The 68,581-nt window shown below is 37.3% G+C and overlaps 2 protein-coding genes across 3 annotated transcripts; one reads left to right on the forward strand and one right to left on the reverse strand.

Moving 5' to 3' along the window:
* Nucleotides 1-1,173: 1,173 nt before the first annotated feature.
* Nucleotides 1,174-48,311, forward strand: LOC127630830 (growth hormone receptor-like). Its single transcript, XM_052108640.1, has 9 exons — nucleotides 1,174-1,453; nucleotides 14,752-14,861; nucleotides 40,600-40,732; nucleotides 41,046-41,215; nucleotides 41,704-41,882; nucleotides 44,359-44,512; nucleotides 44,638-44,728; nucleotides 45,793-45,862; nucleotides 46,836-48,311. Exons 2-9 carry the CDS (start codon nucleotides 14,768-14,770, stop codon nucleotides 47,736-47,738), a joined length of 1,794 nt encoding a protein of 597 aa, XP_051964600.1. The 5' UTR covers nucleotides 1,174-1,453; nucleotides 14,752-14,767; the 3' UTR covers nucleotides 47,739-48,311.
* An 11,281-nt stretch (nucleotides 48,312-59,592) lies between these two features.
* selenop (selenoprotein P) lies at nucleotides 59,593-64,050 on the reverse strand. Of its 2 annotated transcripts, none has more exons than XM_052108518.1 (5): nucleotides 63,885-64,050; nucleotides 62,910-63,138; nucleotides 62,128-62,340; nucleotides 61,924-62,041; nucleotides 59,593-61,404 (listed from the first exon to the last, which is right to left on the reverse strand). In XM_052108518.1, exons 2-5 carry the CDS (start codon nucleotides 63,110-63,112, stop codon nucleotides 60,805-60,807), a joined length of 1,134 nt encoding a protein of 377 aa, XP_051964478.1. In that variant the 5' UTR covers nucleotides 63,113-63,138; nucleotides 63,885-64,050; the 3' UTR covers nucleotides 59,593-60,804. The 2 variants fall into 2 exon arrangements, with proteins under 2 accessions (XP_051964478.1, XP_051964479.1); XM_052108519.1 differs by having other exon boundaries at nucleotides 60,832-61,404.
* Nucleotides 64,051-68,581: the final 4,531 nt, after the last annotated feature.

The following is a 68,581-nucleotide window of genomic DNA, read 5'->3' on the forward strand; positions in this document are numbered from 1 at the left end:
CCTCATCCCATCCCAGATGTGTATGACTTTCTGTCTTCTGCTGAGCAAAGATTTTTCGAAGAATATTCCAGCTCTGTAGGTCCACACAATCCAAGTGAATGGGTACCAAAATTTTGAAAACTCCAAAATGCACAAATAAGGCATCATAAAAGTAACCCATAAGACTACAGTGTTAAATCTATATTTTTCAATGCAATATGATAGGTTTGGGTAAGAAACAGATAAATATTTAAGTCTTTTTTTGTTTTTACAATAAATTCTCCTCCCTGCCCACTAGGTGGCGATATGCACAAATACTGCAAATCACCAAAAACAAAAGATGAACAATGTGAAAATGAAAGTGGAGATTTATAGTAAAAAGGCCTGAAAATGGAACTGTTTCTCATCCACACCTATCATAACGCTTCTGAAGACATGGATTAAACCATTGGAGTCGTCTGGATAACTTTTATGCTGCCTTTATGTGCTTTTTGGAGCTTAAAAATGTTGGTACCCATCCACTTGCATTGTATGGAACTCCAGATCTGAAATATTCTTCTAAAAATCTTTGTTTGTGTTCTGCAGAAGAATTAAAGTCATACACATATGGGATTTCATGAGGGTGATTAAATGAGAGGAATATTTGGGCAAACTATCCCTTTAAGAGTGACTATATCAAGACCAAAACAAACAAATACCAAAAAAGTTACCGATCATGGGGACTACTATGCAGGGCTGTAGCTAGTGGGGTGAAAGTTGATAACGATTCAATGGGCCCACAGGTCCAGGGGGGCCCCACAACAAATTCTAAACTGATTTTTTTTTTAATAGGAAAGGGGCCCTGAGCAATATACTGTCAGGGGGCCCAGAATAACTTGCTAAGGCCCTGATACTGTGTACTCTCTCCTAAATAAGTGATCAAGAAAGAGCGACCAATGCTGCCTCCCTCAAATAACACTAAACGTGGCTGAGTGGCCACCGGTGCTCTCTATTCCAAATAAGTGACCAAAAATACTGACTAAGGCTAGCTCTCTAAACAACCTGGCCACAAGTAACCGTAAAGAATGGCCAGACTCGACTCTGAAGTTTGGAAGCTGTTTGGTGATAGCGCTGTCGGCAGGGGGCGCGAGCCAATGACTGCGCGAGCGCAGTGAATGTGCAATCTGCAGACTTGTAGTACGCAGTCAACGTGAGACCCCTCAGTATCCGCGCTGTGCCCCACTCCCTCCGACAAATCCTGTCAACACTTTCCAGTTATATATGAAAACCCTACAACGCGTTACACATAACAGTATTTCCGAAATAATGTTCGGGTGATATTATTGGGGGTCATCCTTCCACGAAATTGCATCGTATTTAAAGGGGAGAATATAGAGAGAGACGCACGCAAATCTGGTGATCCGGATGAACGAACAGCTGAAAAAGTAAACTACTCGCAGCAGCTTTTTGTCGCGGACAACTTCTCTGGGGCTGAGTGAGTTTTCTCTTCTTGTCACGGCTTGTGCAATGCATGCTTTTAAAATCACGATTGTAGGAGTTGTGGAGAGGCTCCCAACACGTTGCTCGTGCAGCACGAGACGATAAACAATTTTTGAAAGCAAGCACTTTTTAAGTGTTTCATAGTTTCAAAGTCTTGTTTAACATGATGTCATGATGTTCCCCCTGCTTTTCTGACATGTATCTACTTTAGTCTCAACTTGAAATAAGTGTAGTTGAGAAAAAGTAGTGCACATTGATTTTTCTGTGTTCAAAAGTGGCCTCAGATCGTCTCATTCACCAGCTTACTTATTATAAGCTAGAAATAGTTTATGGCATTTGTTAAACTAAGGCTATAGCATTTAGTTAAACAGAATGCATACAAATCTGGATATTACTGTTGTGGAGGTGTATGCTGCATGCTGCTTTAAACGTTTTAATGACACTTCAGATAAATTGCATTACAGTTTAGGTCACTTAAGGTGTATTTAAGTTTGTAGAAGCTGGCATCTCTTCACTGTTTCAAAAGAATCTCAGGTTATCACAATTAAACACACATCTGGTGTTTTTATGTCGTTTTCGTGTTCCTTGGTGTCACTGTCTGCAATGCATAAAGAGTAAGATGTAGTAACTTTTATAACACTTTAATTTTCTTCAATAACATAGTCAAACGTTATTTTATACATATACTCATGTTTTAATGTGCATGAACTTATAAACTATTAACAATTATATAATGTTTGTAAATAAAAGTTATTCTAATATGATAATAGTATATAATAGTTTAATATAAGTGTCAACAGCACTTTTTCTAGATATAAATGTCTAAAAAGATGTGGCAGTTTACATTTTCAAGCATCCTTGACATTACTGTGCAATGCTGCTGAAACATTGAGTAAAGAGATGCAGACCCACTTGAATCAATTTCCCATGTAGACACATTTTCTTCCAACACCTTCATTATCTTGACAGATGCTTAAACAGAAATTGAAGGTCATTAGTTCTGGATTAAAATGAGACTTTGAATATAAAAATGCACTCAACAGCTACATAAGAATGGCTCTTAAGCGAACAGAGAAAATAGTTTGTCAGATTTGAGCAAAATCTGAAATCACTTCAAACAAAAAGGTTACAGGTTTTACAGGTTTCGCTCTTAAGGTAGGACATGCACAGATTAACTTATGTAAGCTCTATAATTGACACTGGTTGGTTTTTCACTGCCAAGGAGCTGTTCAAACAGACATTTAGAAAAACTGTTCTCTTTGGGGTCCAGTAGATGATTCTTACGTGCTAATTGCAGAACCTGTTCTGCTGTAATTGAACCTGAAAATCATTATTTATTTAAAATAATTGTTTATTATCAATTCAACAAAATTGTGGCCATTAGTATTTCATTTATTTGTCTCCCCTTAATCGTCTGTAGCTACAGTAAATGCTGTCTTTTCTATGGTAACAGCCTTTTTTGCAGCAAGCTTCCAAGTACATTTAGCTTGTGTTGATTGATAACATGAAGGGACAGAGATCAGGGTGCTGGAATATGGTTACCATGTGGGTTAGCTACAGTTGAAGTCAGAAGTTTACGTACACCTTAGCCAAATACATTTAAACTCAGTTTTTCACAATTCCTGACATTTAATCGTAGAAAACATTCCCTGTCAGTTAGGATCACTAATTAATTTTAATAATGTGTAATGTCAGAATAATAGTAGAGAGAATTATATATTTCAGCTTTTATTTCTTTCATCACATTCCCAGTGGGTCAGAAGTTCACATACACTTTGTTAGTAATCGGTAGCATTGCCTTTAAATTGTTTAACTTGGGTCAAATGTTTTGGGTAATCTTCCACAAGCTTCTCACAATAAGTTGCTGGAATTTTGGCCCATTCCTCCAGACAGAACAGGTGTAACTGAGTCAGGTTTGCAGGCCTCATTGCTCACACACGCTTTTTCAGTTCTGCCCACACATTTTCTATCGGATTGATGTCAGGGCTTTGTCACTAAGTCACTCCAATACTTTGACTTTGTTGCCCTTAAGCCATTTTGCCACAACTTTGGAGGTATGCTTGGGGTCATTGTCCATTTGGAAGACTCATTTGTGACCAAGCTTTAACTTCCTGGCTGATGTCTTGAGATGTTGCTTCAATATATCCACATAATTTTCCTTCCTCATGATGCCATCTATTTTGTGAAGTGCACCTGTTCCTCCTGCAGCAAAGCACCCCCACACCATGATGCTGTCACCCCAATGCTTCACAGTTGGGATGTTGTTCTTCGGCTTGTAATCCTCACCCTTTTTCCTCCAAACATAACAATGGTCATTATGGCCAAACAGTTCAATGTTTGTTTCATTAGACCAGAGGAAATTTCACTAAAAAGTAAGATCTTTATCCCATGTGCATTTGCAAACTGTAATCTGGCTTTTTTTTATAGCTGTTTTGGAGCAGTGGCTTCTACCTTGCTGAGCAGCCTTTCAGGTTATGTCATTATAGGTCTCATTTTACTATGGATATAGATACTTATCTACCTGTTTCCTCCAGCATTTTCACAAGGTCCTTTGCTGTTATTCTGGTATTGATTTGCACTTTTTGCCCCAAACTACATTCACCTCTTGGAGAATGCGTCTCCTTCCTGAGCAGTATGATGGCTGTGTGGTCCCATGGTGTTTAATCTTGTGTACTATTGTTTGTACAGATGAACATGTTTCCTTCATGCGTTTGGAAATTGCTTCCAAGAATGAACCAGACTTGTGGAAGTCCACAATTTATTTTCTTGAGGTCTTGGCTGATTTCTTTTGATTTTCCCGTGATGTCAAGCAAAGAGGCACTGAGTAAGTTAGGCCTTAAAATACATCCACAGGTACACCTCCAATTCAGTACACCTCCTATCAGAAGCTTATTGTCTAAAGGCTTGACATAATTTTCTGGAATTTTCCAAGCTGCATAAAGGCACAGTTAACATAGTGTATGTAAACGTCTGACCCACTGGAATTGTGATATAGTTAATTAAAAGTGAAACAATCTGTCTGTAAACAATTATTGGAAAAATTACTTGTGTCCTGCACAAATTTGATGTCCTAAATGACTTACCAAAACTATAGTTTGCTAATATTAAATCTGTGGAGTGGTTAAAAAATGACTTCAGCCTAAGTGTAGGTAAATTTCTGACTTCAACTGTATATACCAGAGACGTGTTTTATTGTTACAATGCACAAGCATGTGGCTCAGAATTAAAAACGTCTAGACATTTGGAGACCTGTGCCATGCATACAGGTTTTCAGCACTCTATCAATGAACTTGCACGACCTCAGTTTACCCCGAGTGTTGGTATCTTGATATCTCTCTACTTCTTGTTTAGTTTCAGTATCGTCCTAAAGTCATTTCTACCAACACAGACATGCACACACAAAACACACATGCTGAATTTCACTTTTGGGTTTGGCAGAATGTGGCTGCATCCCCCTCCAGCAGCCTCCTCTGCTGACCCAGACTTTCCACTGCCCTTGTGAAATAGGAGCAGCAGAGATGATCGGGTCTCACCAGCCAGAACTGAATGCCATCACAAAGTGAAAAGACTCCCATACCATTTTGCAGGCAGAAGTCCAACTTTAAAGAGATAGTTTCCTCAATAAATGAAAATTCTTTAGTCATAATTATTTAGTCTTTAGTAATGACACTTATTTTGTTCCAAACCTATATAACATTCTTTCTTCCATGTTACACAGAAGGCACAATGTTATGGACTGACAGCCTCTGTTAACATTCACTTTCATTGTATTGTTTTCTCCATAAAATTATATTATATGGTGACTGAGGCTGTGAGTCCCTAATATTCTGCCTTTCCTTCTTCCATGTCCTTTTGCATTCAACAGAAAAAAGAAAGTCCCACAGGTTTGGAACAATATGAGTAAATGATGATTTTTGGGTGAAATGTCCCTTTAATCGATATTAAGGTATTCCAGTAAATTAAGCATTAAAACCACAAGCATAATCACAGCATTGTTCCACATGTGTATTGGACATGCATTTACATGCAGATACTGATGGATAGGCTAATAGTTTACACAAGGATTTGTGCTTGTTTCACCATAATAGATTATTTGCTTTCTTGTGCAACTGCAGTGGCTGAATATCAACTTTGAACCTTGTATATCATCTTCCTCGACTGACTAAATCGATTAGAATAGGAAAGGACGGATCCTGTCTAATATCCTCTTTTATTTATTTTTTTGTGCAATAGCCACAATCTCTGTAAATGAGAGCTTTACTGTAGTACTCTTCTCACATATAAATTATGCTAGAATGAGTCATAGATGTTTGCATGAATATCTTTCATATATTTAAGAATAAAAAAGGACTGTTTTTTTCCACTTAATTGACCTGTTTCATATGATGTCACTGTATGATCGCACCACCATTTTTATGACCAAAATTCTCTAAACATTTAGTGTGCTGTACTGTGGATATGGCGAAAGCCAGATACATTTTTGTTTACATTTAGACATTTTTAAAAAGTTATACTGCTGTTTACTTACCAGAGCCAAAATATTATTTTTCTTTAAATAAAGTTATATCGCTCAAATATCATGGCTTCATTTTACCAAAGTCAAGCAGTGATGAAGCTCAAAATCAGATCCACAGGGGAAGGTAAACATGCTGGGATAATGTCTGATACAAGATGCCGCTTGTCAGTGAGTCAGCATAATTATTTACCAGCAGCCATGTCAACCTGCAGCTCTCACCTGGTTATCCACTGAAGGTAAGCAGGTTTGAGCCTGGTCAGTAATAGGGATGCACCGATCAGATACCTGGATTGGTATCGGCTCCGACACTGATGTTTTCAGATCGATCGGGTATTGGTCCGATGAGCTGTTCCAAATCCGATACTGTGTTAGTCATGTTCATGAAATAAAAGAACAACAATAACAAAAAAAAAAACATTAAAGTAGTTCATATGACTCTTGCATTTTATTCAAAGCCACTTGAAGACATGCGATAGCTCTGTGAATCGCAAAAAGCTGTGTTTAATAAGTAAATATATAGTTTGCACGTGCAGCACCAGTGCATTCGTGGATGGTGCTGCTCTGATGACACACACATAATCACAACGCACAGGCTGGTGAGGCACTCGCAGCTGTTTTCAGCCTTCACGCAGTGTGCAATATTTTAGCGCTACTTACGGACAACATCTCAGATTTAGATGCTCAATAGTTCGGTTCACTTATAATATGAATTTAGTACGCACCGGAGGAGCATTTTACAATAATTTAAATGAGAAGCGAATTATACTACTGTGAACTTGCCTACAAACAGAGACAGGACTTACTGGATAGTTTAGAATGTCAAAATAAAAGCCTGAGGGTTTTAAAGTTAAAGGTACATGATTTAAATATATTACTGTTGTATTTAAAATTCCAAAAGGCAATAATAATATAATAATAATAATAATAATATTAATAATTTATTGTATTATCATTATTATTTGTTTACAAATGATAATGATATTTAAAGTGAATGGTTTCTAATAAATAACTGTGTTAATGAAGAGTGAACTGATGTTTTACAACTAAATTGAACAAAAAAGAAATCGTAATTTTTTATAGTCCAGATACAAGATTAACTTTTTTTGCAATGAAAAAAACTGCTTCTTTTCTACTGAAGAATTATACTGGAATTACTGTTAATTTGCTGCTACATTATCCAATATACTAGTTTTTCTTAATAAGCTATACATTTATATTGAAATAATGTGTAGTTAGGGGTTTGTGTTTATTAACATATTAAAGAGTACCCATAATTAGTTCCACACAATAATGTAAAGATATTCTAAACTGATTATGCAAAAAACAACACTGGTATCGGATCAGGATCGGTATCGGCCGATACTGAGATTTCAGATATCGTAATCGGATCGTAAGAGAAAATGTGGTATCGGTGCATCCCTAGTCAGTACCTGGATGGGAGACCTCCTGGGGAAAACTCAGGTTGCTGCTGGAAGATGTGTTAGTGAGGTTAGCAAGGGGTACTTACCCTGTTGTCTGTATGGGTCCTAACGACCCAGTGTAGTGATGGGGATACTATACTGTAAAAAGGCACCGTCTTTCGGATGAGATGTTAAACCGAGGTCCTGACTCTCTGTGGTCGTTAAAAATCCCAGGGCACATCTTGTAAAGTGTAGGGGTGTAACCCCAGTGTACAGGTCAAATCATCCCCCCATTGGCACTTATCAGTCATGGCCTCCTAAAAATCCCCATCTTTGAATCGGCTCTATCTCTCTCCACTACTTTCCACCAATAGCTGGTGTGTGTGTGGTCAGTGTACTGGTGCACTATGGCTGCTGTCGCATCATCCAGGTGGATGCAGTACACTGGAGTTGGTTGAGGAGAGTGCCCTGTTCACAATGTAAAGCATTTTGAGTGTAGTGTCAGGAAAGTGCTACATAAATGTATGGTTCATTCATTCATTTATAATGTGACCAATCCTAAGGTCCTGGAACTCTTGGAACTAACACGCTGACTTCCCTTGTGATCATGTTGGTTTATGACAGTACCCCGATAAAGGAAAATTGCTTCAGAAGTTTACATGACATTCGATGTTGTCAGCTTAAGCATAATCAGTGTAAGATCATGCATGTAAATGAGCTCAATGTTTATGTTTACATTTATTAATTCTATACAGTTTATGAGAAGATAGGGGGACCAGAGTAAAAAGTTGTCAACACCGTTCAATCTGCACACAGATTTAGTGTTACTACTTCTTGTGTATGCACCATCAGAGCTGAGTATGACTCAGTGACTCTGGAGTTTTTATTATCTAGTTTGGAGACCAACAGATTTGAATTGTAAACTCTGTATGTATTAGTCTCTGATAAATCTGAATGTTGTTAATTTGGTTTTGGACATTTTCCCAATGGGAATGGTGCTGTGCACATGTTGTGCTTGTTAGCTTGAGCTCTAGACTTATTAGTCTAGTACAGTGGTGTCAAACTCAATTCCTGGAGGACCACTGTCCTGCAGAGTTTAGCTCCAGCTCTAATTAAACACAACTGAACCAGCTAATCAATGTGTCCAGGATTACTTTAAATGTGTTTGTGCAGAGTTGGAACTAAATTCTGCAGGACTGTGGCCCTCGAGAAACTGAGTTTGACACCCCCGGATTAGGTGACTTATACAAGCCTTTTGTCAAATGCAGATGTGTCCAGAATTTATGTGACTGGCAAGATTTGAAAAATTGTGATTTCTGACCAGACCTTTCCTCAAAAGGTCATCCAAAGAGTGGATATGCAACCCAGCACTAGAATCTATAGTTGCAGCAAGCAAACATTCAAATGCTGACTGATAACAGAATATATTACAGAGTAACCAGCATGCAAGACTGGACCTCAGGCAAGAACTTGCTAAATTGTCAAGAGTAACAGGTTTTTCTAGATAGTTTTTAAAACTGTCGTTGTGTCTTCTTCTATACCTCCAAGTCTTGAAAATTCCAGTACATTGAATATGGATGCCAGATTTCATGGTAGAATTCAGTCATTGTTTATCTGTTATGTGTGTGGTCTATATTTCAGTAAAAAGGTATGCATGCTGATATAATACAAGTAGTATAAGAATAAATAAACAAGTAGACATTGGCTGGGACATTCAGTTGAAAAATATGTGAATGCCCCCAAAAGTAGGATCTAGTGTTCAAAAGAGAAACATTACAGTAAGTTTTGTTTCAAGGACAAGAACCTGCATGGTGTGATTGTGAATGTTGTCCATAATGGACCGTGTTATCACTCGCAGTGTGATAATTTGTAGGTTAAAGGGTGAGAATCTGTTATAAATCAACTCTGCATTGCCAAAAACACATGCATGTAATCAAAAAAGCAGGAAAACTCCTTCAGCCAATCCAAAGAGAGTTTCCATTCCCTCCACCCTCTCATGTCTATCTGGACAATCAGGCCCTCTGTGTAGACGGCTATGCCCCTTTAACTCCTTCGTGGGGCTGGACCCTATCGAGGCCCTCCCAGTGTATCTACAAACACCCCTTCCACATGGCACAAAAGTGAAAAAATGCAAACTCAAAGAGGCCCCCTTACCACGAATGGTTTTTACAGACATGAGTTGATTTTGAGTGACAGAAGGGATCCTTCCTTATTGTTTAATTAAAGAATTGCCTGTTTTCTACCATTATGCCTTAATGTATCTTGAAATTCTTACAAAATTCTGGTAGGGCCCACAAGCCTACTAATTGATTAGCATGTTTCAAATGCAGCTTATAGTTGTTTTTTCTGACTTAATTGCATAAAAGACTATATTCTCACATCTCTGGCTGCAATAGAACAGATAAAAAAAAAAGATTCTGGGTGTGTAACTATTTTTACACTCTCCTGCTGTATGAAATGATAGCAGCATTCCAGGGAGTAATGGGGCCTCCCTAATACCTGCCAGAGGAGGGGCCCCTGCACCGTGAGAAGAACAGAGAGAGGATCAAGTGGTCTTGAGATATGTTTTTGGACTCACATCAGACATGAGACCAAGTGAATCTGAGACAGAAAGAGAATTAAAAGCATAATTCTATGTAATAGTTGGCTTTGCTAAGCCTTTTAAATTAGTCAAACTTTTATTTATTTAAGCATTGTATAGGATTTTGTTGCAGTTTTCAAATGCAAGTATCACCCAGAATATGTTGGGTTATGACGACCAAACCTGAATGTTGTTATTCTGACATTTTTTAGATGTTGAGATGGGGTGAAGCTACAGGTCATATGCAACAAATCCTTGTATTTGCTGACTATGCACTTCTACACAATTGGAAATTACAGTTTGGTTTTTTTTCAAGAGTTTGTTAGCAAGTGAATAGGAAAAATAGCTTTGAGGTCAAGCCTTAGGGCCAGTGCTGATAGCATAAAGCACCTTAAGTGTAATTTTCCCTTATGATCATCCTAATGTTTCCCATAAACTTAAGGTTTTTTTTGCAGGAAATAACCCTTACGTGTGACTTAAGGGTTTTTATGGGTAAAACTTCAGAAACTCTGAAATATATTTGTTTTAATTAAGTGTGCCCTTAAAAATCGTTAAGTGTTGCATAAGCCCCTTAACTGCCATTTTCCTAAGTTAGGGCTGGGCCATATGGCAAAAAATATTATCACAATATTCTTTTTCATATCATTCGATATCAATATTTATCACGATATTCAGGAAACCCATTTAAAGTGCTTATGTGACTTTATATGTTGATGGATAATTAAGCATAATCTGTGTAAGATTGTGCATGTGAACATGCTCAATGCGCAAACCACCATGAGTACTAGTGACAGCTATTTCCATTGTAGCTAGGTAACAATATTGTTAATAAAGTATTTGTCCCTTTGGATTTACCACCAATACTTTACATGCACAGATAGGCACTTGTTTAAAATAATTTAAAATCAACTCACAGACTAACAACAATCGACTGACAAATGACATAGCAAACTCCAGCAGAAACATACACCCTCCTGTTAACTCTTGTTGTCGACATTGTCCTGCCACAACTGAACATTTTTCCTATATCGTAGATCTCCTCTTTCAGTGCTTGTTCACCATCTCTATTTCTTGAGCTTTGTGGCCTTGCACACTTGATTTAAATTGGCTGGTCATGTATGACTTAAAATTGTAGTCATGGATGTACCCATACCGTTTATAGGGGCAGTGGTGGCTCAGTGGTTCAGGGTTACTGTCCAGAAGTTTGGGGTTTCAAGTCCCAGCACCACCAAGATGCCACTGTTGGGCCCTTGAGAAAGGCCCTTAACCCTATCTGCTCCAGGTGTGCTGTATCATGGCTGACCCTGCACTCTGACCCCAGCTTAGCTGGGATATGTGAAAACTAATACATTTCACTGTATATATGCAAAAAAAAACTGTGTGTATAACGTGTGACCAAAATAAATGATTCCATACACTACAAGATTTCCTTTGTAGTCAGCTGTAAAATATGAAACACATTTGATATACTATGACTAGATGGAACCAGAGTCTGAGGGTAAGAAATCAAAGTCTGTGCACATCATAAATGCTATACGATAATCTGTGAAATCTGTCGTCTCAGTCTGGAGCCTACTAGACCAATTTGGGTTAAAATTGGTGTTAAGTCACATAGTGTAATCCAGCCTTTGGTTTACTGTCAAGACAGGAACCATCAGCCTTAAAGCACTGTTCATATAGCTGTATGAGTTATGGTGGTGACCAAACATTAATAGAGTACTTATTTTTAGCCTAGCTCTTGGTGTAGCCAAATACAATCCGTTCACCCCACGTTTATGTCAGTAATTTGTCACCATTTCACACTGTCAACATGATTTCAGACAAACCAGTATATTTGGGGTGTTATTGAGTAAGGCCTAAAGTGGCAAGGGAATACAGTCACGGGTCATCCACAGAACCACGTCTCAACCCAGCACAAAGTGTAAATCATGAGGTGTCCCCATGTAAGTAAATAACGAATACAGTGATGGTGTGGGCATGGCAGCTTGCCAAAGGTATTTCTTTCACTTAGCACTAATTTAAGTAGAAGTCAATTGAACCTGTGCTTCATTCTGTGTGGGACAAGTTTCACTGGGACCTTTAGCCACAATAGCAAGAGTGTTTGACATTTAAAATACTAAAGTGTTTTCAGTGAGTCGAATATAATTTTATAATGGAGATTGATGTTTAACACAGGAAACCTGTTGTAAAAGCTTGAGCAAATATCCCCCACACAATCTGTTTAGAAGTGTATGTATTTAGAAGTACTACATGTTCCCACACTTTTCTCCGGGGTTGTACTCTATTCAGTACTGAATTTATAACTAATAGTATTTTAAATTCCAGTTCTGAATTTGAATTGGACTGGAATGCAGACTTCTTTTTTTTTCTCTCTATTTGGAATGACCAATTTCCAATTTGCTCTGAGTCCTCGTGGTGGCATAGTGACTCATCTCAATCCCGGTGGCGGAGGACGAATCTCAGCTGCCTCCACATCTGAGATGTCAATCCCCGTATCTTACCACATGGCTTTGTTGAGCATGATACCACAGAGACATAGCGCATGTGGAGGCTTCACGCCATCTACCGTGGCATCCACGTACAACTCACCATGTGCCCCTCTGAGAGCGAACCACATTATAGCGATCACGAGGAGGTTACCCCATTTGACTCTACCCTCCCTAGCAACCGGGCCAATTTGGTTGCTTAGGAGACCTGGCTGGAGTCAATCAGCACGCCCTGGGATTCGAAGTAGTAAACTCCAGGGGTGGTAGCTAGCGTCTTTACCACTGAGCTAATTTAATGTTAAATTTTAATAGAATGGAAAAATTGAAAAAAATATGATGGCGGGACTCCACAGTCTGCTGTGTACATACAACAGTTAGCATACGAGAGACGCTCCATGAGCAGTGATGGTCTGACAGCATCAGCACTCCGATGCTTCACTGTGTGTATCACTCCGCTTGTGTTCGCACCGTTCTAAAATAAAATGTAAGAGCAGTGCAGATATGTTAAGAGCAACTGTTTTTTGTTGTTTTTTTTTTTTTTACATTACATATGCTAGCCAGCAGGTGGTGGCAAAAGATAATTTTTTTGTGTGTAATATGAGCCAGTTAGGTGACGAAAAGTGAATCCGCATAAGCCATTTACATGCAACAGCTCTTTGTGATCGCTTGTATTACTAATACACTACTAAAGCTAGGAAATAGCTTTAAACGGCTTTAAACTAACAACTTCAGCATTACAGCTCATCACAGCTGAGAGACACAACAGACTGATTAATTACACAATGGGTGCTGTTTAAAATGGCGGAGGACATTGCTGTCATATAGTGATCGACTCTTGCGCAACGGCTACCTCGAAATAGGGAGAAATACCCCCACTTGGATGCTATTTTTCCTCTGAGAAAGCTGATCTTAAGAAAGTTGACAGCATCTCTGCTTGTTAGTGGCAACAGATGATACCACATGCTCCACCCCTCTCTCTCGCTCTCTCTCTCTCTCTCTCTCTCTCGCTCTCTCTCTCTCTCACTCACACTTACACACAAACACACACACATCCATCCTTGTTTATCCAATAACTTGTTAGAAACAGTACAAGCTGTGATACTATTTCTGAAGTGATATTTTTTTAATTACTAACGGAGGCTTGGACACATCATTTGTTTTGAACCAGCAATGGCAGATTCTGATCCATCGTGTAAGAAAGTAGTGCCATGCATTTTTATGAACGTACTCAGTTTTTCCTAATTTAAAAAAATCTACTTGTTAAAATACAAGAAAAACTCAAAAATAAACTACAAAATAAAAATACCTTATGCAGTGTTGTTTCTAAAACCCACTAAATCAAATTGATCTTGTTTTAAGGATGTTTAGATATTTTTACAGGAAATATTTTTTTGCCCTGGTCTTTCTAGATTTTTTTTTATTATGATCCAATGTGAATTTTCTTGATAAAAAAATTTATATGATCCTGCCTGATAACATGTGCATGTAAAACGGCTAGAAATAGTATTTAAGCTTAGTGTGTAAAGCTGACAATTTACACAAGGTTTATTTCTATTTCTTCTGCTCCAAACTTACTTCAAACTTACTCTCTGTATCATAAGAATGTCACATCATAAGAAAGGATCGCATCATTTATATGTATAAATGTTTTCCATCTGAATGGACTAAATATTAAATGAAACAAATGACAATAAAATGCAAAGTAATCTCTTCAGTAATCAAAATACTTTTTGAATGTATTCTAACTACAAATTATATAAATTATAACTGTAGTGGAATACAGTTACTTATATTTTGTATTTTAAATACGTATTCCCGTTACATGTATTTCGTTACTTCCCAACCCTGTATATATATATAGTCTATTACTTTCTGAACTCTTTTAGATGGCTATTTTAGTTGTTTTTACAGTATTGAGCATGGTTTAGAGAAATATTGAAGTAGAACATTTGTGCCCAATGTTGGTTTCCTCTCAAACAAGTGCAATAATCCTCATGCAGGCTTAAAAGAAGTGTGGTCCCCCATGGATAATGAAAACCATCTTCAGCCTAGAAGAGCTGAGCATTTCAGAGGTTGTGTCTGGATGTTAATTGTGTGGTGTGTGTGTCCACGTATAGCATTTCACACTGACCAGCTAAAAATTAATGGTGGTCACAGCCAGTATGTTTCTTGTGGAGGAGTTGGAAAATAAATTGGAGGGAGTGAGGAGATGGCCCAGGGGGGCTGGGTTTTGCAGCTCAGTATTTCTCAAAGGGGTGTCATCCATGACTACCACTAATAATGATTTTTCTTTCCCTTTTTGCCACACAGGGAGACAGCTGAAGCTATGGCTTTCTCTATCTCTCTCAGTCTGCTCTACCTGGGCTTGCTGTGTGGGAGCGAACCGGTGTCTGCACGTGGATCCGAGCTGTTCGCACCAGGTACTGCTGTTAATACAATGACAACAACATTTGTCATATCACATTGCAGAGAGAAAAAAATTCATTAGCTAAATAAACTAGCTGTAAATGGCCTGGAGTTACAGATTGTAGCCATCTAAGAACAATAGTAAATTGGTATAGTTCACCCCAAAAAAATTACATTTTGTCAGAATTTACTCTAAAAAATATATATTATTATTTAGCACCATGAGAATAAAAGAACAATACAAGTATACAAAACAGAAGAGTAAAATATGCAGGAGAGATTTTTGAATCCCAATTTGGCTCTTTTGAATAACTCTTGATGTTAATGCTATACAAATATAGCACATTGGATCAGACATACAATTTTCAGAAAACAACATAAACAGCATTACACAAAGGCAGTTACTGTAACTAGCAGAATGCCCAAGCTCCTCTTTTCTATCTAATCAAAGTGTACATGACTATCCCTGGTCAGCATCCACTTTCATTATATGGAGAAGAGTAGCTTGGACAATCTGCTAAATATCTTCCTTTTTTGTTGCACAAAATAGTCATATGGGTTTTGATTTTGAACAATACAATGGTGTTTAAATGATAAAATAATGTTATTTTTTGGGTGAACTACTCCTTGAATATCTTAATTAGCCATGTTGTAAATGAGTGAATGTACAAAGATGGCTTTTATCAATGACAGCAGAAAACTGTAGATGTCTGTACCAGGCCATTATCAGAAAATCATTGGGCCTGTGTCAAGATTATTCACCTTTGAGCACACAGAAAGTTTTACTTTGGTCTAGTCAAACAATCCTTCAATAAATAGTTTTGTTTGAAAGTAAACACATTGACTGTGGTCATCCAAAGTCCAGGGACTGGATACAGTGGCACATATGGGTGATGGTGTGCCAATTCAGATGTCACCACTGCATGTAGCAAATCATTGATAAAAGACAGAATTGGGGAGAGGAAAGAATGATAATTATATCTTTGTAATTAGTCTTTCACAGGTTCAATTAATGACTTGGGTTAATGACCCAGTAGCTGCAACACAAGTTAGAGCAAAGACTTATTATTCTTAAATGTATTAAGATGATATATAACTACTGCTAAATAAATGTATTGCCTTATCACATCAGCTTTTTTTAACATTTTGTTTTATTTTAGTTGTGGGGCCATTTAGTATTAAAGGATAGTTTTCAGTGTTTTGGATTGTTTTGTCAATTGTGATGTGGAAAGTCAAGTCCACTGTATAATTTCATTAATATTTATGTTACTTTAAAGACCCCATGAAATCAAAATGGGAGTTTTTGTAGCTTTTAGTACATGCCAGATAGCGTTTAGGCATCTAGTTGGACATGCTAGTGGACTCTTAAAAGTTGATAAAATAATTTTTGGAAATATTCTGGGTTTTGATACACGTTAAGCTCAATCAACAGCATTTGTGGCATAATGTTGATTACCACAAAACATAATTTTGACTCGTCCCTCCTTTTCATTAAAACAAGCAAAAATCAAGCTTGCAGTGAGCCACTTAAGCTGTCGATTGAGCTTAAATTATATTGAACCTGGAATGTTCCAGTAACAGATACATATCCTATCCCTTAGGGTGAGCCCTGGCACCTTATGAAGAAAGCTAGTATTTCATATTATTCTTTCGGTCACTACTCAAAGCTCATGACCATAGATGAGGGTTGGAATGTACACAACTGGTAAATTGAGAGCTTTGTCTTCACACTCAGCAGCTACTTCACCTCTACAGTCTGGTACAGCAACTGCATTACTGCAGACGCTGCACCAATCCGCCTGTCGATCACACACTCCGAAGTTCCCTCACTCTTGAACAAGATCCCAAAATAATTGAACTCCTTCTATTGGGGCAGCTGCTCTCTCCCTACCCATCCACCATTTTCCGGTAGAGAACCATGGCCTCAGACTTGGAGGTTCTGACCCTCATCCCAACTGGTCCAGGAGAGGGCCCTAGTTTCTCTGTTACGGGCGAGGTCAATTCTCTTCCTGCTGGCCAGATCATAGGGGAGTTTTGGATCGCTCTTCATCTGGCCTCTTGCCGGGGACCAATTTGCCATGAGAGACCCTACCAGGAGCCAATGATCCAGACAACACAGTAGTGGTATCCCATACGCACTACTGTGTTGTCTGGATCCCCGCAGCATTCCCCACTGAACATCCCTTCTGGCCTGCCGGTTCCTGTCAGCTGAGTCTGGAGATCTGCGAGCTTACCAATCCTGAAAAGCCTCCTTTTTCAGCCTGACAGCTTCCTTCTCCACAGGTGTCCACCAGCGGGTTCTATGATTGTCACCCTGACAGGCACCAATGACCTTCCAGCCACAGCTCACAGCGGACTAAAACAGGTTCCACTCTAACTCCATGTCTCTAGCCTCCTCCAGGATGTGAGAAAATCTCAGGAGGTGGTGATTAAAAATGTTCTGGCCAGGTCTATCTGTCAGTTTCCACCGCCATCAGATCCAACTCACCACCAGGTTGTGATCGGTTGACAGCTCAGCTCCTCTTTTCACCCGTGTATCCAGAACAAGCGGCTGCAGGTTTGATGATATGACAGTAAAGTTGATCATCGACTTTTGGCCTAAGGTGCTCTGGTACCAAGTACACTTATGAAAAACATTATGTGTGAACATGGTGTTTGTTATGGCCAATCCATGACTGTGATGGATGTCCAATAACAGAGCACTACTCAGGTTCAGATCAGGCAGGCCGTTCCTCCCAATCACACTCCTGGTCTCCTTTAACTAGGACCAGTAAGCCACCATCCAGCAAGCATCTAGTAATACCTTAGCAACCACCTACAGTACCAACACCCTGGTAATACTCAAACTTGGACCACATATAAGATTAAGATTAGTTTTTCAGTTTTTCTTAAATGTGTCAGAAATAACCTGAACATCAGAGAAGGGTTAAAATATTGAGAGTGCGTTCACATTTTGTTGAAGTAATTTAGTCGCTTCCAGAGTTTTAGCATGCCAAGATGTTCAAATAAATTGTGGAAAGCGAGTTAAAAATTTACATTTCACATAAGACATAATCACATCTGTAACTTTAAGATGTATTAAGGCCTGTTCCAACCTTTCAATAGGTTAGGTTTCAACAGGCCTTATGAAATCTGGCCTGTGAGTGCTGGAGTTGATTACTGGAGTTTTCAACACCACATGAGTTCATCTTAATGTGCATGAGCTTACTCAACAAACTCAGGCATCGCACGCTAAAGAAAATGTTTCAGCCATGCCCCATAAAACACATCTATTCAAAGTTATTCTGAGGACAGGCTGCAGTTTGACTGAGAACAGCATTATGGATCTTGAGTTATTCCTTCTGACAGGAGCCATATTTGTGTAGTATTTTGCTAGGCAGGTCTGGCAAACATGACTCTTCAATTTTTGGCTGGAATTTCAAAGTCATGAGTATGCCTTTTGGAGGCGAGTGTGAGTTGGCACGGACGGAGCCAGCTGTTTTAAGACTGCACTGTCAAACCGATGTGTGCATGTTGATATGTCTCTAATAAATCATGTACACATGGAAGTGCTACCGCCTGGCTACAAGTGTTCTTCTACTTGGCACAACACAGCATTAATGATAGTACTGGAATGAGAAGGCTGCTAATTTGAAGTATTAACAACATGCAGATTAGTTTTGCTTTAATAATGGCTCTTGTGTAATTGAGAAATGTAATGTCCTCTAGTCAAAGGATTGTGACATTAGGACTACATGTGCATGCACTATTACTCAAGTACTCAAGGTGTTATTGAGGTTATTAGCTCTTTTCTGAATTCTCTCATTAGCTCTTAAGAGATCTATGTAGTTCTAAGTGTCTTAACTACTTGTGCCCAAATACATATGGGGCTACTGTATATGTAATAATCAGGCAGAGCAACACTGTGGTTGATGTGCAGGCCTCAGAAAGCATAAAATATCTGTGTGCAAATGGCTGGTAATAAAATCAGCAGTTACTGCTGCTCTGCCCTATCCAATTTCAGAATAAGAGGGTATTGTGGCTCTGATGGTGAATGATCTGAGCTGCTGTCTCAAGAAGTGTGTGAGCCATAAACTGCTACAGATAGCGTAATCCTGATGTATTAACGTGTCCATGAGCAAGGCTAGGTTGCTTCAAGGGGATCCTCTAAATTAATGAATAAATAAACAAACATCAGTGCCAAAGATTTCACAGCAATTTGTGTATGCATGAAAATATTCTGAAACGTGTGCAGATTCATGGAAGTCTGTAGTTCCACGCACTAAAAATATTTCCAGTGGGGAGAAAGCCACCATACCACTAAGGCTATGTTTTCTGCAAAGCATGTTGTTTTGTGTTTAAAAGCCTAGTGATTATGTCGGCTTGTTGATTCCTTTTTTTGTTTGGTTTCTGTACTGCACCCATCATGTGAAGTGTTATTATTGTTAATTAAATGTAAAACAAAAAGTGAAATAGTTTTGTTAACTGAAATAAAAATGTACATAATTGGAAAAACTGAAAGAACTGAAACCAAGAGTAAATGTATAATATATATATATATATATATATATATATATATATATATATATATATATATATATATATATATATATATATATATATATATAAAATATATTGGTTCAATCCAAATGATGCATCCAAGCCTTTGTTAGTAATTAAAAAATATCACTTTAGAAATAGTATCATGGCTTGTGCTGTTTCTACCAAGTTATTGGATAAACAAGTGTGTGTGTGTGTGTGTGTGTGTGTGTGTGTGTGTGTGTGTGTGTGTGTGTGTGTGTGTGTGTGTGTGTGTGTGTGTGTGTGTGTGTGTGTGTGTGTGAGAGAGAGTGAGTGAGTGAGAGAGAGAGTGAGAGAGATGGAGCATGTGGTATCACCTGTTGCCACTCCCAAGCAGAGATGCTGTCAGCTTTCTGAAGATAAGCTTTTTCAGTAAAAAAAAATAGCCATCCAAACTGGGGTATTTCTCCCTATTCCATGGTAGCCGGTGCGCAATAGTCATTCACTATGGAAACCGCAGTCTCTTCCACCATTTTGAACAGTATGTACTCTCCAATGTGGAAAGTTCGGTAAGAGGTAAGCACCTTGAGTTTAATTAATCAGTCTGTTGTGTCTCTCAGCCTTGATGAGTCGTAATGCTGAAGTTGTTAGTTTAAAGCCGTTTAAAGCTATTTTCTATCTTTAGTAGTGTAGTAGTAATACGAGCGATCACGTAGTGCTGTTGTTTGTAAACACTGACTGATGCTGACTTATTCATATCACTTAACTGGCTCATATTACACACAAAAATGATCTTTTGCCACCACCTGATGGCTAACATATGCAATGTCAACAAATTATATGTAAAGAAACATATACAGTAGTCCTTAACACATCTGCATTGCCTTTACACTTTAGCTTAGAACAGCACGAAAACAAGCGGAGTGATAAACACAGTGAAGCGTTCGAGTGATGATGGTGTCAGACCATCAGTACTCATGGAACGTTTCACGTCCAATCAGATTCGAGGACCAGAACTAACTGTTTTATATATATACACAGTATTATTTACAAAAATATTATTATATCTAAACTGAAAATACAAACAGACATACAATTTTCAGAAAACAACATAAACAGCATTACACAAAGGCAGTTACTGTAACTAGCAGAATGCCCAAGCTCCTCTTTTCTATCTAATCAAAGTGTACATGACGATCCCTGGTCAGCATCCACTTTCATTATATGGAGAAGAGTAGCTTGGGAAATCTGCTAAATAACATACAGTAATTTGGGAAACTGAACAAACTAGCATACGGTAATTTGGGAAACTGAAACTAAACTAAAATGCTAAATGACTCCAAAACTAAAACAAAATATTAATATGACATTTTTATTTAATTTTTATAACTAAACTAATATCAAAATAAAAATATAGTTGGTAAAACTGAAACTAACTAAAATACTAAATTATGGAGGATTAAACCTGCAAATATGATAAATCAACAAATAAAAAAATTATAAATCCACATATTTGTGCATAAAGACATATAAATAATGTGCGAAGAGATATACAAATAATTTACTAAATACATTAAGAAATAAATGCTCTCATAATTGCAAAAATAATACAATATAAAACATAAATAAATGGTTGAGGAAATGCAACATTGAAAGTTGATTTTTAATTGTATATTTCTTTAATAGTTTACATTTATTTCTTTATGTAGTTCAACATTAAATTTTTCCAATGATGCATCTTTCTATGGTGGTAGCAGTGAGTTACATTGTGGTATGGGAAATGCACCACAGGGCAGTTAGCAGGTTTGACGTGGATCACTCAATAGTTTGGCTGTGATGCTTGAACTGCTGTTGATATCCTTTCATTTAACATGTTGTACGAAGGAAAAATAAATACAGAACATAAATGAATGATTAAAGAAATGTAGAACTAAAAATCAAATTTGCAATTTCACAATCATTTATTTAAGTTTGGTATTGTATTATTTTTGTATTGATGGGTGCCTTTTTATTTATTTTATTTATCTCCTCACACATTCAAATTTATATATCTATTTATGCACAAATATGTGTACTTTTTATATATTTATTGCTTTATAATTTTTGCACATTTCATCCTAAATATTAAATGTAAATGTATCCTAAATGTATCCTAAACTATAATAAAACATTTAAAAAATGTAAATAAAATAAAGTAAATAAAGTTCATTTTAAGTAAAATTAAAATGACTATGAATTAATTTTAGTTTTAGTACATAGTATATTAAAATTTGTATAGTATAAAACTAAAAATTTAATGACAGCAGCCCTAAACCACTAAAGATAAAACCAAAATATAAAATACAAATACTGAAAAACTAAACCAAAACTAAACGGCATAGAGTGATAACTAATGAAAGCTAAAGTAATTGAAAGGACAAAATATATATATATATATATATATATATTATACAAATTTAACTAAATATTCAAAAACATAAAATAATTCTGCTCTCAAGATACCCTCAGGGAGTCGTTTCAGACACAGGCGGAGCCCGTTTGGATTGTCGTTTATTTACACTAGGCAGCAGGGTGAAATCAGAGAGAAGCTGAATTGAGAGGGCTTGCTCTCTTTAAGACATATATAGAAAGTAGAACAGTGTAGGACAGCAAAGAGCTTGACGTTTCATAAGGCAGTGGTTGGCTCCCTCTTTGTTCTGCAAAACAGTGTCCAATTGCCAAATGGAAAGCAGAGATGACCACCGGGCTGTTCACATGAAACTTTTTCCAATGCACCACAAGAGTGTGGCCATAAAACCATTCCTCTCTATCTGAAGCCATATTTAAATCCTCTGTGGTAAACTTGTGTGCAGAATCTGCATTTTGGTTGGTGAAAATATGAGGTGAAAATGTTAAATGTTTTGTAGATAGATTTTGAGGTATAGTGCTGTGAAATTGTTGTCTGTGTTTATGAACAAAACTATAACAGTAAGTAATTTAGCAAGAGAGCATCTCCAGTCAGTTGAATATGTGATAGCTGTACTTAAACATCTCAACACTTTCTTTGTTATTAAGAGGCAAATCCCAATGATGAAATGATTTAGTAGATTATCTACCGTAATGGTCTTGTTATTATGGCATTAGGAAGGATTATGGTCATTATCGCAGATAATTTGAATTCCATTCAACATAAATCTGCTGTAATTCTGCTTGTGGGTCTAGATTTGTGTTCATTGGACATCAAGGATGGGTTACATTAATGATGGACTTACACTGGGATGTTCAGAGCCTCATTTGTGGAATTCTGTCATCATTTTCTCGCCCTGATGTTATTCCAAAGCCACAGGACTTTCTTTCTATCGTGGAACACAAAAGGAGAGATTTTGTGACTATTCACTCTTTTCCATGCAATTATTACTGTACAATCAATGGGTATCGAAGCATTGTAGTTTAAAAAAGGATGCAAAAGCACCGTAAAAGTTTCATAAACATGGTCCATACCACTTGTGTGCTATAGTCCAAAGTCTTCTTAGCAGTGTGACATTTTGAATGTAATTTAAGTTGTTATTGATCCACTCTACCTTGAAATGTTCATGGGATAAGTAATTTATAGTACATATCTCTGCAATTAATTCGTTTATCTGGTTCACAAAACCGAATGATTCTCAAGTTGGATTAATTATTCCTTCAAGTCTCACTGCACATGTTTGACATTACATTTGAAACAGCATTCACGTGGTAGAAAATGCAGAAAGTCATTTATCCAGCATTATCTGACATTGATGCTTCTGCCTGTGGTGGATTTTAACCTCATATTCTGCATAATGTGTATTCAAGTACTTCCCCCTCTACATTGTCTGGACACTGGAGTTTGGGTTAAGTGAACACTTGCACAGTATTGAGTTTCACTCCTCCTCCTCCCGCCTTTTTGTAGACTGTGTGTGTGTGTGTGTTTGTGTTCTTGACAGTTATTTTTAACACCAGTTTACATTCTGCTCTGAGTGTCCTGTGACTTTGGTTGACCTTTTCGTTTTATCTTCAAGACTCTTTCCTCTCACACCACTCTCTTTCTCACTTACTCTACTAATTTCTTGCCTCAGCAGTCTGATATTTCCCCTTTTAGGCCTTTGAGGATTCATGATTTCCATCTGGTATTGACACTTAAATTGGTTTTGTTCCGTTCGATACCACAATGCAGTGAATGGAGACAAATGCAGGCATACAAATGCAAAAGAGTGTAATAAATTAGAGTTTACAAAAGAAAGAGTTGGCATTGGCTAGTAAATTATTTTACTCATCACACTTTTACGAAATATAAGCGTTATGCAACGGGAAACTGAAAAAGATATTATGCAAATCGAAAAGGGGGCATCTTACATATACGTATAGGTTCACACAATATAGTATTCGAGATTGTATATATTATTTTATATTTAACTTTTTTTTTAATCACACATGCTTTTTGAAGTACAAATTTCACATTCTATCAATTTATATGATGTCATGAAATTGCATTTTTTTTATAATGAGGCAAGCTGTTGTCACGGTTTAAATATTTATGAAAATTTGTAACAAAATATTCACATGATTGGTACCTAATAATGAAAATAGAATTACACATATAACATTTTTTTTATAATTATATTATAAAAATAATAATTTAAGTGCTACTACATCAAAAATACTTTGCAAAATCTTTTTTTATCAATCCTTTGCATAGATGCGGCACAAGCCTGTTTGTTATATTCTTTAATATTTAGTGTTTTCTGAAGTTTAAATATTTCATAATGTATGATTGTGTCTTTAACTTTTTCCCCGCCAAACACGGAATTTTCCGGGTTTCCGTGTTATACGGTAAGGAAGACCCCTGCGCATGTTTTGAAAGAGTACGCAACTCTTTGATCAAAGAAACAGACTGCGATCGTCTCAAACATGAAGAAATGGAGTATTGAGAAGCTCAAAATATCAGCCATAAACATGCCTTTTTATCAGCTTTTTGTCTGAAATGTTGTTTTTTGACAAAACCGACCTCTGTTCAAGTCGCAATAAAAAAAGAACAAATGAAGATAAAATAAACTCTTTTTTTTTTGCCTAAAAGCAGAGGCTCAGATCTTTATTGTGATATATAGCATCTTCATATATTCATGGAAGAAAATATTCTGCGGGCCATTAAATTTTAGCGAAAATCGTCAAAAACCCTGGCGGTGGCTGGCAACTTTTTTTTAAAAACGCTGGCGGGGAAAGAGTTAAATATTTATGTGTTTACACATTTATTACACTTAGAGCATTATTACAGTTTGTATATATTTATATTAAGTTTGCATTGTTATGTATAACAAGTGCTAAATTGGTACTGTCTCTTTAAGAGAACCGGCAGCTCTGCGAGCACATGATTCCGGTTAAATGAGTGCAGCGCACAGTAATGAGAGAGAAGTTGCATGGTAGTTTTTCTCTTATCCATGCAATGGATGATTATAATTAATGTTTCGTTATTACTTTTTGATCAACAACTGACTGTAAATAACAGAAAGGATTTGTGACATGAAATTAAAATGAAGTGTATTTGGACACACAATACACAGAAAGAAGCAAATGGAAAATGTTACTTATATAATGTGCATTGACTTATGGTTACAAATATACTGTATGTTCTCAAGTACAAATCTATATGCTGTTGTGTTTTGCAACACTTTATCTATCTTTACCCTCCAACAGATATCTAACAGGCATGCTACTGGTCTGTATACATGCTGTAAAACAGAATGTTGTGAAAATAGTCTGTGGAAACGTTTAACCAAAAGAGTTGACATCATTAAATGCAATGTAATCATGGCATATCATGGCTCAACTAAAGCTATGTAATGGTGATCCATGATAACCCAGGACCCACTGCAGCCAAATAAGGAAAATTTCCTTCTGAGAGTGTGCTCACAAGACACAGCACACATTAAAAGACGAGGCTAAATCCAGCTATTTGCAAGCTTCTTATTTAGTAAAAGGATCACAGTGCTTAAGTACTCTTCTTTGCTATATACAACTCAATCTCTGGCAAATAAAATGTGAATATTTACTCAGCAGTTGCTTATAACAGATATATTTTTGTTGCTTAGTGCACAATTTTGTTGCGTGTTTGAGGGATTTACTCGCAGTGTAGAGGGCTGCAATAACCCCAAAAAGTATTTGGACACTTAAGTCACACTAAAAATGAACATAATTCATTAGATGCAGTGATTCTAATCCTTTTCTAACATAACTTGTTGTGCCGTTTTTACAATTACTTTAACCAACAGGTCTAAAGGTGATTTTAGACCAGTTGGTTAAAGCATGAAGTCAGTTCCCCTCAAGTTTGCACAGGTGCACTAAAGTCACAAGTGTAGTTCATTACATTAACTAGGGCATGTTCCACTAACTTTAACATCCAGAGAGTGTCCAAATACATTTGGTGTTTAATTGTGAACTTAAATTATTGTTTTATCATTTAAAACCTCACAAACATTGTCAGATGTTTTGTTTTGTTTTTTTTTGTGCTATCTTTTTTATTTTTATTAATGCCACTTGGTTTGATGTTGTGTTATGTAATGCAACAACATTCATACATTTGTAAGTGTGGCTTAAGTGTCCAGATTCGTTTTGGGCCCACTGTTCACAAAATATCTGTGATGCAGTAACCTTCTCCCTGTATTCTAGAAATGTTGGTGTCCAGGATTGTTGACCTCTGAGTTAAAAATGTGAGCTGTGCTGGCTCTTGCTCTATTTCTCTGTTTCTTTGCTCCTCCCTCCATTACCTTTCCCTTCCTTGCCCCCCTTTAAGCATAATGTATTTTTTTTTAAAGTCTAAGGACAGAAGTTGGTGAATGTGCAGAACACACAAATGTCTGTATATATAGTATATTAGAGCTGTCAAAAGTTCTACTTGTTTTAATTTTATCACATCCAATTAATTATTTGTATTAATTGTAATGAAGCAAATTTCAGTATTTGCTAGAGGAAAAAAAACTAATAAAGATTTTTCAATATAAAGTAATAATAATAATTAGAAATATATTATATATAATTAATATAATAATTCAGATAATTGAAATACATTACGTTATTGTAGTAGATAAGTAAAGCATTCATTTAGACGATACAAAAAATGGCTGTAGAAGTCAATATAGGATATTGTTTGGTTTATTTCTGTGTAATTGAACATAAGCCTATTACTCCACACGTGGCATGGGAGGGACATTGGGGAGAGGGAGAGCGGTAAGGCTCATCACCTGGCTCATAATTGTCTCTAACACCTGTCTCTCATTATAGTAATGGTGGAAGGAGACTTAAAAGGCACGCCACAGTATCAGAGGAGAGAAAGTGACCAGTGAGTTAAAACTCGCAGAGAGAAAGAGTTTTGTTATTGTTTCTGTTTTGACAGTAACCATCAACTGTGGACTGTTTATTTATTAAAAGGACTTTACTTTGAACCTGCTTCGTTGTCTCTCCTGACTCCTCCATTGCCCACAGACCAAGATCCTTTTACATCACAGTAATCCATTTTGCAAATGATTTTGTCAGTCTTTCTGAAAGAGATACCAAACATGCAATCCCAGATGTGTATGAATTTCTTTCTTCTGCAGAACACAAAGATGAACACAAACTCAATATTTAAGTAATTCTTTACCAACAATCTACCCCTTTGACCAGCCCCAACCATTTGGTGGCTGAGTGTCAAATTGAGTGTCACTTCCACATCAGAATGTGGAAGCGAAAGTGTAGATTTTCAGTAAAAAAGGACTTAATATTGATCTGATCTCACCTATCATATTGCTTTAGAAGATATGGATTTAACCACTGGTGTCTTATGGATTACTTGCACCCTTTATGTCCTTTTTGGACTTTCAGAGTTCTGGTCACCATTCACTTGCATTGGAAAGACCAACTGAGTTTAAATATTCTACTAAAAGTCATAATTTGTATTCTACAAAATAAAGAAAGTCATACACATCTGGGATTGCAAGAGGGTGAGTAAATGATGAGAGAATTTTAATTTTTGGGTGAACATTCCCTTGAAGTAGAAATGGCTGTTCTCACAGGATGTTCCTGTGTCTGTCTGGGCTAGATTTGTTGGTCTGTGTACACATGCGTCAGCCAGATGCTTTTGGAGCAACACTGTGGTTGTCTCACATTTCATTGGTTTTCAGTGTCTCTAGCCATAAATGCCCTGTTTTAGGAGGCTGTGTCATTTTAAATGTACTGTATATATATATATTTATTAAGGTTGTCAATTTAGCGTTTTACTTCAGTTATTTAAACTATAAATTAAATAACAATGTTATTCCATTAAAAACTCTATTAATCATATCACTTGACTGTATGTAATGTCTGCATTGTTCTCAACTCCAGCTGCACATGCAACAAGCAGATGTACAGGCAACAAACCAACAGCTGTTCAAAGACAGCTGGTCGGAGCAGAGTGAAGGGGTCTCGAGATGTTTAAACACTACAGTTTAAGTCAGAAGTTTACATACACTTAGACTGAAGTCATTAAAAAAAAAATGTTAACCACTCCACAGATTTCATATTAGCAAACTATAGTTTTGGGTAGTTGTTTAGGACATTTACTTTGTGCAGGACACAAGTAATTTTTCCAACAATTGTTTACAGATGGATTGTTTCACATTTAATTGACTATATCACAATTCTAGTGGGTCAGAAGTTTACATAAAATAAGTTAACTGTGCCTTTAAGCAGCTTGGAAAATTCCAGAAAATGATATCAAGCCTTTAGACAATCAGCCAATTAGCTTCTTATTGGAGGTGTACTGAATTGGATGTGTACCTGTGGATGCATTTTAAGGCTTACCTTCAAACTGAGAGCCTCTTTGCTTCACATCATGGGAAAATTAAAATAAATTAGCCAAGACCTCTTCAAAAACAATTGTGGACCTCCACAAGTCTGGTTCATTCTTGGGAAAAATTTACAAATGCCTGAAGTTACCACGTTCATCTGTACAACCTATTGTATTTTATGAACACCATGGGACCATGCAGCCATTATACTGCTCAAGAAAGAGATGCATTCTGTCTCCTAGAGATGAACATACTTTGGTGTGAAAAGTGCAAATCAATCCCAGAACAACAGCAAAGGACCTTGTGAAGATATCGACCTAACCTGAAAGTCTGCTCAGCAAGGAAGAAGCCACTGCTCCAAAACAGCCATAGAAAGCCAGACTACAGTTTGTAAGTGCACATGGGGATAAAGATCTTACATTTTGGGGAAATGTTCTCTGGTCTAATGAAACTAAATTTGAACTGTTTGGCCATAATGACCATCATTATGTTGGAAGGAAAAAGGGTGAGGGTTACAAGCCAAAGAACATCATCCCAACCGTGAAGCATGGGGGTGGCAGCATCATGTTGTTGGGGTGCTTTGCTGCTGGAAGGACTGGTTCACTTCACAAATTAGATGGCATCATGAGGAAGGAAACTGATGTGGATATATTGAAGCAACATCTCAAGACATCAGCCAGGAAGTTAAAGCTCGGTCGCAAATGGGTCTTCCAAATGGACAATTACCCCAAGCATACCTCCAAAGTTGTGGCAAAATGGCTTAAGGACAGCAAAAACAAAGTATTGGAGTGTCCATCACAAAGCCCTGACATCAATCTGATAAAAAAGCATGTGCGAGCAATGAGGCCGACAAACCTGACTCCGTTACACCAGTTCTGTCTGGAGGAATGGGCCAAAATTCCAGCAACTTATTGTGAGAAGCTTGTGGAAGGCTTCCCAAAAAATTTGACCAAAGTTAAACAATTTAAAGGTAATGCTACCAAATACTAACAAAGTTTATGTAAACTTCTGACCCACTGGGAATGTGATAAAAGAAATAAAAGCTGAAATAAATAATTCTCTCTACTATTATTCTGACATTTCACATTGTTAAAATAGTGATCTTAACTGACCTAAAACAGGGAATGTTTTCTACGATTTAATGTCATGTGACGTCAACTGTAATTGTGTATTTTGGTATTTTGGCCTTGTTTCAAACTATTTACTTTAGAGAGCAGAATCAGACTGGCCATATAATCTCTACAATGTAAGTAATATGTGCTTATAGTACTGTTGTATAAAAGCAATATCTCGCTTCTAACATTCACGATTGGACTGTTGTAATGAATATTAGCATTGCCGTCATAAACAGTCTTGTGCGTGTTATGGCTCTTGGCTAGCTGAATTACCAGAAATAAAACTCTTGTTCTTGAAACATCTTGCATGTTTGTAATTTTTAAGCATTTTAATTGTTACTGCAGATGACCCTGAAAGGATGGATTGCTCTGAGAGAGTATTTCTTCCCTTGGGACATAACTTGGAAAGCAAATCCTTTGCACGGTTTCAGAAACAAAATGTCTGGTCACTGGCCCCACCTATTTTTACCATCACAGGGAAAATATGGCTCTTGCACATAGGCCACCTACACATTAGAGAAAGCTCTGATGGAGTGTTGGAATGGATATGGATAGGAATGCGTAAGATTCATTTTGAGGAGATGGAAAGGCTCAAAGTGGTTCAAATCAAGCTGGAATACAACACCCTTTCCCCTCTACAACCTTGCGATATTCCAGCCCCATTTTAATCAATGGATTGTCTGAAGCAACATAACCTTGACAGGTGCCCATATACCTCAACATTTTGTTAACTTTATGTTTTGGGTACATTCTCTGATTACATGTGAGGTGAATTGTCATTCTTGTTATCTTCATGGAATGTAATTTATTACTTGTATTTTGCAGTAAATAGTGATCCACTGTAGTTACGGTTGTGCAGTGTGCAGTGGCTTTTCTAAAATACGCTCATTAGTTGGTGTGTGTGTGTGTGTGTGTGTGTGTGTGTGTGTGTGTGTGTGTAATTGGTAATTATTTTTTAAGGAAAAAATGTATTACAATTATATAATCACTGCTGTCATTTTGTGTGCCCATTAATTGGCTTGTTTATTAACAATGTGTCTGCAAGCCTGGTGACCTCACTGTAGCTGAGGCAAAATTTAATTAAATGAAAAATAAAATAAGCAGGAATAAAAAAACTCTTGATTTTAAGTGTTTCTGGTAACAACAGCAACAGAAAAAACAACCCTTTTATTATCATTTACTTTTCCTTGAAGAAAAAAAGAACTCGATTTAATAATCTAATAACCTCATTGTAAAATACATTCCTCAGTTGGATCTTAGTCACGGTCAACATCAAATGAGGTTATTCTAATGAAAATAACATTCTAGAGCTATTAACAGTCTGCTTACATAAGATTTTTCAACCATGACCATTTAATTTAATGAGGGGTATCAGCTTTCTGTGTTCTTTCATAATTCAGACAATTCTGGAGCAAATAAAATAAGGAATAATTAGGAAGTTTGAGCTTCTTTTAGGTACTGTATTTGCAAAATGAGTGAAGACGGTTAATATTTGACTGTTTGTTCACAGTAACAGCACAGTTCTGTTCATTTGTAATTTAATTTCTGTTGAAAACACATTGGTCAGAGTGCTCCCAGAGGCAATTACTGTCAACAGTAACAACAAGCTGTGTTTCTGTGAACAATGCTTGAAGTATGTTTAATCATGATGTTCTGTTTTTCCATGATAACGGCTCGGAATCCCTGTATGTTATTTAAATGTCTCTCAATAACATGTTTTGTTAAAATGTTTCAAATTAATCAATATGCTAATGACATAAAATGTCCTCAGTCTGTTTTTGTTATGTGTTGACAGTGTTTTTCCATCTGCTTTATATTTCCTTGATGACTTTCTTTTACCATCACATTTCAAACATGTAAGAAGTAAATCTAAATTGTTTGTCTTTGTTGTAAGATTTCCTTACCGGCCCATTTGACGCTGGAGGCGATTTGGGGGCTCCAATGGGTTCGGATCTGCCGGGAAATCCCCCATGGGCTGCTCATTCCCCAGTATGCTCGTTTGCTCCTGTCCAGTTCTGGGATGAGACAGGCAGCTCGCCTTAAGTGCTAGTCTAATGTCTCTTTCGGCTTGTGAGTTGGATGAGATTTTGATCGCTGCATCGGAGAGTGCCTTGATGATGTTGGACGCTGAGGACTCGACTGGGCTAGCACCTTCGGGTGTGCCTGCTCAGTCTGAGGCCGACACGGAGCTGACCTCCACACTTGACTGGGCAAGTGGGTGGAACCCTCCACCCACCCCTGAGCTTTCGTGGGGGACACCTTTTGCTGTCCGTACCCAATCACTCAGCCCGTCTGCTCTCACTACCCTCGATAGCGGGGCGGCAGAGGGTTATGCCACGATTCCTCAGGTGGATAAGGCAGTTGCGGTGCACTTGGTCGAGATGAGGGATGTGGACAAGGCACGCTTCTTGAATGCGGCCATCTCCCAGGTCGGCCTTTTCAGCAACACCATCGAAGACTTCACCCAGCAGTTCTCGGCATTGAAAAAACAGACAGAGGTGATACAGCACACCTTCCCCCAGCATGGCACAAGAGTGCATACCCTGTCTGCTTGCTGAGGGCATCCCCCTGCAGCGGCAAAAGCCCAGGTGACTCCGCCAAAGCCCAGTCCTCGGCCAAGGCGACCATACTTTTTAAGTTTGGTAATGCAAGACAGCTGGCCGTGGCGCCTTTGCGCTCCATGAGGTGAAGATGTTCGCTCTCTCCCCAATGCGAGTTCATGTATCTTGAACCCTGGACGTCCTTCCTCCCTAGCCCTCTGGCTCATGAATTCGGCGGAGGAAGTTGTAGTCAGACCAGTATGTGTGCTAACATGCCCTGTACTGGGGTAAGTGCTCCGCAGGTTCTGGTTACCCCGTGAGCCTCCTGTGATGTATCTTCCGCACTACGGTCTCCCTATCATTAGAACTGCGTCTCCCTTGGGCAGAGCCCTCTTTACCCGCCACTGCTTCTATTCCATGTGTGGCTTTGACCCCAAGTGATGTATTTGCCACATTTTAACCTCCCCCTCAGGGCAGGATGTGGTCTACGCAGGGTAGGGCAGGATGTGGTCTACGCAGGGTAGACCACTTTTCCCCCTGAAAGAATAGGATAGGATAAGAAACCTTCCCCGGTGCATATAATGAGTGTTAAAAGGCCCCAGCCGTATAACGAAATACTCTGTGGAGAGAAAACATAGAGAGAAAAGGCCACCGCTGGCACAGCCTGCTCCCATGCTAGTTATGTCTATATAGCCTGCTTGCGCCTGCATCGGCAGTTCACATAACACAGTTCAGCTGTTGTGGCGTTTTGTTTAAGGACCACTAGTGTCACTACATCGACACAACATTGAGTGAGTGACAGAAGGGGAAAGTCACGATTTGTATCTTCATTCCCTGTTGGAGGGCACTTAAAAATTTAAACAGCTAGAACATACAATGTCAAGTTTGGTGGTGAAGGTGCAAAACACCGGTAACAGCAATATGATTAAAGACACAAATGCTCAATAAAAAGTATTATTTATAATATTAACAAGAATTAAACAATATTTCCAACAATAAATGTAGTTCTTTGTCTGATCTGTAGGAGTTTGCTCATGATAAGTAGGTGTGGGTTTATAGTAATTTTTACAACAGCTTCAAACATGGCTTGTCCAATCAGAATTCAGATCTGGAACTATCATTTGTATTATCAGACTTAATTAATGACACCTCCGATTTCAACTATTTCTTACATAACTATACTGTATGTAAAATGTGATAGATACACACATGGCATCTGAATGGCACAAAGTAGTAACAGTATACACACAGAAGCTCTCCAGCTGTTACATACAGTGGATATTAAAAGTCTACACACCCCTGTTAAAATGCCAGGTTTTTGTGATGTAAAAGAACGAGACAAAGATAAATCATGTCAGAACTTGTTCCACTTTTAATGTGACCTATAATGTGAACGATTAAATTGAAAAACAAACTGAAATCATTGTGGGGGGAAAAAAGAAAATTAAAAACCTTACAATAACCTGGTTGCATATGTGTGCACACCCTCTAATATCTGGGGATGTGGCTGTGTTCAGAATTAACCAATCACAAACAAACTCATGTTAAATAGATGTCATTACACACCTGCCATCATTTAAAGTGACTCTGATTAATCACAAATAAAGTTCAGCTGTTCTAGTAGGATTTTCCTGACATTTTCTTAGTTGCATCTCAGAGCAAAAGCCATGGTCCGCAGAGAGCTTCCAAAGCATCAGAGGGATCTCATTGTTGAAAGATATCAGTCAGGAGAAGGGTACAAAAGAATTTCCAAAGCATTAAAATATACCGTGGAACACAGTGAAGACAGTCATCATCAAGTGAAGAAAATATTGCACAACAGAGACATTACCAAGAACTGGACGTCCCTCCAAAATTGATGAAAATACAAGAAGAAAACTGGTCAAGGAGGCTTCCAAGAGGCCTACAGCAACCTTAAAGGAACTGCAGGAATTTCTGGCAAGTACTGGCTGTGTGCTACATTTGACAACAATCTCCCGTATTCTTCATATGAATGGGCTATGGGGTAGGATGGCAAGACGGAAGCCTTTTCTTACAAAGAAAAACATCCAAGCCCGGCTGAAGTTTGCAAAAACAAACATCAAGTCTCCCAAAAGCATGTGGGAAAATGTGTTATGGTCTGATGAAACCAAGGTTGAACTTTTTGGCCATAATTCCAAAAGGTATGTTTGGTGCAAAAACAACACTGCACATCACCCAAAGAACACCATACCCACAGTGAAGCATGGTGGTGGGAGCATCATGCTTTGGGGCTGTTTTTCTTCAGCTGGAACCGGGGCCTTAGTCAGGGTGGAGGGAATTATGAACCGTTCCAAATACCAGACAGTTTTGCCACAAAACCTTCAGGTGTCCGTTAGAAAGCTGAAGATGAAGAGGAAGTTCACCTTTCAGCATGACAACGACCCAAAGCACACATCCAAATCCACAAAAGCATGGCTTCACCAGAAGAAGATTAACGTTTTGGAAGCTTCAGTGAAGTGAGCACTTTCTAATTGTGCTATTAAACTTCACCTATTGCCTTCCTTTTTGCAAATGAACTGGAAAAAATGGTTCATGAGCCTAACAGCTCGTAACCCTAAACCAATCAAGACGTGCTGCACAGTTACTGATAACAGTGCTTTTTCAAATGAGTTATTACAATCCATCAAGACGGCTTAATTGGAACAAAAAAAAAAAGAGAGACCTATTTATTCATAAGTTTGCAGCTTTCTGCAGTGGAAAATATTTGCTGGTATCCTAGTTGCCAGTGGTCTGCCTTTGGGGGGAGTTAAGTAAATCATGTTTTTCATTTGCGGGAAAACAATACCCATATGAGCTGTAGCTTTATTTAAGTTTCCATGCTGGTGGTTTGTGTATTAGCAACTACAAGTTCCTTTATTATTTATAGGTACTTGAAAAAGAGGGAAAAAATTAAACTTCATCTACTAAATCACATATTATGCTAAATAAATATCAAAGTTAAAATTGAGGAATAAACTTATCTCATGCTTTTTCCTTTTAATTTCTTGGCCTATTTTATGTTTGTAGATATAATTGTATAATATCTGCATCACTAGCGTCACCAAATGAAATAGCAAAAATTATAACTGTTTTCAAGCTGGATTCCTGAACACCCCTGTATGCTATTGGTAGGATCAACAGATAGTCCCGCCCAAACTCGCACCATTGGTTGAGCCAGTGTCTGTGTCAGGCTGGTTTGACACTCAAACACAGCAATGTTTTGATTGCACCACAGAACAAGTTTTACACATTTTGAGTACATTTATTATAATGGTTTTAATCTTTCAAATGGCTTATTTGTGTTTGTATATTAAAGTGGGATAGGTAAGATAATGTTAAAGGGAAAAAAACATCACTTTAAGTGTAGTACAATTATAAACTACAAGGAATAATAGCTCAGTAACGGATCCAGATCATTCATGCCTGCACAAACACAAACAGAGATTAGTATTACACAACATTGCCAAAATTCTGAATGATAGATGATCCCTTTTTTGCATAAGTACTTGGGTTCAAAAGCTTCAATTCAAAGTTCAAATTGCTTGCACAAAAACATCCTAATTCACAGTTTGGAAAGTTATCAGAACGTTTAAGTGTTTAAGCACCCCGAATACCACATGAAATATATCATTTGCCATTTATTATGATATGATCGGACAGGATGAGAAAAATAAGTTAATATTACACTGTCTGCAGGCTCAGAAATATTTTGGATTGCAAAAGAGCCATTAGTTTATTTCACAATCATACCTCTTGCATAATCAGGTTATTGACAATAGTATATGGATTGGCACACTATTGGTGTATCAGAATATATACAATTTATTTCAGTAGTTCTTGGAGTAGTAGTATTTTTTTACTTATTTCTTTAAATCTGGTTTGTCAATTGCATAAAAAGATTATCCCGCTGTGACTTATAACACAGTTGAAACTGGTCCCTGCTTTTGCAACATATTTAAAAGTCATTTCTATGCCCTTGAGTCATGCTGTTTTTTTGCCCCCTTTCCAGCACAAAACCAAACATTGACCTGGAACAATTTAGTGGTGATCATGATCTTATCTGCTCTGTCTGCCAGGTCTTTCTTCAGTGGCCCATATTTCATCTGTTCATCTCAGACCTAATCAGAACCATGGCAGGCACTTTTTATTGTGCATGCTGGAATTTCAAGGGGAGGGAGCTGCAATAACAGAGTTTTGGGAATCAGAGAGCGAGGGAGCTCTGGACACTGGGAAGAATGTTATAGAACAGCTTCACTAACCTCATTTTAATCTGAAAGATTGGTTTAATATCATAGCCAGGTTCTTTTAGAATCATTACGTATTTGTATTCAGCAGTTACTGTTCGGATCTTTTTTTTACCCTTTTGACATTTCTTATTAAAACATTTAATGGTTTCCTTCATCAGAGCTGTACAAGTCTCAGGGACTTTTCCTCCACTTGGACTTGATTTTATTAGTCTTAATGATTGCAATACTTGTACTGTTCTGGTTTAAATTTGACCCACCATAAGAAATTAATGGGTGAGATTAGAACACAGAGAATTGTTTTTTTATTTGTCAAATAAAATCAATCAATCAGCCTCAATGCAGAACCACACCTACACAGAAATGATCAGGAGAGACTCTAGCAAATCCACAACACAGAACACACACACACACACACACACACACTTGCACAAATACATTAATTTGTGACTCTATAATGCAGAGCATTATTTTAATTTCTGTCTAATAATAATCAGCAACAATGCAGCACAGATCAAATGTATCGAAATATCAAAGTCTGTTTGTTCACAAATTGTGTTATCACTGTTCATTGCTGTTCATATCTGTTTATTGCTGTTTGTTTTATTGACATTTTTATACTTTTACTCTGTTATTGCATTTTGATGTTTGATATCTGAATAATTAAGATAAAATAATCTTAATAAGCATAATGTAGCATTATTGAAAAAACAGAAACTTTTGTTTTGAAGTACTTTTTACATAACTATACAGTATATACTGTATGTAATATGTAATAGATACAAATATGATGTCTCACTGATTTTTTTCAAGTGGTTTAAAAAAAGCTAAATTTGGACAAATAAGAGTTTTTGGTTATGTTTAAGTATATATCCAAAGTCATAACTTGTGAAATACATCTCGAAACCAAGTTTGTTTCAACATTTTATTACAGAGACTAAGACCATCTAAATTAATGGATTACTAAAGACCCCCTGCTGGCTTTTATGTGTTGTCATGTCATATCATGTACCTTTTTCTCCAGATGCCTGTAAATGCTCCAAAAGTCTGATACAATCTCATATTTCTTAATTTGTCAGATTAATGAAGTTTGTTTTTACAGAAGTTAAATTTATTTTATAAAAACAAATGTATAATGAAATATAAAAAATCAATCTAATTTGGTCTAAATATGATCATATTCTAAATTAAATGCAAAGGATTAATATGATGGATTTATTTAAATTAATTTCCTTTACAAAAAAAAATCTATTCACTATATAATAACAACATTAAAAAGGTGTCTGTCTGTAATGAACAGTAACCAAGAGTTAAGTGAATGCGTACAAACATGTTGATGCTCCAAAAGCATAAAAGTAATCCATACGACTCAAGTTGTTAAATGTATATCTTCAGAAGCAATATGATAAGTGTGGTTAAGAAACATATAACAATTTGTCTTTTTTCATATTTGGGTGAACTATTTTGGGTGAAAGAAGCATTTGTTTATGATTTATGATTGTAATGTTAAAGGTGATAATTTTTCGAAATTAAAGTACTAACTCTATCTATTCTAACCTAATGTGCAGAGACAACTATAAGTGATTCAATTCTCCAAAAGTGTAATGGTTCTAGCGCTATCAAAACATTGCTCTGTTTGTTTTAGCATCCAGTCTGACACAGCAACTTTGGCAATGGCGGGAGTTACAAGTGCTTGCTTGGGAAACCTATTTAAAAATAATCAGGTTTTGAAATTAACATCTGTCAACCCGCAAATGCAAATAGAAATCAGCAGTGGCGTGTTACTCTGTCGCTCTTACTAGCCACCTTGGCGGGTGGCATGTTCAAAGTTTTTCCTGCCTTGAAAATTCCATGAATTTGTGATGACTCGGGCCACTGCCAAAGCAAATTTAATTGTATTCATAAGCATCAATTATGCATCTCATAACATGCATATCACTTGCGTGATTCAGTCGGGTTCACTCGATTTCTCAGCAGCCGGCAAAGACCACAAAACTTATGTGACCCAAATTAATTCTACAGGGAACGTTATAGTAAAAAAGCGCTATATGGAGGAAGTCAAACCTCTTAAACTGCTGACAGACCCTACATTCCTACATTACAAACAGCACTGATGAGGTAAAGCAAGAGGAGACAAATACACAACATCAGTTTTTAAAATACACATCATCCTTACTAAAATGTTTTTTACTGCAGTAACACTAACTGGTATCTGGTATAGATTCAAATTAAACGATTTGGGTAAATCTATTAGAACTGTGAACTGTGTAGATAAATGTTTGAATGTGTTTAGGTTATTAATTTTTTCTTAACAAATACTATAGCTTATTTATTTAACATTTTATAGCTATCTACATTAACCTAACCACAGAACCACATTGGTCTTACCTGTTGTAATTGCCTTATCATTAAAAATGCCACTGTTAAACAATGGTAGAACACTGGTTAAAAAGTACAGTTTAGAATGAAGGGGTTTAAACTTCCATGAATTATGGACAAATTATTAACAAAGTTTTCCTCCTGTTCTATCCTACTCCTGTTCTAACTGGCGACTTAAATCATTAAGCCTGGTTCTGCTAAACTAATATCATAAAAAAAAATTAAAAATGTCCAAACAAATGGAAGCAATTAGAGTCTACAGTTACCTTTATCACTTTTAGTGGGGTGTGGGATTTTGGCTAGTGATAATGCTGTGTGGCTAGTGACTTTAGAATACTGCTGGCCACAATGGCCGGTGAGCCAGAAAGTTCATTTCAAACTTTAAAAACAAACATTATTTTTGCAGTTCCTTTTGGTGATGCTAGGTGGCACAGAAATGACACACTTCCGTTTTAAGAACAATGAGCCTTATTCTTGAAACACGAGACTTTCGACACTAAACACAACATTTCTGCGTAAATAAGGCCCAATTATTAGATACTACTCACTTTTTGTTTAGTTTAGAATGTTCACCAAACCTTACAAGCAAGGTTTGGGTTTGCTTTCATGTGTATATTTGTGTCCTGAATGCATGTTTGTATACAATTTACTGAGTTTGCCGCTGACAATCCTTTCCCAGCAAGATGAGACCCACATTTTTGCACTGCTCAGCAATTGTGGGACAAGAGGAAATGCATCTTGTTGTCACTAGTGGAGGGTTGAATGAGACAGGGGAAATATGGGTGTGTGGGTGGAGGGATTCTCAGGAGAATCATTGCTTCAATGTAAATTAGATTTTTTATCAGCCCTCTCTATTCCCAAAGCTTGCATTAACTTAAGCTATATTTACTTCCACAGGTACAGTTCAAGAGGGGATCAAATGATGCTCTAATCTCTACATGATGTCATAGAAAATCTTGATACCAAGCTGATTTTGAGCCACATGCTAGCTCGACTGATTTATACTGCCGTTAGTATAGGAGCTGAGAAATAGAGGGCGAGAAATCAATTGCACCCTCCAAGTCTTATTTATGGCTGCGCAAAAGCAGAGAACGGCAGGAACTGCTGGAAAACTTGGCACAAGAGGAGCTCAGTTGCAGAGGACACAGCTGAGAATGTGCCAGGATATAATATGCATACCTATATATAATAATAAGCACTTGTTATTCATCGTGTCATATGTGAGAATAGTGTCACTGAAAGGCTTGAGATAGTTATTCATAGAAAATGAAAACCATTATTTATTTAGGTGCTAATTTATGGTAATAAATGAATATGAATATATTGAAAGTAGAGTATGTTGGAGTGGAAACAGAGTGCAGAGCCAAGTTGCATGATTTCACCTGGAGCAAGGAGCAGCTTTTTTTTTGTATAATTGGAGCGTCTCTGTTTTCTCTAATTCCAGGATGACTTCTTAACAAGCATAAAACATGCTACAGGCTAATGTTAGTGTTCCACAACATGAAACTTTTCTTAAAGTATTATTTAGTTATATATATATATATATATATATATATATATATACCCCTTCCAATCAACCCGCATCTCAGAATAGCATTCTGAGATTATATTCTTCTCACCACAATTGTACAGAGCAGTTATCTGAGTTACCGTAGACTTTACCGCAGTCTGGCAATTCTCTGTTGTCCTTTTTCATCAACATGCCTTGCATTTGTGTACACAGAAATACTCAAACCAGCCCTTCTGGCACCAACAATCATCCACGCGATAATCTAGGAGCTTCAGTTAATGTTCACATCAACCATGAGAACTGGGAAAAAAATATTATCTCGGTGATTTGGACTGTGGCATGATTGTTGGTGCCAGATGAGCTGGTTTGTAACTGCTGATGTCCTGGATATAAACAAATGGTTTAAATTAGATTTATTTAAATATTTAAAATAAAGAAATATTTAAATAATAAATAAATAAAATTTGCTTCGTTTTTACGTTACTTTGCCATTTACCAAACTTGATTATTTAAAATTTGCGAATTGCTGTTGCTCCATTCCATTTACATACCCAGATTGGAACACCTCATTTTACCTGATTACCTTTATGTCATACTATATCTTTTACTGTGCATTGATTTTAATAGGCTGCTTAATTTTCTCTTCCCTCTTTGCATCAGATCCATCCAGAGGTCCACATTTCACCGGCTGCCGATCCAGAGAGCAGGAGACCTTCCGCTGTTGGTGGAGCGCTGGGACCTTTCAGAACCTCACTGAGCCTGGAGCCCTCCGGGTCTTCTATCAGACCAAAAAGTAAGAGACAAAACATCACTACAGACACCAATTACCTTTTAAAAGGCCGGAGAGGATACAGTTAATTTCATAATCATAAATTGTCCCTCCTACTATGCAGGCATTGTAATGTGTCAAACCCTCTTTAGTATCTTTTCAGCCAGTTAGATTGCGTGGCTGGACCTAACTGTTGTATAACTGCATCAAGTTATTAAATAGTGATTCATGTTGCTAGATAGTGAATCAAATTACTGTTAGAATGTGCTTTACATTACATAATATTTGTGTGTCGTTTTTACTACATGTAATGATTTAATTATATATTGGCATCAAGTGCCCTCTCTAGTGAGTGGCAGGAGTGTCCTGACTACACGTCCACCGTGGAGAACGAGTGCTACTTCAACAAGACATTCACACACATCTGGACCTCCTACTGCGTCCAGCTGCGCTCAGTCCCTCAGAATATAACCTATGATGAGGACTGCTTTACAGTGGAAAACATAGGTAAGCTGGGCAAAAACCAAGCGTGAAGTGGTTAATAAGTGTGAAATTGACTTATGTAAGCTTACATACAGTAAAAGAAAGTGTCTCTGTTAAATTAATAGTTCACCCAAAAATGGAAATTCTGTCATCATATACTCGCCATTATGTTGTTTCCAAATTACTTTCTTCCATGGAACAAAAAAAAGAAATGTTTGGCAGAATGTTAGTCTCAGTCATGATTCACTTTCGTTGCATCTTCTCTTTTTCCATACGATGAAAGTGAATGGTGACTGAGGCTGTTTTGTTTTTAACATCTCTTTTTGTGTTCCACAAAAGAAATAAAGTCATATGGGTTTGGAACAACATGAGGGTGGGTACATTTTTATTTTGAGTGAACTATCCCTTTGATTCAGTCATGCATTGTTGCATATTTCAAATTTGTAATTTGTTAACATTTAGATTACGATGCCATTTGATCATAGTAGCCTACTATCTTTTGACTTCCCCAGTGCATCCTGACCCACCAATTGGGCTGAACTGGACTCTACTGAACATCAGTCGCTCCGGGTTGCACTTTGATGTTCTTGTGCGTTGGGCTCCGCCTCCATCCGCAGATGTGCAGATGGGATGGATGAGCCTTGTGTACCAGGTTCAGTACCAAGTCAGGAACATATCCCATTGGGAGATGGTAAGTTTCAAGAAGAACTCACTGGAGAATAAATAGGAAGGATGGTTTATTGTAACCTTGATTAATAGTCCAAACTCACAAGTAGTTATTCTAAAAATGGCACTTAAAGGATTAGTTCACCCAAAATGGCAAATAATAATTTACTTATCCTTATTTTGTTCCAAACTAAAATAGGACTTTCGTTCTTCTTTTGAACTCAAAAGAGGAATTTTTGAAGAATGTTCTGGGCACTCTTTTCTCTTAATAAAAGTTCATTGGACTGGGGCTATCAAGCTCCAAAATGACATAAAAACTTCATAAATGTATCATAAAGGTGGTCCATATGATTTATGTACTATATTCCAAGTCTTCTGAAGCCATATGATAGCTTTTTGTGAGAAACAGACTGATATTTAAGTTGTTGTTCACTGATAATCTTCCCCTCCACTGCAGATCTTAAATGAAATTAAGCACCATTTTTGTAGTACAAATAATTGTAGTAGTTTATTTGTAGTGTCACGTTTTCCTTGTTGTCCGCCCCGTGTTTCACTGTCTGTGTACAAACTACATTTCCCATGGTTCCCGGCCCTCATCACCACTGCCACAGTGTTATTGTCTGCACCTGAATATCGTTTGTTATCCTCCTGTGTCACTGTATTTAACCCCATTTGTTTCTCCATTCCCCTGTCGGTCTTTGATGTATATGGACGCCTATTATCCGTGCTCTCTGTCTGGTTTATTCCCCGGTTACCCCTTCTGTAAGCCTTCCGTGTTTTGTTAACCCTTTGTTTGCCTTCCGTGTTTTGTTTTACCTTTTCCCATCGTGGATGTTTCCTTTGTTTGTATTTTTTCGTGTTGCCTTTTTATTTAATAAATTATCGCTGCAAGTAGATCCTCGTCCCGTGTCTGCCTTCACCGTCAATCGTGACATGTAGTTCATTTTGGAGCTTGATAGCCTCAGTACCAATTTACTTTCATTAAATGGAAGAGGAAAAAAAGCAGCCTTGATATTCTCCCAAAATGCACGTTTGTGTTCTACTGAGGAGTGAACAACACTTGGGAAAGTAAATGATAATTCAGTAGTTCACAAGTTAATGTAATTCTGCAATGAGGATTGTGTAAATGTGTTTGGCTCCTGTCCCTGGTGGAAGGCTCAAGACTCGAGAATTTATCCAAGCTTGAATAGTACACTTAAAAATTAAAACATTAGCAAAACACACATCAAAGTCTTACAACTACTAACAATTTCCAAGACATCAGTAAATCACAAGAATTAGGCAATATCATCATTTCAGTAAATACCAGACAACTATTCCATTTCAAAATGAGTCTTCATTGTCATCAATGGACAGAAAAGAGTATAAACCCACTGTGGTGTTTTTCCAGCTGTTTAGCTGTCTTGGTGGACTTCCAGGCATTGCGGTGGAGAACACACTTTAGAGATGTTCTTTCTGTTTTATTTGTTTATTGTATTGACTGAGAAACATAAGTTTGGATTGGAGACACATTATGAGCTAGTATTCATCTACCCTTTCTAAAATGATTGCCTATCCAGCGACCACTGTTAGATGTGCTCTCTAATTCAGACTAGCTTCTGTAGGAGTTTTGCATCTTACAAGATCTTCATGAGCCCTCTCATATTACACTACCCATCAGCCACATTCCCCCGGCCTGCTCAGCGGTCCTACCCAAACTGAGCAAGACAAGCAAACCACACTGAGCCACATGTTAAATCAGTGCTGCATGTTGGCAGGCCTGAATAGATCAGAGGGGAGTGATTCGCTGTTATAGTTCATTCCTGTATCCCTTCTGCTGCGGTCTCAAACATGCACATTTCTGGTGTTCCCCATGAGAGTTTTACAGTTATAAAACTTTTAGGGTTATTTATAGTGATATTCTGGACAGTTTATAATTTTGTAGGTTTAAATACTGGAACTAGAAGACTAGAACAAAAAAATCAATTCTGCAAAAGATACATTTTTGAGCAAGTGTGTAGTTCTTTTTACATATTCGTTTGTATCTCTGAGTAAAAATAAAATTGGTGGATCGCAAGTTCCTCACAACTCAAAAATGAGTGGCAAAAATGTAATTAACAATAAATTAAAATAATAGCTATTATAACTTTGACACACTGATCAAAATCTATAAGAGTCCCATTGATTTTCATGGAAATCATATGAGCATAAATTTGACCATTCTGTCTACTGCCTAATGTAGTATGTTAATCATTTTGGTCCAGATTGCTGGACCTATGCATTTGTTGGCAATGTTTATACATTTCAATATATGATTTGAATGACACTTTTGTTAACCTTTGCATGATAAACCATTCTATTTCCTTGTTGGGTCACCACTTGTTGTACAAAATCGTAACCCTGACAGAAAACCAGTTTAGAACCATGATGATAGACCACAAATGCCAGTTTATTGCACAATAATCCCTGGTTTGCTCTTATTTGTTCTTGTCCTGTTTACTTTTCCTCCTCTTTTATTGCAGCTGGAACTGGAAAGTGGCACACAGCAGTCTATCTATGGCCTGCACACTGACAAACAGTACGAAGTTCGAGTGCGTTGCAAGATGTCAGCCTTTGATAACTTTGGTGAATTCAGTGACAGCATCATTGTGCGTGTAGCACAGATACCAAGCAAAGGTGAGCTGGTGCCAAGACATTGACCTGTTATGCAAAGAGAAACCATATGTCTGACTGAACCATCATGAATCAATTAAGCCAATTGCTCTGGGTAAGGAAATACCACTTGTTTTCTCTTAACACAGAATCCTTGTTCCCAACAACATTGGTGTTGATTTTTGGAGTGGTAGGGGTGCTGATCCTTCTTGTCCTTTTAATCTTCTCCCAGCAGCAGAGGTAAGAGAGGCTCAGGGAGTATTGTGACTGCTTTTTTTCATCACCTTTAAGGGAAAGTTCACCCAAAAAATGAAAATTCTGTCGTCATTTGCTCACTTTCTAATCCGTATGATCTCTTTCTTCTGTGGAGCACATGAGAAGATGTTATAAAATATTTTGATGCTGCTGTTTTTCCATATAATAAAAGTAAATGGTAACTAAAGTTGTCAGTCCTTAACATTATGCACCTGGTTTAGTGTTCCACCAAAAGGCAACACTTTACAATGATGTTCTGATTATTAACTTAAGTTAATGCATTAGGTAACATGAACTAACAATGAACAATAATTATGTGTATTAAGTATTTATTAATCTTGGTTAATTTGTATTAATATAAATACAATGTGTTCTTTGATAGTTCATGTTAGTTCATTCTGCATAAACTAATGTTAACTTGCCCAACTTAAAAAAAAAATTGTTTATGTTACAATTAACATTTACCCAGATTGATAAGTGCTTAAAAGTATTGTTCATCGTTAGGTCATGTTAACTAATTGAGTTAATGAATTCAAACTAATTGTAAAGTGGAGGAAACAAAGTTAAACAGCTTTGGAACGACCTATTCATCAGTAAATATTGACTCATTTTTGGGTGAATTAAACCTTTAAGGATGACTCTCACAAAGAAATGTCTAGGTCATATTTCGGGCAAAAATCGAAAGGAAAAAAATGTATTTTTAATTAAAAAAATACATTTTTTTAATAAAAACATAATAAACATAATAAACCAATAAATAGCCTATTGTAGGACCATTACATTTTTACATTAAATGTCATAAATAATAAATAGCCTATTTTAGGACCATTCAAATTTTACATTGGGACATTGTTTTATTTTTATGCACATAGGTGACAATTTTGCACATTTAACTTATATTACTGACATCCACTAATTGTCAGTAGTGGGATAATGAAATTTAAGGGTTTTCAGTAATATGACATGCCTTGCTCTCACAAAAGAACCCCCGGATAGATTTAGAATTGTATTGGAATGCATTTAATACAATTTGCTAATTTTTTTTACAGGTTGATGGTGATCTTTTTACCACCTATTCCCGCACCTAAAATTAAGGGCATTGACCCAGAGTTGCTAAAGGTAATTTTACATAAAACATTAAACTTTTCAGTGAAACATTAATGGTTGTATGTATTTTCTTTGGTAAGTACAGATTAATTCTAATGAACAAAATGCAGGCAACTTGTTCATTATTTTGTGGTCTGGTTGAGATAATGCACTTTTCTTGCTATTGTAATTAATTATAATAAAATAATATGTGCAGCATGGACATTATACAATTGGTTATTAATATGGTAGGAACTACGTTTTAAAGTGAATGACAAAAATATTAAACCTTGCATGCAGCACATGATAAAATGCATTGCAAAAATATTCTACATAACAATGAGAGTTGCCTCCATAAATGAGTGCGTTATGCATAGTCTTACATAAGCATCATTGAAAGTGCTGCATTATAAAATTAAACTGAAAGACTGTGAGCTTCTGTACACAGCAGCAGAGGCATGAAATGTTGCTGAGTGAGATGGTTGTGAAAAGGTCATAGTTGTTGACATATTTTGGCCATGCTCCCTTAATTTTGTTTTTAATTTTGCCAGAAAGCATCAGGATTGTTAATTGAACAAACCTCATACTCCATTTTTAGAGCACCGTGTAAGCATTAAACAATTAAACCTAAGAACAATCTAGAATAAACACACTTATGCCCACATGGAATGTGCATATTTTTCAAAGCTGCTGTGTAATTTCAATTTTCAGCTTTCTCCTATCCCAGCTTAAAATACAGACACAACTAAAAGTCATTCATAGGTTGATTCCCCTAAAAAGTGTAAACACTATCTCTTTTACACTTTCAATATGACTGTTTGAGTGGACCAACACAGCAACATAAATTCAACCAGGGGTGTGATTTTTGGAGTAAGGTTTTCTGTTTACCGAAAAATGGAATACAGGGGAAGTGCTTAGAAAAGAAAAGTTATTATTTTTTAAATGCTTTTTGGTGCTGCTAATGAAATACTAATAAAGTCAAATATGTTCTCTTCTTCACGGACAGAATGGAAAGCTTGACCAGCTAAATTCCTTGCTGAGCAGCCAGGATATGTACAAGCCTGACTTGTACCATCAAGACCCATGGGTGGAGTTCATCCAACTAGACCTGGATGACCCTGCTGGGAAGAACGAGAGTTGTGATACACAGCATCTGCTGGGCTTGTCCCACTCTGGCTCCTCTCACGTCCTCCATTTCAAAAGCAACAATGATTTGGATCATGCCAGCTGCTACAACCCAGAAATCCCAGACACTGAGGACTTGCAAACTGCATCCCTGCTGCATGGTCATTCTGGTCGGGGCGAGCACCGTCCTCTGGTCTCTAGGAGCAGCTCGTCCACCCCTAGTCTTCAGCAGACATCTGAAGGGGTGGAGACACCCATTCAAACACAACCCACTGTCCCAAGCTGGGTTAATATGGACTTTTACGCCCTAGTAAGTGATTTCACACCTGGAGGCGGAGTGGTGCTCTCGCCCGGACAACTGAACATCTCTCCAGAGAAGAAGAAAGAGGAAGAGGTGAAGAAGAAAGAGGAAGAAGACATGAAGAAAATGGAGAAGTTCCAGCTTCTTTCCGATGGAGCTTACACCTCAGCCGCTGATGTGCCCTCCAGCCCTGCTCCTGAGCAAGGATACCAAGCATTCCCACCCCAGGCTGTTGAGGGGAATCTCGGCTGGAATGGAGAGTACTTGGCTTCTCCCAGTGAGTCCCAAACACCGGATCTTCTGCCTGAAGCTCCACCAGTATCAGACTATACTGTAGTGCATGAGGTGGACGCCCAGCACAGTCTGCTCCTGAATCCCTCTGCCCCACAGCCAGCGGTCTGCTCATACAGCCCAAACAAACACCTCCCAGCCATGCCCATGGGTTACCTTACCCCAGAGCTCCTGAGCAATCTGATCCCATGAAAATTGCCCCTCTGCAGGGAGTAGAAAGAAATTAGTTGGTGATCTTGTTCTACCTTTTTTACTGCTGGAAAACAAAGTTGCTTGATGGCGAAACATGGGATAGAAATTCCGTCACTGTTTTGGTGGAATTCTGCAAATGTTTTGATTTATGGGTTTTTTCTGCTGTAGGTTACATTGCGGACAGAGGTGAAAGTGTTTCTCATCTAGTAGCGTTTATTAAAGGGATAGTATACAAATTTGGTCATCATTTACTCTCCCTCATGTTGTTCCAAACTCTGTATGACTTTCTTTCTTCAGTGGGACACAAAAGATGTTAGTTTTCAATTTCTTTCATACATACAATAAAAGTGAGTGATGACTGAGACTGTCCTTCTGTCATTTCTATTTTGTGTTTCACGAAAGAAAAAAGTCTTAAAGGTTTGGAAAGACATGAGGGTGAGTAAATTATGACAGAATTGTCATATTCATGTAGTAGTGCCAGAAAGGGATCTCAGTGAGAGAGTTTAAAAGTGTTATGAATTTAAAATCAGAAATATCGGCTGGTTCCATAAAAAAAAAAAAAAATAAATAAAACTGAAATATGCTTGCTTTCTCCATCAGAGAGAAATGTAAAAAGCTTGTTTATCTTGTTAAACTGATACAGCTGTAGAGCTACTGTGGCATTTGGGATTAAATCGATTTTTGCACGATTTAGATGAGATCAAATCAAACATATCTTTAGATAAAATTGTTTATACACAGGTGAAAGATTCAGCAACCCCATATACTTATATATAGAATTTGTAGAAAAAGTGTACAAAAAAAAATATTTTATTTGCATCATATTAAGGGTGCTCAAACAAGTTCCGGCCAAGTGGACAAATGATGCCTCAACCAGATATGAGTCATCCCTGCACAGCACAATATTTTTCTCAGACACGAGTCTCTGCACAGCCTTGATCTTGTTACTGGAAAATGCTTTCCCAGATTTATGGGAGCCATTTTTAACACTACATCGACCCTTCAGATATTATCCTTTGCCATAGCCAGATTGGTTAACCCTGCAATCTCTCAAACTTTTTCAATATGCATCAAGGAAACACAAATGTGTGGGTTAGATGTGAACATTAGCATCTTTTGCAAATAATGAAAAAAGTGTTTGTAATGATATTAACTTTCTGTGTTAGAGTGTTAAAGTGACAGTTTACCCAACATTTTTAATTCTGTCATCATTTACTCACCCTGATGTTATTTAAAACCTGTATGGCTTTGTTTCTTCAGTGGAAACTCAAAAGGTTTATTTCCACCCATTGAAAGTGAATGGTGACTGAGGCTATCATTTACTGAGGCTAACATCTCCTTTTATGTTCTACCGAAGAAAGAACTTGAATGTGGAACAACATGAGGGTGAGTAAATTATGACAAAATTTTCATTTATGGTAAACTATACCTTTATATAGATAGGTTTTTTCTATTTGTCTTGAAGACTATTGTTCTGTTTGTTCAAAGAGCGTGCAAATAACTCTTTATTTGTATCAATATATCCAGGGAAAATAATGAAATTTCAAAGTGCTTGTAGATGCTAGCCTTAGCTGTGCAATGAAAACTGTATGGCAGATTTACTTATATGTTGCCTTTGTAAATGTATCAGTTTTATATTGATGAAAACAGTTCTCTTACACTATAAATCTATACATACCGTACATTTGCAATGGGAGTTACATTGTGGAAAGCTGGGAAGTGACAAAGTTTTTGTATTCATTTTACTGAACTAGGATTATAAAATTGCCAAATGTAGCTTTAATTCTTGCCTGGACAATTAGTTCAATGACCTCGACCCAAAAGAAAAGAAAAAAACAGAATTCTTTTTGGCACCACAGCCTACACATGGGGGAAAGCTGCTATTAACTAGAGTTTGTTTTATGAAATCATGCATTAATATAAGGAATAATAACTGGAGAGTAAAAAACACTATTATTTTTATTTTAAATCATAGACTGTTATAATTCTATTTTTCTCATTAACATTATTCACATATTACAAGCCAAGCTGATTGATATATCACAAATGTAATTCCATGCTGTTAAAAAGTTTGTACAAAAAAAGAGTTTTGCTTGTTACATTGTATAGATAAGTTTATTTTGAGTGCTTTTGTCAATGTTTTACATGTTCTCTGTTTTTAGAGAAACACAATGGATGTAAATGAGGGTGAAGAAGGAACAAACTTAATTGGTCCTGGGCAGTGTTGGGTGTAATGCATTACTGATTAATTAATTAATGTAATTAAATTAGTTTTTCATTGAAAATAGTAAAGTAAGGGATTACTCTTAATTTTTCAGTTTTACAGGTACTTCTGATGTAATTGTGTTAAATACGGTATAGAATATAGAACAATTCTTTATAAAACAATAGTGAATTTAAAATAGAATTTTAACGCCTAATGTTAAAATGTATGTTTTCTCATTTAATGCTGCCCCCTTAAATTATTTGCCAGTTCATTAATAATTTATTTGATTTTATATGATATATTTGAATTAATCCAAATAACTATTTCCTGTCTGTCCTTGTATTTTTCATCTGGTCGAAGTTGATCAGGGTTTTAAAAAGTAATTAGTAATAAGTAATGCAATTACTTTTCAGACAGAGTAATTAGTACAGTAATCTAATTACACTGTTGAAGATTTTTTTAGAGTAATTTACACAACACTGGTCCTGGGTATGCCTATGATGCTTGAATACTGGGTCCTACCTTGTTTTAGGTGTCTGTTGTAGCTACAGTGCCTTCCAAAATTGTACACAACACTTTTTAAAACATTTTTAAATTTCTTACAGGCCCAGAGAGTATTCAGACTTCAGGGTACACAAACCTTTACACAAAGATTCACCCTTAAAGGAATATTTCACCCCAAAATTATTATTCTCTCATCATTTACTCACCCTTATGTCCTCTCAAAGTCACATGACTTTCTTTTAGATTTTAATAGAGATATGACATCTTGTTATCTATGCAATGCAAGTGAATGGTGACCAAAGTTTTAAGCTCCACAAACTACTCCACTCCAGTGGTTTAATCCATGTCTTCTGAAACTGTCTAATCCATTTTGGGTGAGAACAGACCAAAATGTATCCCTTTTTTCACTTTTCAGCTTGCTGTTACTGTTTCTTTGCACCATCATGATTTCAAGCTTGTAAGGAGACTGCTGATGTCAAGATTTATGGTGAAAAACAAGTTATATTTTGTTCTGTTCTCACCCAAAATTGATTGGATCAGTTCAGGAGACATGGATTAAACCACTGGAGTCTTATGGATTACTTTTATGCTACCTTTTTGTCCTATTTGGAGATTGAAATTTGGTCATCATTCACTTGCATAGTATGGACAAACAGACATCATATCTCCATTAAAATATCTTCTTTTGTGTTCCACAGAAGAAAGAAAGGCATACTATTTTGAGACGACATAAGGGTGAGTAAATGATTAGAGAATAATTTTTGGGTGAACTATACCTTTAAATATCCCAGTGAAATGGCTAAACAAGTTTTCTTTACTGTGCTAACATATTTACTACTTAAACAGGAAGTTTGGGTGGGACATATATGATGGAATCATTCTCATGTTTTTAAATAGCCAATAAGCTTTAGTTACGTCACCGCCATGAACTATGATTTGCTACTTGCTAGTCGGTTGCAGTTGGTATTAGAGGAGGGACATTCTCACTCTATTTGAATGGACACAAATCTGTGTAGTGCAGTATGAGTCATCAGTATTTTTGGTTCCATTCTGGTCTCCAAAATGTAAAAGTGTAGCTTTTTTTGTTATTTAAAAAAACTGCTGAATGTTAATTTTGTCAACTTTTATGAGTACGCTAACGTAGAGATGGCTTCCAAGCTTGTAGATATGGACTAAAAGCTACAAAATTCACTTTAATTCTAGGTTGCGGATGGTAACTGAAGTTTTTGGCTCTCTGAAATGTGCTATTTACAGACATTGCAGAATATTCTCTGTAGACGTTCTGCCAGATCTGTACAGATGCCATGTGCAAAACCTGCTTGTTAAGGGCAGACTTTGTGGTCAGATTTTCCTTAGTATTTGAAAGGTCTAAAATGTGCTGGTTTTTTTTAGACTGCACATAGGGTAGGATTTGCTTTAGTTTAAGCTGACGCTCCACACATTAGATATGGATTAACTTTATCATCTCAAATTCACAATATAGTTTGCTTCCGTAAACTTTTTTTATATTTCTTTTGGAGGGCAATGTATTATATGTGTTTTCATAATAACAGCTCAGGCCAATCAAGTGCTATTGTTTGATTTAATCATTTATTTTTACTGCTAACTGTGTGTTCTATTGTTCTGCAATAGAATGAAGTAGGATTATTTTATAAATGTAATGCTAAGCCTTCATTATTGTGCAAACACGCAGGTACGCCTAAGACAAATGGGACCAAATACTTAGAACAATTAGCAAGAATGATGCTTAAGCTGGCATTGGAGATACATTGTGATGTTTAGAGGAAAAACAATTTTGTTTGGTGCAGTTTGCTTTAAAGGAGAAAGTAAGATTGTTCTTAGTTTGAACTTGAGTTGGAAAAAGTACATATATATATATATATATATATATATATATATATATATATATATATATATATATATATATATATACATGTAGTACTGTGCAAAAGTATTAGGCACTTGTGAAAAACTTGCAATGTGAGGATTTAAAAAATAATAATGACATAAATAGTTTTCATAAATCAATTAAGTCAAATGCAAAATGAATGTTTGAGAGCCTAAAATGTATATTTCCAGTTATGTATATGTATAATTTGCAGATATAAATAACCATCTTAAGACAAATGTTTTTGTGAAAAATCTTATGTGCCTAAGACTTTTGCACAGTATTGTGCGTGCGTGTGTATATATATATATATATATATATGAAAAGGTTTATAATATAGATTTTTTTTAAGGTAAACCACTTTGACCCCACATCAGCCCACACTAAATGTACCGCCACACAAACAGAACAGGACATAAATAAGCTATATCAGTAATGTGTAGAGAAGGTGTAATGACGGTAATTCATGTTAGAGTACGCGTGCGTCTCTGTTCAGAAATATTTAACTGTTTCACTTGTGATGTGACAAGTCCTGCGCTGACGTTTATTATGTGTATATACAACAAATAGTGGGCCTATACATGTTGTATTCAATCCTAACACTGTGGTAAGCAATGTGCCATTCTTTTATATCAAACAATATTGCCTTACTGGGGAATATAAAGTATTATGCAACTCTTCTGCTGCTGCCATTGCTGTGAAACCAGCATGTTTATGTTTTAATGGAAATGTCTTAAGCTCTCATGATATGTGGTGTACGATATGCATAGCTTATGTTGTTATGTACCTCTACAGAGCTCCAGCTGCTGTTTCAATATTTCCTTTTCTCTTTCTCTTTCCTCCTTATGTAGCATTTTTATATGAATCTCTCTCTTTTGCAAAAATTCGTAAAATGCACACATAACAGTGAAATGCCTGTCTGTACATGCAAGATGAAAAGTGTAAAACTTACAGACATACTACATATTCTGTATGATCAGTCACAGATGTAGTTTTGGAGCATACTGTTTTCTGCCAATTTTTCATCAAATGAGGGGTTTGACCTATGGATGCACACAGCTAATATTATTAGTTTATAAAATAACTATTCAGGTTTGTTATTTGAACAATTTGTATGGTTTGCTATTGGAATTGAATTCATCATACCTCAAATGAACAACAATTTTCAGCATTTGCTTTGTTCTGTTATTTGTTCTTCAATTTAATAAAGATAGCTTCGAACAAGTCTGATTTTCTGTGGCCTTATGCTTATGCTTAACGATGTGGATAGAGTTAATCGAATCTCAGCAAGAGTTCAATTTATTTATTGCTCTGGTTGTATGTGTGAGTGCATGAGGATTAGCTGTGAGAGAGCTGATGAAAATTAATGTTTCAGCTTTTCAAGCATAATTTTCCATAAGGTGAGTACAGACTGATATAATACATGAACAGAAATAAACCTGAATACAAAATCTATGTGGAGCAATAACAAATAAACCCTTTAGCATGTTTTTATTATACACCAAGTACATGAAGGTGGTAATAAAATATACTGTGTATAAATACAATTTGTGTATATGCAGTATCTCACATAAGTGAGTACACCCCTCACATTTTTGTAAATATTTGATTATATCTTTTCATGTGACAACACTGAAGAAATGACACTTTGCTACAATGTAAAGTAGTGAGTGTACAGCTTGTGTAACAGTGTAAATTTGCTGTCCCCTCAAAATAACTCAACACACAGCCATTAATGTCTAAACCGCTGGCAACAAAAGTGAGTACACCCCTAAGTGAAAATGTCCAAATTGGGCCCAAAGTGTCAATATTTTGTGTGGCCACCATTATTTCCCAGCACTGCTTTAACCCTCTTGGGCATGGAGTTCACCAGAGCTTCACAGGTTGCCACTGGAGTCCTCTTCCACTCCTCCATGACGACATCACAGAGCTGGTGGATGTTAGAGACCTTGTGCTCCTCCACCTTCCGTTTGAGGATACCCCACAGATGCTCAATAGGGTTTAGGTCTGGAGACATGCTTGGCCAGTCCATCACCTTCACCCTCAGCTTCTTTAGCAAGGCAGTGATCATCTTGGAGGTGTGTTTGGGGTCGTTATCATGCTGGAATTCTTCCCTGCAGCCCAGTCTCCGAAGGGAGGGATCATGCTCTGCTTCAGTATGTCACAGTACATGTTGGCATTCATGGTTCCCTCAATGAACTGTAGCTCCCCAGTGCCGGCAGCACTCATGCAGCCCCAGACCATGACCCTCCCACCACCATGCTTGACTGTAGGCAAGACACACTTTTCTTTGTACTCCTCACCTGGTTTCTGCCACACACGCTTGACACCATCTGAACCAAATAAGTTTATCTTGGTCTCATCAGACCACAGGACATGGTTCCAGTAATCCATGTCCTTAGTCTGCTTGTCGTCAGCAAACTGTTTGCGGGCTTTCTTGTGCATCATCTTTAGAAGAGGCTTCCTTCTGGGACGACATCCATGCAGACCAATTTGATGCAGTGTTTGGCGTATGGTCTGAGCACTGACAGGCTGACCCCCCACCCCTTCAACCTCTGCAGCAATGCTGGCAGCACTCATATGTCTATTTCCCAAAGACAACCTCTGGATATGATGCGGAGCACATGCACTCAACTTTTTTGGTCACCCATGGCGAGGCCTGTTCTGAGTGGAACCTGTCCTGTTAAACCGCTGTATGGTCTTGGCCACCATGCTGCAGCTCAGTGTCAAGATTTTGGCAATCTTCTTATAGCCTAGACCATCTTTATGTAGAGCAACAATTATTTTTTTCAGATCCTCAGAGAGTTCTTTGCCATGAGGTGCCATGTTGAACTTCCAGTGACCAGTATGAGGGAGTGTGAGAGCGATGACACCAATTTTAACACACCTGCTCCCCATTCACACTTGAGACCTTGTAATGCTAACGAGTCACATGACACCGGGGAGGGAAAATGGCTAATCGGGCCCAATTTGGACATTTTCACTTAGGGGTGTACTCACTTTTGTTGCCAGAGGTTTAGACATTAACAGCAAATTTACACTGTTATACAAGCTGTACACTCACTACTTTACATTGTAGCATAGTGTCATTTCTTCAGTGTTGTCACATGAAAAGATATAATCAGATATTTACAAAAATGTGAGGGGTGTACAAACTTTTGTGAGATACTGTAAAATAAAGTGGCAAGACTTGCATGAATTAGTTTTAGTAAACTCAGCCCAATATATTGTCACAGAAGATGAAACTTCACTGTAAAAAGTGGTAACCTGCAATTGTTACCTAAAGGAGTTTTTCTTGATCTAACCCTTAAAATAAGTTTTAACTTAATGTATCTCATTTGATGCTGTCTCTGTTTTATTTTTGACTTGAATCAAACCTGTTAATTTAGATGTTACATCACATTTTTAGGTTTTTGTATTCTTTTTTTTTTTCTTATATACACTGAATAAATTGCTAATCTGCAATTGTTACTTAAGGGTCTATTTCTACTTGATCTAACCCATAAAAATTACTTGTTGGTTTAACCAAATTCATCAGATTAAATCAAATCTTTGGCTTGAATAAAACCAGTTAACCTATGTTAATATACTAGCACATTTTTAGGTTACCTTTTTTGATTTTGCCCAATGCAGTCCTATTGGCTATTGATGCATATATTGCAAAACAAAGAAAAATCTGCAAATAGATATAGAAATGGTTTGGAGAAATAGGAACAGACCCATTTAATACATTACTGTGGTCTATACACAGGTAACTTAAGAAAAAAATCTTCACATGTTAACATCTAAGTTTAGTGGTATTATTTCATTAAGTAAAATAATATTATTTAACATGACTGAATCAAACTTACTTCATTATGTTTCACTAACGCAAGTCATTTTTAGATAGAATCAAGTTAAATCATTTTTATTTTCTTTTTTCACAACACGTCGTTTCAAAGCAGCTTTACAGAAAATTATGTTGTAATAGAAAAAAAAAAGCTGTAATGTCTTGAAGTCTTCATAGTGTGGTTTAAATTAATAAAGTAATTGTAGATTATATTGAAAATATTATTTGTCTTTAGGCCCCCAATAAGCAAACCAAAGGTGACTGTGTCAAGGAACAAAAAAACTCAGTAAGATGTAGTTAATAGAGAAACATAGCCTTGGGGGAAACCAAGCTCACTGTGGGGGCCAGTTCCTCTCTGGGTAAACAGCATAAATATAATGCCAAAATTAGTTATATCTATGTGTAGTACAAGTCATGATTTCAATGAATAAACTGAGTAGATGTCAGTGGCTACTGTTTAAAATAAAGGATTTTGTATGAACTGAAAAAATTTGTTTAAATGTCTTTGAAGTCCATCCTGAATTAACTGTGCAAGTAACACTGATGTGTTTTCCTTTGTTATTTGGTTTATGAAGGCTTTAGTTAGCAATAAATTGATAGTCTATGTAGTCAATTTTAAGAGAGTGTAGTCCATCCAATGACCAAAAATGACGCAGGCAGAGGTCAGTGAGTGGCATCGCAGTCCAGCTGGAAGCTTGTGGCAATACATTTCTGGTGATGTTCATCCCAAATCCAAGGTTTGGGCAGTGAAGTATATCCCATGTCTTTCAAGTTGGCGTTGGTTCAAGTAGAATACATCAGAACATATAATAGCCTTAAGGTAAGAACTACATGTATCCACTTTTAATAATGTACACTTGTCACTCTGTTTGGCTTAATGGACAAATAAAACGTCTGTAGTATCCAGTTCATAACACAACAGGAAGTTCTCATTGGGTAGTAATAGAAAATGGGAACATACTGACACCTACAACACAAGGGGTCCATTAGTCTAGTGTTGTTCTGATGTGTATGACAGACTAGCTTAACTATGTCATGCTGTGGAGAGAGCTTGATGAATTATGAAGGCCAGGTCTACACCGCTCAAGTCTTAATGTACTGGGAACAGGGGGAAGAGCATACATCCAGCAAGCAGCCAATTAAAGCTCTCTGCTAAGTGGATACAGAAGCGACAGGAACCTGTCTGATGGGGAAAGCAGATCAGACAATTTGGCAAATGGTGCACGTACTTAGCAACACAGCGTGAGGCTGATTGAATCTGTGTTGCCCGCTCTCACAGACCGCCTCTCAGGACATTGTAAGTAATTGCAGATGAGTCTCTGCTCCCTTGTACTGGCTCTTCAGGCCAATTATAACTATCAAACCTCCTGCCCTGACTATTTATTGCCTCTACTTGCTTGTAGACCTTTTCAGTTTGCATGCTTTGAATGTGAGGTTTGAGAAGCATTTAAAGGAGTTGATTTAGGATCTTAAGGACTATAGCAGAGAGTAAGCTTGACTCTTAATCTTTTTGCAAATGTTTCAGGGTCAAATTATGCCCTGTCTACACAGCCCAGACTGCCCTTACAGATTTGAAAGCAATGCAATCGACAAATTTTGAGGTTGTAAAGAATTTGTGCCTAGATACTTTATTCACAGCGCCATCTGTGGGTCTAATTGGATCTAAAAAAAAAAACACACACAGCAGACAGTTCCTGCGTCCATGTCAGGGGAAAAAGAAAAAAAAAATAAGGGAGAAAAATGTTAGGGAGGCTCTCAAAGGGAGAGCAATATGAGGTAAAGATTAATAAGAGCACGCTCGCCATCTGTCGGTGAGTTTTAGAATGAATATTTAAAAAAAGCGTTTTAAAGTGCGATAGGCAAGTTTGTTTGTGAACTTGATCGAATCATTTATCATTCTCATTGAAACAGATTATTACACATTTTTAAATGGACAAATATTTAATGGAAATGTATTACTTGTTTCCAAATGATATCCAGATACAATTAAATAAAATAACGGTTAATAACGTTCTACTTAAAATTACAGTAGGCTACTCTGTGCTAACGGTGGGTGAAATACTAGTTACATTGGACTAAACGTCACCTTTTGCAGCGCAAATCAGAACCAAAGTAGGAACCAAAAGTTCTACTAAAAAGAGAGAAGTCTCATTTTTGGGGGGCAACAGGAAGTGGTGAAATTCCAATTTATAATTTTATATATATATATATATATATATATTAGGGCTGTCAATCGATTAAAATGTTTAATCGAATTAGTTACATCCTGATTAATTAATAGCGAATACACATATTTGCTGAGAAAGCCATTCATATAACAATAATTCAATATATAAAGATTATACATATTTATATCAATATATCATTATACATAGTTATCTTTAAATATTAAAAAGTATATATATATATATATATATATATATATATATATATATATATATAATAAAACATATTCAGATAATTAAAATGCTTTACATTCTTGTAGCAGAAGAGTTAATCATTGATAAGACAATACAAAAAGCGGCTTTAGAATACAATGTATTGTTTACTACCATATTATTGATCATAAGTCAATCACATGCAGTTCACAGCAATCCATTTCACAAGTGAATTTGGCAATCAGTTGGAGATTTATTATGAGGGCTTGTTTAAGAACTCGTCAATTTACACCTGTGTCAGACGTGTGTTGCGTCATGAACATAAAATGTTTAGTTCACTGTTTCAAGATAAATATAGTTTAATACTCAATCTTTAAACACATCTTGAGATCCCTTAAGTTCGCATTTGCGCTCCTTCAAGTGTTTTGAACGCAAGAACATAACACATGTCTGTGTTGTGGGTTGTTTTCTTCACTGTATAAACTGTGCGTTGCTCGTACAGCTGAAATGTCACTTACTGCACTCTGGAGCAAACAAGTGGCATTACAAGCTTGCATTTCTGAGGAATCTTCCTCATTATGGTGCAATTAATTGCGTTTAACCGTTATTTTTTGTGAAAATAATCGCACTGAATTAGCACGTTAAATCGACAGCCCTAATATATATATATATATATGTGAATATGATATATACTGATATATCAGATATATATATATATATATATATATATATATATATATATATGTATATATATTACATATATATGTATACTGATCATATAACATGATGCATTATATGATCAGAGATATATATATATATGTATCATATGTATATGTATATATACATATATATATATATATATATATATATATATATATATATGTCGTTTTCATTCCTTGAACCTTTTTTAATCCCTGATCAAAAGTATCAGTTTGTGATCAGTTCAAAATGTGAATTTCACATTTCAGTTCAAATTAAAAGGCCAAGTGCCTGATGCACATATGTTAAGATACAGATTAAGATATCAGAAGTCAATGAGTAAAAAAAGATATTTGAAAGTCAAAAATTTATTTGATTTACTCAATAAGCAACATGTTATTTTCTCTTTCGTTTCACATGTCTTTTACATTCATTTGTCTTTGTCACTGCACAACATCATACATTTTTCATACAGTTTCTCAGGTTTTCCAAGTTATCAGACACTTTCCAGGAGACCTTCATTTAGTATGTAAAATGTTTCAAACAATCCTACACAAGTTGACCAAACCTTTTCCAAATACTCCCTTTGAGACATGGATACAAATTCCCCTCTAATAAATGTCTACTACACTAACTTGAGATTTTGTAATGTCGACCAATACATTTACTGTCCCATATCCCTTTCAATGTCTGTGTTAGTAACTAGAATGAATATAAAATAGATGTAGATTCTAGAGTATTACATTAGTCTTGAATGATATATTTAAACAGTTTTTGGTCCTTAAGAAGATACCATCATGGTCAGAATCTCTCTGCCTACTTTCACATCCCATTTCACAATATTTTTCAATACAGAATTAATGAATTCAGAAGACGCACTTGATTTTAATACCCCATTCTTTCTTATTGCTTTAGTTGGGTTTAGCAAGGGTTACAGGATGTTACTTGACCTTTGCCCTCTGCTCTGCTTGGCCTAACATCAGACAAGCACCACTAGTGTATAGTTTATGCACCTGCCTTCATAAAAGCCAAATAAAGCATACAGAGGTGAAACGACAATAACATGACTGAACCTAACACTCTCAGATAGAGACATACACTGGACCTTCCTTATGTTGTATCAAACATGTATGACATTGTTCTGTAGAACACAAAAGGAGATTTAAGGCAGAATAACAGGCTCAGTCACCATTCACTTACATTGTATGGGAAAAAAGATACAATGAATGTGAATGGTGATTGAGATTAACATACTACCCAACATCTCGTTTTGTGGTCCACCGATGAAAAGAAAGAAAGTCATACCCGTTTGGAACAACATGAGGGTGAGTACATGATGACAGAATTCAAATTTTGGGGAAAACTTTTAGAGACAATTTGGGAATCAGAATGGAATGTTAAGTTCCAGTTCTGCCACATTCTGAGGTGTAAATACTAGTAGGTAAGCTCAATCGAGAGTACTGAGCAGCAGTGTTGGGCTCACTGATGTTTGCATGAGGCTGTAAATGATCAGACAAGGTTGTAACAGAGACTTGTGTCCCTGCTTACTTCACTTGTCAGACTCAGCTTGTGACCCCTGCTGGTCAGGCTCAGGTTGGCTGCGACTGCTGTCACTCAGCTGAGGGGGCGGGACGTCATTGTCAGGTCTCCCTGATTTTGTTGTCCTCCCCTGTCAGGCTCTGTCAGCGTCAGGTGGCTGGAAGCTCCTCCTGACACTGTCAGAGGCCGGCCATACGCCCGTTGCCCTCCCCTGGAAACAGCTGTCGTCAGTGTCAGCATCAGCTGGCGCCAGATGACTCTACCCCCTGATGTCAGCTGTACTGGAATTTTCACCTAGAGTGCTTTGCTCAAGGTTGTATCATGACAGGGGGCTCATTGTGGGCGACCTGACCAAAATCCACCTGGCCAAGGATCTTCTGGCCCAAGTGGACTTGGCCAAAATCAACTTGTTGTTGGCCTTGGTGGTGACCCGCATGATGGTGGTGGTGGGAGCCACGTTGCCCATGCCTCTCTGTGAAGTCATGGCCTTGATGTGGGTTGTGACCATGACCATGATGGTGACGATGGTGGTCTTCATTGTGGCCTCCTTCTGTTGGTGTGTGAGGCTCCTTATCAGGCTTCACATCTGTGGTTTTGTTGCACTCACCAAGTTCCAATGAACTCTGTAATGACCAGAGCAAATGGGTGAATCAAAGATACTTTAACATCTAAATTACAAGAATTATGACTAAATTAGTCTTAACCATTTCAAAGTCTCTTAACGCTGAAGTGTGTAATTTCTGTGCCACTAGCATCAGCAAACAGAATTGCAAAAATAATGGTTGCTTTCAAGAAGTTTTTCTGAACTCTCCCCACTTCTGCCATTTGTCTGAAAAAACAGGTAGTAATGCCCCAGACTAATGCCGTTGGTTGAGCCAATGTTTGCTGTGTCGTACTGTTCAGGATCATGCTCAAACAAAGAGAGCAATGATTTGATAGCACCACAGAGCAACAGTGTTTATAACTTATACATGACTTACTTATAGACTTTGCATATTAAGCTAGGATAAAATAAATTATTTTAACATCAAAATAATTATACACTTGAGCTTTAATGAACATTCTGAATTATGAAATGTGCAATTACAGTAATTCTGCCTATTTCCAAGAGTTTAAGATTGTAAAGTACATAATTTGTTTACCTCCATGTTGCACTCTCCACAAATACCATTACAATAGGTATGTCTTATAGACTCTTCCACATATGGGTTGGTCAAGATGGAGTAGGGAGTTGACAGATGGTAAGTGAGTCGGCCACACCTAGTAGAAAAGGGTATTTAGTGACATTGTAAAAGTAATATAAAGATTTTGTAGGAGGTCTGTCTGTGTAGGATAGCAAGCTGAACCTGTCATATATCAAAATGTCATCCTTCTCAGCATTTACTGCCTGCCAAATGTCAGGTTGGTGAAGGTCTTGGGCATAAAGGGTGATGTCGTTTGACAGCCTTTCCTTGAGCAAGTGGTGGAGCCACCGTGACCTTTCCTCTCGGTTGTTTACCACCATGTAGGTTATATTCACATAACCTTGGTTCTCCAACTTCAGGAGCAAGCCACTAAGCCTTGAAGAACATTCAACAAGTTGCATTAGGTAAATGCTCCATATGTAAACAGAACAGATAGAACACAAATGTGACCTGATAAGGGTTTGAAAAACAAGGCCATGTCTTTTTGGAGGGTAGACAGTTTTTACTTAACTCGAAAAGTTTTAAGATTTACGCATTTCAATTTAATTTCAAAATTCCATCAAACTGAATTAAATAATCTTAATCAAATAAAAGGTAAAATAACAATAATAAAATTACCACTTCAATTTTATTAAACATTAAACAATTAAATTTGATGGAATTTTGTTACGATTTATTTGTAATAAAATATTATTCATTTAAAATAAAACATAAAATTATTTAAATAAAATGTTAATCAAATCACTGTTTGGAACATTCCAATTTGTGTACAACAATATACAGTAAGGTAGGCCTAATTATGTACTTATGATGACTGTTATTAATAAAATATTAATAATTCATATTTTGTATGTTTGTTGTAGTCTAATGATTTCGTTATCATTGTGACTAAAAGCAGAAATAAAACAATAGTTGTAGATATATGTTTTGTATCAGTGACTCACTTTGAGGCCTGCTCCAAGCAAAACAATCAGCTGGCCTGAAGGAAAGCTACCACTGTCACATGTCCAAGGGCATCCTTCATGGGCTCTACCTCTCCGATCATCCACAGAGGGGAAGGCTTACAGCGGGCACCATCTGTCTCGCTCTCTGCATCGCAGCCCGCTAGCAGGCAGAGAGCCAGGATAAGGCTGAATGCCTTCCACATGTCTCCAAAACAACAGACCCACTCACCTAAATAAACAGAGCCATGAATCTTTGCAACAGATGTTCTGCAACATATACACTAAAATGTTTGTTCACTTAGATAATGCCTAAATAAATTCCAACAAATTCATAATATATTCTTGGATTCAACCATTAAAAAAGTCACAGCTACAAGAATTTTTTTTATTTCTGTTGAATCTAAACAGTAATGTTACAAAAAATGTATTAACGCTAATACCCCGAGTGAGCAGTGGTGAGATGGTACATTAAGCGTATAAAGAGAAGAATCTCAACCTCTTTGTCCAGCACATATTGAAAATACTGTCCATTCAGCAAGTATATACTATATAATTCTTGCAAATATTAGCAACTTGATATTCATGTAACTGTAACTGTTCATTTTGTATGTAGCCAGTTTTGTATTTAATTATGTAAGTAACCCAGATTTCTTGATAGTCAAAGCTCATATAGTGTCTTGACTAGAGTCGGAGACAAAGTTCATATTCCGTCCGGATATGAATGTAGAGAGAATGTTGCAAAGTAATGACTTCTGAAATTGGCATTAATTAATCATTTGGATTTTGACAGAGCCAAACTGATGTGCCCAAGCTGGTTTTATATAATGCATCAGGGACTACATTAGACATCCCAAAGGATCTAAACTTCGTATTTAAGAAAACACCCATATACCAAAGGAAACACATAGAAGATGTTGTTTTACAAAATAGTTGAAAAGGATAAAAGGTTCATGAGATTTTTAGGAGTGCACTTACTTGCTTTACTTGAGAGTCTTCAGCAGTCTTTCTGAGCTGGATCTGCAGAAAAACAACCCACTCCTACACAGCCCCTCCTATTTATACTCCTCTTGTTTTTCCTGACTCAAATCAGGGCAAAAGTCCCTCTGTCTGTCCCTATTTGAAAAACTTGAATAGCTCACGTATTCACCCTGGGAGATCCACGTATTATCAGTATATATGTAACACCTAATGTGATTGAGGGTATGGATTGAGGGTATGGACCACAGAAAAACAGAAACAAAATTCTAAGTGGTTTATGTTGTTATGTTTCTCTGCCGAAATCTATTTGAATTTTTCCACTTTACAACAGCCATTCTCAGTGCATGTCTCATTTCTGGAAAAACCTAATGAAACAGTACACCCCCCCCCGCCCATCGCTCGCTCTCTCTTTTTTTTATGTGTGCAAAAAAGTAGTCAGATAGTAAACAGTTAAAGAACATTGCATTCCATGCTTCTTTTTTCCTAAGGGGTGAAAAGAGGGGGGCTGCACATAACACTGAAAAGAAATAACAACCAAGTATAACCAAGCACAGCTTACAATGAGGTTATAAAAGCATTTATTCGTAGAAAGTCAGTGATCAATATAAATGCATATGTGCGTGCTTCTTATTTTTCTTATCCTGTAATTTTTGGCTCCAGTGTTTGTGCAACAGTGCACAGCTGGGTTAGAGTCAGCACTTTTTCTGCTGAGATGAAACTTTGAGAGCTTCCTGTCTTTGCTGAACTTTGATAAACATCCTTTGCTGTAACACAGGATAAACAACGATAAAGCAGTCACATTTATACAGGAGTGTTTAAAAAGTTTAACACTTATTTAAACATGTAACCTTTTTAAACAGTCAAAGTCTAAGTTTGGCATAGCATGTGTCCTTGTGTAATTTAGCTGCACAGATTTATAATTTATTACTTAGTTAATCTACAGTACATAATCAGGTCTCAGGATCTGTTTTGTGACAATTGAGAGGGCATATTGACCTATTGAGTGATGCACTTTAGATGCACACATAGAGGATTTACTGTTTACTGCATGTTACTGGTTAACTTGAATATTATGAAACTATTATCAGCTAAATGCTTCGGTATGTTCTTAAAAAAGAAGCAAATTGTCCAGATAATTTGTCAGTGCAACAGTTGGACATTATCAATATAGCATTTTCAGATATTGAATAGGCCTCTGTCCCAGTTCAGTTAATGTTTTCTCAACCTAGCAAAATTCTTCTAAAGTTGGCCTAATGTTTAACTATGAAAACCTGCAAAGGTTTATCATTCAGCCTGTCTGTAAACATACTGAAATTCTACAATTGTTAAAATAATTTTAATATAAATAAAGATACTAAAGATAAAGTTGTATTAATAAAGAAATAATAAAGTAATAAGAATGAATTGTCCAAATCATTAGTGCATCAATTGAACATTATAAATATGGTTTTTTAGATAGAGGTATCTGTCCTGGACCAGGTAATGAATCCTCAACCTGGGACAATCATTTTTTAAGATGGCCTAATATTTAACTTACAAAACCTGCAAAGTCATGCACAATTATTATAACAGACAACAACATATAAAGCACAATGATGTAAACGTTTGAACAGGATAAATTATGAAAATTAGGTTATTATTTTGTCTTGTGGAATATATAAAAATATAAATAGCGTCATGTGGGCAGTACAAAATAAAAAAATGAAATTTTTATGATCCCTCTAAGTTTTTTAATTGATAAAGATCTTGCAAATGCTGCAAGGGTGATGCAAACTGCTCTTATACTGTATATTATTTTAAATTGAGTAGCCTATACTGCTTCCAGCAATCAAAGCTTATTTCTTGATAAACATACTACATTGTGCATTTAAATCATTAATTTCCACAATAACATGCATTATCGTCAAGGTTACGGATGTAACCTCTGTTCCCTGATGGAGGGAACGAGACGTTGTGTCAACGAAGCGACACTAGGGGTCTCTCTTGAGCGCGGAATATACCTCTGATCTATGAAAAAAGGCCAATGAGAAGTTGTCAGACAGAATTTGCATGTCCCGCCCCCGGACATATGGTATAAAGGCAGGGAAATACTATGAGTTCATTCAGGATTTTTCTGAGTCCGGTCCGGTCACAACAGTGGCTCGGCTCAGCGATGTGGCCGGGAGGACACAACGTCTCGTTCCCTCCATCAGGGAACGGAGATTACATCCGTAACCTAAACATTCCCCATCTATCACTCACTTCGACGTTGTGTCAAAGAAGCGACACTAGGGGTTCAATTTAAATCATGCCATGCGCTGAGCTGTGTACGTGTACTGATGACACAGGAGCGGGCAGGTACTTGACGTCCCAAAACGACCAGCTGTATCAGACTGCACGTACCCTTCCCCAATGCCCCATAAAGTCGTCGGAATCCTTATAGTTACCCTAGACAGGGGAACAAGGCAACGCTTTCCAATCTGGGAATGGGCTGAGCTTAGCCGGGCCTCTTTTCTCTCTATGTTTCTGGCATAGAGTCAACGGCTGGGGCCCTTACACGGAACTGCTGCGGAGGATGCCATATGCCCCAGGAGCTTCTGGAAAAGTTTTAAAGGAACCATTGTGCCTGGCCTGAAGGTGGCAAGGCATTTCAGCACTGACTGCGCTCTCGTCGGTGAGGCGCGCTGACATTGAGACTGAGTCTAACTCCATGTCGAGAAAAGAGATGCTCTGAACCGGGGCGAGCTTGCTCTTTTCTCAATTGACCTGAAGCCCTAAACGGCTGAGGTGCCTGAGCACCTGGTCCCTGTGGGCGCATAGTAACTCTCGAGAGTGGGCCAGGAGGGGGGCTCAAGAGGATAGGCAGGCTGGCTGTGAGGCGAGCCGCTGTTCCCTCGAGCCCGGACGGAAGTCAACTAGCGTGCCGGGGGGCGGGAGGTTCGCGGGGACGTACCCGGCGAAACCGCACCCGCTGCCATCCCTGGATCGCCTCCATCGCCAGCCGCATCGTCCTCAATCCCATGGGAAGAAGTGGATTTCCTTCGGTTGAAGGAAAGCCGCGACCGCAACGTTGCCATGGTCATGTTCTCGCAGTGAGAACATGAACCATCCACAAACGCTGCCTCGGTGTGATCGCAACCCAGACACACGAGACAGCGCCTGTGGCCGTCTGAAGCGGAGAGCACTCTACCGCATCCAGGAACTACACGGGCCGAAGGGCATCTCCTGAAAAGGACGTTCAACGCCGCTGTGAATTGCTCTTTTAAGAGGAAAATACTCTTTTAGAGAAAACCACTCTTTTATACAACACTTTTTTAGTATTGCGCTGTCGAAGTGCCCAGGGGCAAACTGCACTGCCGTGCAGAGAAGGAGAAAGCCACTGAAGTGCGCCATAGATCCAACAGCAGTAATCGCTCAGAGGTAGAGGAACAGGTGTGTGACTCGCAGCTCACTGCATACATGACCATCGGCTCCAAAGAAAATTTCTGAATGAAACAGACGCATTTCCCTGCCTTTATACCCGTATGTCCGGGGGCGGGACATGCAAATTATGTCTGCCAACTTCTCATTGGCCTATTTTCATAGATCAGAGGTATATTCGGCACTCAAGAGAGACCCCTAGTGTCGCTTCTTCGACACAACGTCGAAGTGAGTGACAGATGGGGAATCGCTGTCATCCCGGAAGACAAGCAACAGAAAATGCATACTACAGTACTGGCCAAAAATATTGCTACCTTGGTAAATATGAGTAAAGAAGGCTGTGAAGAAATTCATTAAAAAAAAATTACAAAAATCGAACATTTAACTAAAATAAAACAATTGAAATGGGGGAATATCTCATTATTAAATAAATATTTTTCTCCAAAATGCATTGGCCATAATTATTGGCACCCTTTTATTTAATACTGTGTGCAACCTCCCTTTGCCAAGATAACAGCTCTGAGTCTTCTCTTATAATGCCTAATGAGGTTGGAGAACACCTGGTAAGGGATCTGTGACCATTCCTCCACACATAATCTCTACAGATCCTTCAAATTCAGAGGTCCATGTTGGTGGACTCTCCTCTTCAGTTCACCCCACAGGTTTTCTATGGGGTTCAGGTCAGGGGACTTGGATGTCCATGGCAGAACCTTGATTTTGTGGTCAGTGAACCAATTTTGTGTTGATTTTGCTGTTTGTTTTGGATCATTGTCCTGCTGGAAGATCCAACAAGAGCCCATTGTAAGCTTTCTGGCTGAGGCAGTTTTTATTTTTTTATCTGTTGGTATTTGATAGAGTTTGTGATGCCATGTATCCGAACAAGATGTCCAGGACCTCTGACAGAAAACAGCCCCACAACGTTAAAGATCCAGCACCACATTTAACCGTGGATATTGGGTACTTCATCTCTGTGAGCGCCAAACCCATCTCTTATATTTGCTGTCAAAAAGCTCTTTTTTTTGGTTTTGTTTCATCTGACCATATAACACAGTCACATTTGAAGTTCCAGTAGTGTCTGGCAAACTGAAGACACTTGAGTTTGTTGTTGGATGAGAGCAGAGGCTTTTTTTTCTTGAAACCCTCCCAAACAACTTGTGGTGAAGTAGATGATGTCTGATTGGTTTTTTAGGCTTTCTGACCCTAAGACCCAACTAATTTCTGCAACTGTGAACTCTTTGGCCACTTGAACCATCCTCCTCACTGTGCGTTGAGACAATATAGACACATGTCCTTTT

Source organism: Xyrauchen texanus, chromosome 37 (assembly GCF_025860055.1).
Source record: "Xyrauchen texanus isolate HMW12.3.18 chromosome 37, RBS_HiC_50CHRs, whole genome shotgun sequence".
Classification (NCBI taxonomy): Eukaryota; Metazoa; Chordata; class Actinopteri; order Cypriniformes; family Catostomidae; genus Xyrauchen; species Xyrauchen texanus.

Coding starts and splice junctions, on each gene's coding strand:
- LOC127630830 (XM_052108640.1), top strand. CDS start 14,768: ATGGCTTTCTCTATCTCTCTCAGTCTGCTCTACCTGGGCTTGCTGTGT. Junction 14,862..40,599: donor ATCCGAGCTGTTCGCACCAG/GTACTGCTGTTA, acceptor TCTTTGCATCAG/ATCCATCCAGAGGTCCACAT. Junction 44,729..45,792: donor ATCTTCTCCCAGCAGCAGAG/GTAAGAGAGGCT, acceptor TTTTTTTTACAG/GTTGATGGTGATCTTTTTAC.